At 43.4% G+C, this 72,089-nt stretch overlaps 2 protein-coding genes across 3 annotated transcripts in view; one reads left to right on the top strand and one right to left on the bottom strand.

Moving 5' to 3' along the window:
- The window catches only part of LOC119565242 (NKG2-D type II integral membrane protein-like), a 10,560-nt gene extending 2,267 nt beyond the window's left edge, over positions 1–8,293 (top strand). For both annotated transcript variants that reach the window (XM_037889732.2, XM_043549364.1), the window contains 5 exons: positions 1,018–1,121; positions 6,591–6,689; positions 6,965–7,116; positions 7,487–7,593; positions 7,692–8,293. In XM_037889732.2, coding sequence (XP_037745660.1) covers positions 1,028–1,121; positions 6,591–6,689; positions 6,965–7,116; positions 7,487–7,593; positions 7,692–7,809 — 570 coding nt within the window. In that variant the 5' untranslated portion in view covers positions 1,018–1,027 and the 3' untranslated portion in view covers positions 7,810–8,293. The remainder of the gene's footprint in view (positions 1–1,017; positions 1,122–6,590; positions 6,690–6,964; positions 7,117–7,486; positions 7,594–7,691) is intronic.
- Positions 8,294–38,992: 30,699 nt separating this feature from the next.
- On the bottom strand, positions 38,993–67,245 carry STYK1 (serine/threonine/tyrosine kinase 1). Its single transcript, XM_037912099.2, has 10 exons — positions 65,476–67,245; positions 55,534–55,642; positions 50,134–50,271; positions 48,788–49,054; positions 48,009–48,190; positions 47,331–47,414; positions 45,705–45,913; positions 45,369–45,409; positions 44,023–44,119; positions 38,993–41,653 (listed from the first exon to the last, which is right to left on the bottom strand). Exons 2-10 carry the CDS (start codon positions 55,598–55,600, stop codon positions 41,449–41,451), a joined length of 1,290 nt encoding a protein of 429 aa, XP_037768027.1. The 5' UTR covers positions 55,601–55,642; positions 65,476–67,245; the 3' UTR covers positions 38,993–41,448.
- Positions 67,246–72,089: the final 4,844 nt, after the last annotated feature.

The raw sequence follows: 72,089 nt of genomic DNA, 5'->3' as shown, positions 1-72,089 counted from the left end.
TCATTGAGAGTCTGGGGAGGGGGTTTCAGTGGAAGATCTTAAATTCTAGCTTCCCTTGCTGTTCTGCTATTCTATGAGGTTTTTGGTCTTCAAGGCATGATGCAAGGCTCATCATTTTATTACTTCAGTTTCTTAAGGAGAGTCTTAGCCAGGAATGGGGTTAGGTGAGATGTTTTCAGCTTTTCTCCCTTTAATAATACGATGATTCTTTAAATTAATTAGGGTCCCTGCGTAAAATGTTCAAAACATTGAAAATGATTTTTCAATGGGCCATAAGCTTCTAAGTCATTAAAGAGCTTCCGAAAAGGGATTCAGGAAAGCACTTAAGCATGTGACATTCAGGCATAAAACCCACTGAGGTTCAGGAGTAAAAAGTAGACACAATTATTTTAGTTACTAAAGTCAGCCTGTACATGTGAAATTCTCTCTTTAGGGAGAAAGTGTCATTTTTACACTGCAATTTGTCTGAATAGAGCTACATGTAAAGTTCTTCAGAATATGGTACCTTAACTTTGCATTTATATATTTTTCAGCATTTTTAAAACAAAGTTTTGCCTTCATTTACAATTTTTCATGTTCTCATGTTTTTGTAAAATTTCCATCTTTTGATTTGCAATTTTGTAAATTGTGTTTGTTTGTTTTGCTTAAGTTATTGAAATGCATGGACAGCTTTAATTTCAGTTCAGCTAATTAAACATTAAATAGAGGTCAGACATTTTAAAGATTATAAGAAATACATCTCTCTGAGCTCCCTGCTCCAATTCTCTGCCTGGCTTCTCTCAACCAACCTATTGTGATATGAAATAGGCCTTGATATTATTTGTCTGTTCTGATGATAAATCAGTAGAGTCTGATTCTTCATGTAACTGCACCAGTTTTATTCTGGTGTAAGTCCATAGGTATCACTGGAGTTACACCAACATGAAACAAGTGTAACAAAGGGGAGAATCAGTCCCACAGATCTGTTGTCAGCCACTTCCATCCACTCAATCAGAGTGTAAACATTATATCCTTTAGCCCACCAGAAATGAGCGAGCAGGAAATAACCTACACTGAACTGAAATTTCACACTCCTACTCAACAGCAAATGTGGCAAAGAGCTGAGAAGACCAAGACCAAAGGTACTGTACATAACAAGCTGCTAACTCTGTACATGCTTTTATTTTACTGTCAAGAGTCAAACCTCTTGGTCCAATAACTTTCCTTAACTTAACCCCAGCATTACAATAAAAAACTCAATAATAATGGGGGATTTCAACTGTCCCCATATTGCCTGGGTACATATCACTGCAGGACAGGTTGCAGAGATAAAGTTTCTTGAAACCTTAAATGACTGCTTCTTGGAGCAACTAGTCCTGGAGCCCACAAGAGGAGAGGCAATACTTGATTTAGTACTAAATGGAGCATAGGATCTGGTCCAAGAGGTGAATATAGCTGGACCGCTTGGTAATAGTGACCATAATGTAATTAAATTTAACATCCCTGTGGTGGGGAAAACACCACTGTGGCCCAGCACTGTAGCATTTAATTTCAGAAAGGGGAACTACACAAAAATGATGTTAGTTAAACAGAAATTAAAAGGTACAGTGCCAAAAGTGAAATCCCTGCAAGCCGCATGGAAACTTTTTAAAGACACCATAATAGAGGCTCAACTTAAATGTATACCCTAAATTAAAAAAATAATAGTAAAAGAACCAAAAAAGAGCCACCATGGCTAAACAACAAAGTAAGAGAAGCAGTGAGAGGCAAAAAGGCATCCTTTAAAAAGTAGAAGTTAAGTCCTAGTGAGGAAAATAGAAAGGAGCATAAACTCTGCAGATGAAGCATAAAAATATAATTAGGAAGGCCAAAAAAGAATGTGAAGAACAGTTAGCCAAAGACTCAAAAAGTTATTGCAAAAAAAATTTTAAGTACATCAGAAGCAGAAAGCCTGCGAAACAACCAGTGGGGCCACTGAACAATCGAAATGCTAAAGGAGCAGTCAAGGATGATAAGGTGATTGCGGAGAAATGAGATTTGTTGCATCGGTCTCCACGGTTGAGGATTTGAGGGAGATTCCCAAACCTGAGCCATTCTTTTTAGGTGACAAGTCTGAGGAACTGTCCCAGATTGAGGTGTCATTAGAGGAGTTTTTGGAACAAATTGATAAACTAAACAGTAATAAGTCACCAGGACCAGATGGCATTCACCCAAGAGTTCTGAAGGAACTCAAATGTGAAATTGCAGGACTACTAACTGTAGTCTGTAACCTGTCATTTAAATAAGCTTCTGTACAAAATGACTGGAGGATAGCTAATGTGACGCCAATCTTTAAAAAGGGCTCCAGAGGTGACCCCGGCAATTACAGGCCAGTAAGCCTGACTTCAGTACTGGGCAAACTGGTTGAAAATATAGTAAAGAATAGAATTGTCAGACACATAGATGATGAATATAATTTATTGGGGAAGAGTCAACATGGTTTTTGTAAAGGAAAATCATGCCTCACCAATCTACTGGAATTCTTTGAAGGGGTCAACAAGCATGTGGACAAGGGGGATCCAGTGGATATAGTGTATTTAGATTTTCAGAAAGTCTTTGACAAGGTCCCTCACCAAAGGCTCTTAAGCAAAGTAATCACTCATGGGATAAGACTGCAAAGAGCTACAAAAGGATCTCTCAATACTGGGTGAGTGGGCAACAAAATGGCAGATGAAATTCAATGTTGATAAATGCAAAGTAATGCACATTGGAAAACATAATCCCAACTATACATATAAAATGATGGAGTCTACATTAGCTGTTATCATTCAAGAAAGAGATCTTGGAGTCATTGTGGATAGTTCTCTGAAAACATCCACTCATTGTGCAGTGGCAGTCAAAAAAGCAAACAGAATGTTGGGAATCATTAAGAAAGGGATAGATAATAAGACAGAAAATATCATATTGCCTCTATATAAATCCATGGTACGCCTACATCTTGAATACAGCATGCAGATGTGGTCACCACATCTCAAAAAAGATATACTGGAATTGGAAAAGGTTCAGAAAAGGGCAACAAAAATGGTTAGGGTATGGAACGGCTGTCATATGAGGAGAGATTCATGAGACTGGGACTTTTCAGCTTGGAAAAAAAGACAACTAAGGGAGATATGACAGAGGTCTATAAAATTATGACTGGTGTGGAGAAAATTAATAAGGAAATGTTATTTACTCCTTCTCATAACCCAAGAACTAGGGGTCATCAAATGAAATTAATAGGCAGCAGGTTTAAAATAAACAAAAGGAAGTATTTTTTCACACAACACACAGCCTGTGGAACTCCTTGCCAGAGGATGTTGTGAAGGACAAGAGTATAACAGAGTTCAAAAAAGAACTAGATAAATTCATGGAGGATAGGTCCATCAATGCTATTAGCTAGGATGGACACGGATTGTGTCCCTAGCCTCTGTTTGCCAGAAGCTGGGAATGGGCAACAAGGAATGGATCACTTGATGATTCCCTGTTCTGTTCATTCCCTCTGGGGCACCTGGCATTGGCCACTGTCGGAAGACAGGATACTGGGCTAGATGGACCTTTGGCCTGACCCAGTATGGCCATTCTTATGTTCTTATGTTCTTGATATTACATGTCAGGATTCAGGAAGTTTAATGTATTTTCCTCTGATGTACCTGCCAATGGCATGTTACTGGAAGCTGATCATAGCCCAGCATGCAAAATGCAGGAACTAATCATGCATAGGAGGGAGAGGTCACAGAATTGGAAGCTAACAAAAGTGTCTGTCTGCTCTAGTCATGCTCATTTGCCCCCTGCTAAGTATCCAACCAGTCAGTTATTACTGGTCTGGATGAACTTGTTTTCTTTCTTTTCTCTGTAAAAGCCCTCATGTTACAGGTCCAGCCACCAACTGTCTGTGGTCAGGAAGAAGCTTCCACCATGGGCAGGCTATTCTATAACTGTCCATTATGTTAAATTCTCTTCTGAAGTAGTCTGTTCTACTCAGAGACAGTGTTCACTTTGCCTGTCTTGGTCCCTTCTCCTTTTGTTAGGTTCTCCCTCTCCATCACCACAGTGGAGGCTCATTGCGGCGCTGCCTCTTGGGATCTTGTGCCTGCCTTTGGTAACTCTGGGGATATTAAGCGCTCAGATGTGATACAGTAAACTGCAGGAGTGTACATAAGGAGTTCCACAGTTGTGCATACTCTTATCTGTGTAACTTTGGAAATATACAGTGAAATTGAGAGAGAAATTAGAATCTTCATCTTTTTTCCCCAACCACTGTTTTTTTCACTCTCTTTTCTACCCTCTTTTTTACTTCTGCCTCCCCATCACCCAATCAGGGAAATTAGATATAAAAATTATGTTAATGTTAAAAGTTTAATTACTGAAAAGTTACGGCAGGGAAAAGTTCACTCATTGCATATGCTGTATAAGACAGAACTCTATGGTGAGTTTGGGTTACTTTGCACCAAACAAGTGCAAAACAACCTCAAACCCAGTAGATACAGATCCTGGCAGATTCCCTTGCATAATTGGATTCTCAGATGGTGGTGCAGAAATTCTAGTGACTCCTATGCCACCCACATCCTGGCTCCAGTGGTGTGGGCATAGCTGGGACATCTCTATAACACAATGTCATAAATATAAAAGGAAGGGTAAACCCCTTTAAAATCCCTCCTGGCCAGAGGAAAAATCCTCTCACCTGTAAAGGGTTAAGAAGCTAAAGGTAACCTCGCTGGCACCTGACCAAAATGACCAATGAGGAGACAAGATACTTTCAAAAGCTGGGAGGAGGGAGAGAAACAAAGGGTCTGTGTCTGTTTGTATGCTGCTTTTGCTGGGGATAGAACAGGAATGGAGTCTTAGAACTTTTAGTAAGTAATCTAGCTAGGTATGTGTTAGATTATGATTTCTTTAAATGGCTGAGAAAAGAACTGTGCTGAATAGAATGACTATTCCTGTCTGTGTGTCTTTTTTGTAACTTAAGGTTTTGCCTAGAGGGATTCTCTATGTTTTGAATCTAATTACCCTGTAAGGTATCTACCATCCTGATTTTACAGAGGTGATTCCTTTACTTCTATTAAAAGTCTTCTTGTAAGAAAACTGAATGCTTTTTCATTGTTCTCAGATCCAAGGGTTTGGGTCTGTGGTCACCTATGCAAATTGGTGAGGATTTTTATCAAACCTTCCCCAGGAAGTGGGGTGCAAGGGTTGGGAGGATTTTGGGGGGAAAGACATGTCCAAACTATGTTTCCCAGTAAACCCAGTTAAAGTTTGGTGGTGGCAGTGGAAATCCAGGGTCAAAGGATAAAATTAATTTGTACCTTGGGGAAGTTTTAACCTAAGCTGGTGAAAGTAAGTTTAGGAGGTTTTCATGCAGGTCCCCACATCTGTACCCTAGAGTTCAGAGTGGGGGAGGAACCTTGACACACAACAATCCCTAAATGCTGTAACAGCTTCTTTTGGTAGTTGGCAAATGGCAAAAAATAGAGGCACCCTGCTCTTATTTATGTTGGGGACCAGCTTGTGCCCTGACAGCCCCATGACCAGAGAAGTAAAAGTAGTTTTTAAATCACCTTTACAGCATCTGTGCTGAGAGGTCTTCAGCTACAGTTCAGGAACTTGGTCATTGAATATTTGGATTACGAGTCATGCAGATAGATTTTTATCTTATTAAAAAATAGTTGCAACATCAGTGAATCAACATAAGTAGGTAAATCTTAACTTCCTTGTTTCCAAAATTTTGAGGGGCAGATCTTCAGGTGGTGTAAAACGTCAAAGCTCCATGGTATTTAAATTTCTAACTTTAACCATTAACATTAAATTAATATAAGCCTTTGCATTTCATAAAAGCTTTAATATTTTTTCAAAGCAAATTTAATATAAGTAGGTATAACTGAAATGTATAGGAAGGCAGTGATAGAGGAATAAATGTGCTTTTCCTGTTCTATATTAAATAAAATTATGCATATTTCTATCTTCCTAGCCATGCAGAAATCTCACATGGAACTGTAGCAGCTGGGGCCCCTCTTGCTCTGGATTTTTTTTGTTCACCTTTGATCCATTTCACTACAATCTCAGCATAACAGGAGAAATTGCATGGTTACTGCATATTCCAATAATTACAATGGGATTTCTATTTTACCAGAAGAACAAAAAATAATGGAAGAATTTCAGACCTTGTCTCAAGACACGTCCAAATTCCAGTGGTGTGTTCCAAACAGCTGTGAAACATGAACTGTCCTTTCTGAATAACCACCCTTCCCAGAAATATTGGTGTAAAATATCTGTTTTACCTATTCAGATGATCATTGAAATGTAAGAAATGTCAGCAAACTCACTCCTGCTGGGGAACTGAGGGGGGGATTTTATGGCCCTCATGGCTCTGGGAATAACTGACAAATTCATTCACCCAAATGAAGTGTAGTGAATGGAGAAGGTAAAAAGGATCAGCTCGATATCTCCAGTGAAAGAAAAATAATTGCATACTGTCAATGCCTGTTATTTTAGGGCTGTTAGTTAAGCCTGGTGGAGCCTAGATACAGTTAATTCCACTGTGACACTGGATTCCCTGAATGTCTTTTTGTTTATTGTTTGCCTTTCCTTCCTGTTAGATTTTCCTTCTCCATCTTCCCCATGGCGATATGTTGCAGTGATTCTGGGCATCCTCTGTGTAGTATTGTTGGGAGCTGTGGGGTTCCAGAGTGTCAAACGTAAGTATTTTCAGGAAAGACAAAAAAAAGATTCCAGAGTCTCCAGAAGTTTCAGCAAAGGGGTAAGTGTTGCTGACAAATTTCAGGTGACTTGAGTGATCTCAGATCAGTTCAATTTCTTTTTCTACCAATATCACTTTTATGAAAGTCTTCCCCAGGCAGATATCTTGCAGGTCTCAGGGTAGCTTGGATGTGGTCTAAAACCATTATCAAATGGCATGATCATGAGCAATGCACTAATAAAATCAATCTATAAAATGTATTTCCTGTTGAAGGAGACAACTGCAGCCTTTGCCCAGAAAACTGGATACAGCATGAGGAGAACTGTTACCACTTTTCTACTGAATGGAAAACTTGGCAAGAGAGTCAAGATTATTGTTCTTCTCGGGGCTCCAGACTTTTGAAGATACACAGCAAAAAAAAACAGGTAGAATTCAATTGTGGGGACTTTTCAGGCTACAAACAGCAGATTAGTCAGAGACTAGGAGAACGATATTTGATTTCATGTCTGTAGTGTTGCATGGAAGAACTTGATTTGACTCCATGTTCTGGCATCTCAATTTCCAGGTTGCGCAGGTCTGGGAACACTGCAATTACAGTTCAGCTGGTGCTTAGAAAAGCAGGTCCTCACAATGGTCTGCAATGACTCTCATTAAGTATAAACAGGCACTGTCAGTCCCGTCTCCTCCCCACCCCAAGAGGCCCACTTACTCAGAAAGAGCAGGCGCTAAAAGGATAGAGTTAAAAGTCCAAATACTGATGTGAGACTAAGACAATTTTTGATTGTTCCCATACAGGATTTCATAAAGCCTCTAGCATTTTCTTATCACTGGATCGGATTATTCCGTAATGGGATCAATGAATCCTGGGTTTGGGAGGATGGCACAGCTCTAACCCTTAACCTGTAAGTCTCTGGCATGTCTAGTTAGGGGCATTAATAACAACTTCTGACTTTGCCATGTGACTTACATAGTTAACAGTACATGTATATTTCATTTCCAGGTTTGCAGAACATCCAGATTTTAACAGCGGTGACTGTGCAGCTTTCAGAATTGGAGAAGCCCACTCCTATGGTTGTACACAATCAAAACCCTATATTTGTGAGCAGAGGGCCACTTAGATGAAGCCTGTTATACCAGCATAAGAAAGACTGGAGAAAGACACTGAGGCTTCTTCAGTGGCCCTCAGTGCCTCACAGAGGCACAACAATTCATGGAGCTCTTGGTAACTGGAACTTTTATGTTGCCCTTTAACAAGGGGCGGCATGTGCTCCCCTCCTTGGCTGATCATGGACCTGTTTCCTCCCCAACCCTTTTGAGGTGATTAGTGCAGCTAGCTGCTTGAGGAAGGAGCACATCTTGTTATGCGGGGAAGAGCAAGAACTACAATGGCCATTCCCTGCCTGCACGCTCATGCAGAAACTGATCAAAAATCTTGTCCATAATAAATCATCTCCATTTTCTGACAGATTTTCTTCCCAGCTGAAAATTACTAGTTGTATATAGATGGTTCTTGTTACCGAGAGATATGCATAGAAGTCCCCATTTTGTGGGTCGGTCTTATTAGTCCTGATTAAACTGACCATATTTTTGTTGTTTAAAAAAGTGTCCTAGTTTTCTATTACAATGCTGTCATAAAGTGGGCTATCTGGGACACGGTGTGGGGAGGAGCATATACAAGACAGTCTGGGGTGGGTGGGGGAAAGAGGATGAAATTAGTTATTTTCCTCCAGTAAACTAAATCCAGCTAGCTGCAAGATTCCATAACTTCCTCTGGAGATAGACAGAGATAAGCTTGACATGAACTTTGAACTACTTTTTATTTTTATATTTAAGGAAAAACTTCAGTGATTGGTTATAACAACTTAGGGCCACATAATCTCTTCTGTGCTAGAGAAGTGCAAAAAGATTCTAAAATGTACTACAAAATTGAGCTTTGTAAGTTAATAAATATGTTTCTACTAATAAAAAGTTTGTTGTAATCAACAGTGGGCATAGCTACAAATACTCATTGAAGAAATTGCATATTCTTATGTAGATGTGGAATGCTTCACTACTGTATACATAGCAGAATCGACAGTAAAGAGTCACGATGTACATAAATATATAGCAATTTCTTCAAGATCTTTGTGTCACTGTTCAGAGCAACTGGACCTTTATACCTCCTCGATGGTTCAGCAAGGGCACCCACTCTAAGCTCCTGGCTCCTCAGCCATCACCTCTTTTGGATGGAGATGTGCATCTTTCTCCCTCCTGACTGGAATATTTCTGGATTGCACAGTTCTATGCATATACTGTGACCTCCCCAGCAAAGTCAGACTGCCTAAGCCAGCCTGCTTTACTTTTATCCTCAGAGACAGTAAACAGTGTAATTGCCCACAGTTAAGTTACCACACAGCTCTTGCTAAGCAAACACATTCTTAAGGTGAAAGTATTACAGAGAAAACATTAAAAACAATAAAAGAACCTATATGCTTGCTAATAAGCTTACCAGCTATTACCCCCAACTACAACAAGGGCTCTGGCCAGTGAACAGTTCTTCAAACACTACACAGAGGTTTCTCCTGTGGTCACAAGATCATCACAATTTTTGCTCAGAACCAGCACATCCAGTCTTATGGGGCCTCAGTAGGCCAAAGTCCTTCTAGCCTTTCTCTCAGGATTGGGGCATCCCTTGAACCAAATTCCCTGTCTGCTTGCTGGAGCAAAAGAAGGCTTTAAGTCAGTTTGAACTGAGGCTATTTATTTAAAAGTCCTTTCTTTGTTGATTGGTCCCCGGAAATAGTTTGTATCAGTATTTGCTAGACTATCCAGGTGGTGGTATCTCTCTGGAGGTGTTGAGTAAATCTGTTTAATCATCTCCCACTGTTCTTAGTTCCCGGAAGCTGTGGTCCCATTCCTCCATGGAATTACATACAATCCCTCACCCACAATGACAAACTTAGTTCAAAAAGGTTTGTCCAGGATATTGTTATATCTCTCACACTTTGCATTCAAGATGCATTTGAAAATGTCTGCTGAATCCTTATCTACCCACAGAAACATTCTTATTTTCCTAGACTAAGGTGCAGTTTTCTTCCTATAGCAAATTACTGCTATCACATAAAACTCTTAATTGGAAGGTCTTGGTATGTTCCATCTTCTGCAATGACTCTTTCAGGGCCTGATCCAAACCCCATTGAAGTCAATGGGAGTCTTGGATCAGACCCTCAAACAACACAGTCATTAAAAATAGAGGTGGATGAAATTTTCAAGATACACAACTTTCTTTTTTTCCCCCTGTCCTTGCGAATTTCAATGAAAAAATAAGTTAGATTTTTTGACATTCTCAAGAAAAATGTATCCTATTTTTCAACCAGCTCCATAGCTGATTGAAACATTTTGAAATTGAAAAATGTTGATGTTTTTGTAAAAATTTCATATTTTAATTAAAAATTTGGATTATTTTTTAATCTCTAACTTAATTTTGTCATTCACTTCAGTCCATTAATGTAGCTTGACTGTCAGATCCCAAGGCTAAATTTCAGGACTTGTAGTTAGAAAAAAGGCATATTTTTACTTGTAGATAGAGCAAATTTGCTCTGAAATCACACAGACACAATAAATATGGGACTCCACAATGACATTTGTGCTATCATTTCTAAGAGCAAAACAGCATTTGAATTAAGTGCATTTATCATTTGAACCAGCAGCCTCTGTGTTTTTTGATCCTAGCCTGAAATGCCAAAATAATACAAGAGACAGATAGTTCCTGTGGTGTTTCCAGCCCAACCAGAAGCAGAAAGCACTGGAAATCTAATGTTGGAAGTCTGCTTTCTCACAAGATTTGCAGACATGAGAAGTTCAACTTTTGCCTGCTTATCCAAACTAAGCCTCCAATCATTTTCTCATAAGATTTGTATATCACTATCTATAAGCAGTAACATAAACATCAGCCAAAATAATCCATATATATTTTAATGGATTCAGTCCTCTCTCAAGCTGGTAATAAGGAGATACATTGTACTCAGAGCTGGTTGGAGAAACTTTCACAGAACCAGATTCTGTTAGAATAGAGACATAAACTAAATGTATATTCCCAATTTATTTTTAAGAAAAAAAAACAGAAGACTAAAAACATGTCACCATGGCTAAATAGAGTAAAATAAGCTGTTAGAGACAAAAAGGCATCCTTTAAAAATTAGAAATCAAATCCTACTGAGGAAAATGGAAAGGAACATAAACTCTGGCAAGCCAAGTGTAAATGTATAATTAGGCAGGCCAAAAAAGAATACTAAACTAGAAGCCTAACTTCAGTACCAGGCAAATTGGTTCAAACTATAGTAAAGAACAGAATTATCAGACACATAGATGAACAAGATTTGTTGGGGAAGAGTCAACACGGCCTTTGTAGTAAGGGGAAATCATGCCTCACCCGTCTATTAGAATTCTTTGAGGGGGTCAACAAACATGTAGACAAGGGTGATCCAGTGAATGCAGTGTACTTGGGCTTTCAGAAAACCTTTCATAAAGTCCCTCACCAAAGGCTCTTAAGCAAAGTAAGGAGTCATGGGATAAGAGGGAAGGTCCTTTCATAGATCAGTATCAGGTTAAAAGATAGGAAACAAAGGGTAGAAATAAATGGTCAATTCTCACAGTGGACAGAGATGAACAGCAGGATCTGTACTGTGACCAGTGCTGTTCATCATATTCATAAATGATCTGGTAAAGGGGGTAAACAGTGAAGTGGCAAAATTTGCAGACGATACAAAATTACGCAAGATAGTTAAGTCCAGCTGACTGCTTAGAGTTACAAAGGGATGGCATAATACTGGGTCACTGGGCAACAAAATGGCAGAGGAAATTCAAGGTTGATAAATGCAAAGTAATGCACATTGGAAAGCATAATCCCAACTATCCATACAAAACGATGGGGTCTAAATTAGCTGTTACCGCTCCAAAAAAAGATCTTGGAGTCACCATGGCTAGTTCTCTGAAAAAAGTCTGCTCAATGTTCAACAGCAGTCAAAAACAAAAACAAAAACAAAAAAACTAACAGGACATTGGGAAAGGAATAGATAATAAAACGAACCTATCATAATGTCACTGTATAAATCTATGGTATGCCACTGTGATGCGGTGTATCAACCCCACACTGGTGAGGTGAGTGTTAAGGAGCTGCTCTGGATGCAGGAAAGCTGCAAACCCAGCCAAATGTCACCTGGGATAAAGAGAGGTAATGTACTTTGGGTACACTGTGGGGCAGGGACAGTTACATTCCCTTGTTAAGAAGGTCCAAGCCTTGAGCAACTGCCCAGTCCCCCCAGCAAGAAACAAGTACTGCAGTTTCCCGGACTGGTGGTCTATTTTAGGCTTTTTGTGCCATTTTTTGCCACAATAACTGCCCCCCTCTCAGACCTTGTAAAAAAGTACCAGGCTGAGGAAAGTGCAATGGTCAGAGGACTGTGAAAGAGCTTTCCAGGGGCTAAATCAGGGGCCCATTCTCTTCCATCCTGTACCGTTTTATTCTATTTAATGTTAGTCATACTTCAGTGGGTTCAGCTCTAGCGGCTACAATCTCAAGTTCAACAGAGTTATCTCTGTTCGTTCTGGGTCTGGAGTTCATAGGAACACATGAAACCATAGGCAAATAACACATACAATTACAAGAGCATCAATCTTTTAGTAGTTTTATTAAAGTTACCAACAAAGCTGTAAATGTCACAGCACATAAAATTCCTAAAGATATGTATAATGTACCAGTTATACCTACAGACATACTCACATCCTCCTAGATGGTGTTAGAGTCTGTTGGCCCTCTTATGGATTGATCATCAATACGGTAGTGGTTCCTGCTGGAGTTTCCCATAAGAAGCTCAATTTTCCTGCTCTGGGCACCCTTTCTTATACTGTGAGTTTGTCTATACCTACATTCTGTGCATGTACATGAAAGTGTCAACCCTCTCTTTCTTGTTGGTCTGTGTCCCCTGGAACCACAAGGGACTCTGAATTCTATAGGCCGGGTAGATTCTTCTTAACATTGACATACTACCTTTATCCTGCAGTTAAGGCACATGTTAGAGACAATATTTGTTGTTACAGCATTTTATAATTGAAATTTAATCTTCCCAGCTATACCTCTGCAATATTACCAGTTGGTACCTCTTTCCCATAATCTTTCAGGTTATTTCTCAGTCACTGAGTTGCGCCATCATTTCTTGTCTCCAAGGCCTAAAATAGGTAAGCTAAAGTCTTGCAGCCCTCAGCCCACAGGTTCTTGTATTTCAGCTTGTCTTTACACATGTCTACTACATAGTTCCTCTAAATACTGATCAACCTTATACTTTGATAATCCTACAAATCAACTCTGATTAATATACAATGAATATATATATAATATAACATATTGATTAATCATAACATCACATGATAAGTGGATACTAAACTAAAATCATTGGCTACAATCCCAATTTTGCAAGGCAGTTCATCCTCCTGATGGATACCTCCAAGGTGGGCCTTGGGGCTGTAGTGTCCCAGGCTCTGGAGGGCGAGGAACATCCAGTGCTGTACTTGAGCAGCAAGCTGTACTACCAGGAAAACAAATACTCTACCATTGAGAATGAGGCATTGGCAGTGAAGTGGGCAGTCGAGGGCTTGCATTACTGTCTGAAACATCTTTCAGCTTATCCTGGATCATGCTCCCCCTTCTCTGGTTCAATTCAATGAAAGACACCAATGCCTGGATCATGCAATGGTACCTCTCCCTGCGACCATATGACTTTCAGGTACTTCACTGGCCAGGGTAGGCGCATGTCAATGCCAATTTCTTCTCACAAGCAGGAGGGGGAGACTAGAGGATGGACCACTACCAGATCCGAGCCTGAGAGGGAGGGTGTGTGATGGGATGTGTCAACCCCACACTGGTGAGGTGACAGTTAAGTAGCTGCTGTGGATGCAGGAAGCCACACCCCTTTGCTTCTGCTCCTAGTGATGGGAGCACTCAAAAGGCTCAGCTCAGTCAGGGATGGCCAAGCAAAAGAGCAGTTGGGTGCAGCAGCCTTCTGCCAAGGGATGTACAAGACAGAAAATGCAATGCCCACAAGACATGCCTGGACTTGTGTTCTCCAAGCACATGGACTAAGGGTATAAAACAGAACACAGCGGCCACATGCTTGGCCTTTTCTCCTCCCTGCACCTACATTGCAATCAACAAGGACACTCAGAAGACTGAAGACCCCAACAGAGGGGACTGGCCCAGGTTTCAAGGGTGAAACCTGTGTACTATGAACTGCAGTATCCAGTGGGGTGAAGAAAAACTGCGTAAACTAGATGTTGCCCAGTATAATAGGGTTGAGAGTTTAGACTGCATGCTTATATTTTATTTTTTTATTTTGGTAACTAACTCTGACTTTTTGCCTATCACTTATAATCACTTAAAATCTATCTTTTTGTAGTCAATGCATTTGTTTAACTGTTTATCTTTACCAGTGAGTTTGGTAAATCTGCTCAGGCTTACTAAGGTTGGTGTATATCCACTTTCCATGGATGAAATGGTGCACCAATTAATAAACTTCCACTGCTTTTCTTCAGCAGTGCAAGACAGTATATTCCTGAGGTACAAGGTTGGGAGGTGGGAGGATTTGGCTGGTGCCTTGCTCTATGTGATTCATGAGTGGCTCAGGGAGCATTCATGCAATCTACCTGGGTGTGGGGCTCCACGTGTGGTTTTGCTGAGTGATAACAGCGCCTGGATGGGTTTGCTGCTTGTCACTAGCAAAGCACTGTGAGAGACTGCCCAGGCTGGAGAGTTAAGGGGGCACTTTGTTCCCACAGTCCCAGGCTGCACCCCAGGGATCCCATCACACAAGGTTAGGTGTGAGGGGGGTTAGCAGAGGTACACAGTCAGGGAGAAGCTTGCATGGACTTTGTTTATCCTATGCCTGTCTCCCTTGTGTTTGGTTATCATCAGCACAATTTTTCCCTCACTTACATGGACAAGCAATTTTTTTCAGTTTTTAAAATAACTTTTACTTGCTCCACTGCAATGATCCTAGTATTAACAACACGGATTTTGCCATGTGACTGGCTTGAGTGTGCATCTTTCTATCCCAGAGTGACAGTAGATAGAGTTTGCTTCAGTCAGGGCTGTGCAATGCTGAGATTTGGAAAAACTCTCACCTACAATTGTGGTGACCCAAACTGCTGGAGGTATGAAAAGAACACTCTTTTGCCAAAACCTGGTGTATGTAGAAGCCATGACATTTTCATTCTAGGTCATCCTGTATATAAAGAAGATAAATATGTGTGGGTATTTTGAATTTCTCTGCTGCAATCACACAAAGTGTCAATGAGTTTGTGCAAAAGGACATGGATGGTACTCAACCAATCACAGTATTTCAGAACAATCACCAGCCAGTCAGAGTACGACCACCAGCCCAGTTATTGTGGTTTCCAGTCATAATTACGGAGGAAGCTGAACTCTGCCAAATTATTATCCACCTTTGGAAATCTCTGTAAGACTATTGGATGAAAAGCACGACGTAAATGCAAAGCATTATTATGCAAAAAATAAAAGGAAAGAACCTGTACTTGCAGAACTTTAGTCACATGAAAAATCCTTCCTCACACCAAGAGGCCCATTGACTTTTATGGGCCTATTCACATGACTAAGGACTGATCAAATTTCCAAGGGTTTGCAGGAGTGGGCCCTGGGTAATTTCTTCTGTGACTTCTGTTATTATTGCTAATGTTTATATGTTCAGTAAGATATCTCTCCCCACAGCCCTACTTAACATTACTGCTGAGTGCCTGTGGGAATGATACAGTCCTGTGTCTGTCACATCACTTTGTTGTCATGGAAGGTATTGTGGTGTCGTCACAAGCTCAGCTGAATGGGCCTGGTGGTTCTAACTGATTTACAGCAATGTGAGAGGAAAATCAGGCCCTCTGACTGCAGATGGACTACACAAAGAGGAGGAAGAGATGTGTACGGGAGCAGCAAACACTCTGAACCTTAACCACATTGCTGTGCTACAATTAGGAGTAGTTAAGAAAACTAAGAGCCTGGTTCTGAGCCATGGAAGTCAATGTCAAAAAAACAACAATGACTTCAATGTGTGTAGGTGTGACACAGAGGGGATTTTCCCTTGTTATGCTGTATGTGCGTTTGTGTGAGTCTTACTGTTTTGCATGAATGCTGTGTGTGCCTCAGTTTCCCTGTGTATTGCACCAATGTCTAGGTGGTAGGAATAAGGGTGTGTGACTTTTGCAGGGGCTGCTCCAGCTGCCTGCATGGATGCTATGGCTGCCCCTTTGTAACCTGAGACCCAGGAGGAGGATGCAACCAGGTGACTCTTGGCCCGGGAAGTGAAACAAAGGCCGGAGGAGGAGCAACGAGCAGGGCAGGGGCCAGGCAGCTGAAAGCGAGTCAGTCTCGGCTGGCTTGGGGTGCAGAGGGAGGGCCAGAGCCCTGGCTCTGGGCTCCCCTTCCCCCAAGATGGACTTGGCTGAAAATCAGTGATTTCTGTGCTAACAAGTTCTGTCCTATGCTGTGTTCCTGTCGAGAAATAAATCTTTTGTTTTACTGGCTGGCTGAGAGTCACATCTGACTGCGGAGTTGGGGTACAGGGCCCACTGGCTTCCCCAGGAGCCCCGCCCCGGGCGGACTCACTGCGGGAAGCACACGGTGTGGAAGGGGATGCTGAATGCTCCGAGGTCAGACCCAGGAAAGTCGAAGCAGTGTAAGCGTCTTGCCCTGGAGACAGTATGCTCAGAGAGAGGAGGCATGCTACCCCAGAGTCCTGACTGGCTTCATATGGAATAGTTCCAGAGCATCGCCCGGTGACTCTGTGACAATAGGCTTGGGCTCAAAGTGAATAGACTCATAGACTTTAAGCCCAGCTTGATCATCTAGTCTGACCTCCTACACATTGCAGGCCACAGAACCTCACCCACTCCTAACCTCTGGCTGAGTTACTGAAGTCCTTAGATCATAATTTAAAAACTTCAAGTTACAGAGAATCCACCATTTATACTACTTTAAACCTGCAACTGACCTGTGCCCCATGCTGCAGAGGGTCTCTGCCAATCTGACCCAGTGGAAAATTCCTTCCCAACTCCAGATATGGTGGTCACTTAGACCTGCAGCACATGAGCAAGACCCAGCAGCCAGACTCCTGGGAAAGAATTCTCTGTTGTAACTCAGAGCCCTCCCCATCTAGTGTCCCATCACTAGCTGTTGGGGATATTTACAGTCGCAGGTCGGCTACATGCCATTGCAGGCAGTCTCATCATACCATCCCCTCCATAAACTTATCAAGCTCAGTCTTAAAGCTAGTTAGGTTTTTTGCCCCCACTAGTCCCCTTGGAAGGCTGTTCCGGAACTTCACTCCTCTGATGGTTAGAAACCTTCGCCTAATTTCAATCCTAAACTTGTTGTTGGCCAGTTTATATCCATTTGTTCTTGTGCCCAACATTGGCACTTAACTTAAATAACTCCTCTCCCTCCCTGGATGTATTTATCCCTTTGATGTATTGATCCAGACCAATCATATCTCCCCTCAGCCTTTGTCTGGTTAGGCTAAACAAGCCAACCTCCTTGAGTCTCTTCTTATAAAGTAGGTTTTCCATTCCTCTGAACATCCCATTAGCCCTTCTCTGCACCTGATACAGTTTGAATTCATCCTTCTTAAACATGGGAGACCAGAACTGCACACAGATTCCAGATGAGGTCTCACCAGTGCTTTGTATAATGGTACTAACACTTCCCTGTCTCTACTAGAAATACCTCACCTGATGCAGTCTACGACTGCATTAGCCTTTTTCACGGCTGCATTGCACTGATGGCTCATAATCATTCTGTGACCACCAATACACCCAGGTCTTTCTCATTCTCTGTAACTTCCAACTGATAAGTCTCCAGTTTATAGCAAAAATTCTTGTTGCTAGTCCCTGTCGGGGGTTGGCTACATGCTCCAGACTGGCATTGTCACCTAATGATGGCATTTCAGGGTGTAACGCCTAATGGTGAGAGTCCAAAGGCTGCCTTGCTATAATTCAGGGAAGTGTTGCCCATTGTTGAGCCACTTTGCCTAGCAGCTGTAGCTCAGGGAAGTGCTGGGGTGAGAAGGGTGTAGGGAAACCCAGGCCCACTCTACTCCACCAGGTTCCAACCCAGGCCCCTTTGAAACAGTAGCCCTTGTACAGGGCCTAGGGTCCGATACCCCTAAGCGCCCTCCCTGGGTCACTTCCTATCCTTATTACAGTCCCATCGATGTCATCATGTGTTGCACTTAGGATCCCTTTTGTGTTCCACTTTTATCCATCTCCGGAGTCTCTTCTGCTGATACACCCCATCACAATCTCTAAGTGCATGACTTTGCACTTTACAATGTTGAATTTCATCCCTCTTCTATAACTCCATTTTTCAAGCTAGTTCAGATCTTCTTGTACGATATTCCCATCTTCCTCGGTACTGACAATACCTCCCTACTTTGTGTTAGCCACAAATTTTATTAGCACACTCCCACTTTTTGTGCCAAAGTCATTAATAAAAATGTTAAATAAGATTGGTCTCAAGATCAATCCCTGAGGAACTCCACTAGTAACCTCCCTCCAGCCTGACAGTTCACCTTTCAATATGACCCATTGTATTTTACCCTTTAACCAGTTTCTTATCCACCTTTCAATTCTCATATTAATCCCCATCTTCTCCAATTTAACTAATAATTTCCCATGTGGAACTGTATCAGATGCCTTCCTGAAATCCAGGTAGATTAGTTCTACTGCATTTCCTTTGTCTAAAAAAATCAGTTATCTTCTGAAAGAAAAAGATCAGGTTGGTTTGGCATGATCTACCTTTTGTAAAATATGTTGTATTTTATCCCAATTCCTCTTTACTTCTATGTCCCTAACTACTTTCTTTTTCAAAATTTGTTCTAAGACTTTGCATACAAGTGAGGTCAAACTAACAGGCCTGTAATTTCCTGGATCACTTTTTTCCCCTTTCTGAAAACTAGGTACTATATTAGCAATCCTCCAGGCATAGGGTAAGACCCCGAGTTTACACATTCATTAAAAATCCTTGTTATTAGGCTTGCAATTTCATGTGCCAGTTCCTTTAATATTCTTGGATGGAGATTATCCAGGCCTTCCGATTTAATCCCATTAAGATGTTTGAGTTTGACTTCCACCTCAAATGTGGTAATTTCTACTTCCATATCCTTGTTCCCATTAGCCCCTCTGCCACCAACCCTATGTTGCTCAATACACTTTTTAAAAACTGAGGCAAAATATTTAAGTGTTGGGCCATGCCTAGATTACCTTTGATCTCCACCCCATCCTCAGTGCTTCGCGGTCCCACTTCTTCTTTCCTTGTTTTCTTTTATTTGTATGGCTACAGAACCTTTTACTATTGGTTTTAATTTCCTTTTCAAGGTCCAACTCTGCTTGGCTTTTGGCAGTTCTCACTTTATCCCTATACTTTCTGATCTCCAAGAGATAGCTTTCCTTGCTGATCCATCCCATCTTCCATTCCTTGTAGGCTTTCTGCTTCACTTAGTCACCTGTTTGAGATGCTTGCTCATTCCAGCTTGGTCTGCAACCCTTCCCTATTAATTTTTTCCCCTTGCTTGGGATGCAGGCTTCAGATAGTTTCTGCAAGTTTGATTTAAAGCAATTTCAAGCCTTCTCCACATTCAGATCTTTGACTTCTTCAGTCCAGTCCACTTCCCTAACTAATTCCCTAACTAATTCCCTTAATTATTAAAAGTTTGCAGCTCTGTTTTTGTTTATCCTTCCATTTAGTTTAAATTGAATTAGCTCATGATCATTCAAACCAAAGTTGTCCTCTACAACTAGTTCTTCTATGAGGTCCTCACTACTCACCAAAACCAAATCTAAAATGGCATCACCTCTTGTAGGTTCAGCTATCACATCTAGGAAAATCTGGGCCCTACTATTATTAGTAGCATTTGTCATCCAACATATATCTAGGAAGTTAAAGTCTCCCATAATCACACAATTCCCAGTAGTATTTATTTCATTAAAAACAATAAAGAGGTCTCTATTCATATCCCAATTAGGCCCTTGGGGTCTGTAGCATACCCCAAGCATTATTCCAGGAGACACTCTTGTAGCTTTCTTTCCCAAAGTTATTCTGACCCAAACAGCCTCTGTTTTATCCATTCCATCACTTCTAGTTTCTTTACAGTCTACCTCATCATTAACATACAGTGCTACTCCACCACCTTTGGCTTTATTTCTGTCTTTCCTGAACAGCACATACCCTTCAATACCTGTACTCCAGTCATGATTACTATTCCACTATGGGTCTGTTATGCCTATCATATCTGGTTTCACTTCCTGCACCAGTAGTTCTAGTTCCTCCATTTAGTTACCCAGGCTCCCTGCATTGGTATACAAACTTATTAGTTGTTTCTGCTTGGCTTCACCCAGATTCCTCACCCGATTAGGTACAGTCATTCTACTGTGAGTATCACCTACCTGACTGTTAGCTTAATTGGTATTGGCACTATATTTCCTCTTGATGTCCATTCTTCTGCCCACTGCTGTTCCTTTCTCCATTGCTGTATTATCTCCTTCTTGATTTTCCTCCCAGTCAGTATTAGAATCAGGCGTAGACTACATGAGCATCTCCCAACCATCTCCCCCGAGTTCCTAATTTAAAGCTCTTTTAATCAGTTGGACCAACCTCCATCCCAGAAGTCCATTTTCCTCCCTACTCAGGTGGAGTCCATCCCATGAGAACAGTTCTCTGTCCATGAATGCCTCCCAGTGGTCAAATATCCCAAAAAAACCCTTATAGCACCACACCCTGAGCCATCTGTTGATCATCATAATCTTGTCTTGCCTTCACTCTGCTCCTCTAGGGACAGGTAGAATCCCACTGAAGATCACCTGAGTCTCCATTTCTTTAAGCTTCTTCCCCAGCCTGGCAAAGTCTCCCTTGATACGTTTCAGTGTGAATCTAGCTGTATCATTTGTTCCCACATGAAGGAGAATCAGTGGATTCTTTCCAGCTCCCATTAGGATCCTGTTCAGCCTCAGGTCCACATCCCATATCCTAGGTCCTGGCAGACATCACACCCTTCTGTTCTCCAGATCACGTGTGGTGACAGGCCTTTCTGTTCTTCTTAGTAGGGAGTCACCAATCATATAAACCTGCCTTTTCCTGGTGTTGGTGCAATTCTATGGCCTTTGCCCTCCTGTTCTTTCTGGTTGCAAGTCTTCTTGTGTTCCAGTCTCACTTGCAATCTTCTGCATGTCATCCTCTTTCCCCTGGGGCTCCAAACTCTGGCTATCTCCATGGACTCTTCCCCTCATTTTGTAGGACTAGAAGCTTTTTTTTTTTCCTTTCTTCCCCTCTCACGTTCCATTGCTGCCTGCTGTGACACGTCTTCATTTTCCAACTCAGCAAACCTGTTCCGGAGCTCTATTTCTCCTTCACTGGCTGGTCTTTTCCTCTGCCTGGTTCTCGTAGGCACATACTTCCACTGGCCACTTTCCTCACCCAGCAGTCTCCCCTCAGAATTCTTCAGTCCAGCTTGCATCAGCAAATCTTGAGTTTTCCCTTCAGCTTCCACTCACCTTCCCTCTGCCATCTGCTTGAATCCCCTTTGAAACTCAACCATAGTTTCCACCTGCATCTCCAAACCTCCAACACCACCCAGCCACCTGCATACTAAAGCCAGCAACCAAAATCAGACCAAGTATTATAACCCTCTGGAGACCAAGCTATTGTGTGTCACAGGCAATGAATAGGAAGCACCAAGGTGCCCCAGTGCTCAAGGGTGGGGTGGGTGTGAGGGGGAAAGAGAGAAGCTGTTTTGCAGCTGCTGCTAGTTTTCTACAAGGCTGGACAAATCAGTTCAGACCCTCCATTAAGTTATGAAAGTTCTTCGTGACAGAGGATTCTTAGATTCTTCACAGAATGACCTAAATATATCTGGCCCTGGCAGCCTTCCATCATCCCACCTATTGTCATCAGAATTGGGACCATCACTAATTTTTGTATATAAATACATTAAATGCACTTTGGAAACAGAATTGAGAAAAAAACAAGTCAAATCTTAGATCCCTTAACCTGTCAGAATCACTCTACTTCTTAAAGATATGAAAACCCCTTCGCTCTGAACATTTTGGGTAGCGCCAGCACATCAAGTTAGCAGAATATGTCTAAGACTTACTGTGTGGTTTCAGCCAGAACCTTCAACGGTCATTAATATTTCTTCTATAAATTACTTCTTCCCTCTTATAACCGAACAGCCAATGTGCCTAACTGTCAAGGGTATCTACCTGCCAGGGAGGAGCAGCAGAGAGGGTTAGCTATGGAGAATGAGGATGGATACACCACTTTAAAATTCTATTCACAAACTCCAGCTTCTGCCTTCAGATCTCCAGGTACCACTTACATATCTAATTATCATCTTATAAGAAGTCTAGCTATCTATTTGGGAAGCAGTGGCTCTGAAAAATATTTGGGTGTTGTGGTGGTTAATCAGTTGAATATCACTGTGATACTGTGGCCAAAAGGGCTAATTCAATCCTTGAATGCATAAACAGGGAAAACTCGAGTAGGAGTAGAAAACTTATTTTAACTCTGCATTTGGCACTGGTAGATCGCTGCTGGAATACTGTGTCCAGTTCTAGTGTCCACAATTCAAGAAGGATGTTGAAAAATTGAAGAGGGTTCAGAAAAGAGCCAGGAGAATGATTAAAGGATTAGAAAGCATGCCTTCTAGTGATAGACTCAAGGAGCTCAATCTATTTAATTTTACAAAGAGAAGGTTAAGGGGTGACTTGATTATTATAAGTCTATACTTATAAACTATGAGGAAACAAATATTTAATAATGTGCTCTTCAACCTATCAGAGAAAGGTATTACACGATCCAGTGGCAGGAATTTGAAACTAGACAAATTCAGACTGGCAATAAGGAGTACATTTTTAACAATGAGAATAATTAACTATTGGAATTTACCAAGGGTCATGGTGGGGTCTCCACCATGGGCAATTTTTATTTCAAGATTGGAAGTTTTACTAAAAGATCTGCTCTAGGAATTATTTTGGGGGAAGTTCTATGGCCTGTGTTGTACAGGAGGTCAGACTAGATGAATATAATGGCCTTGGACTATGAATCTTTTCTATCGTCTAAGCATTTATAATGTGCTTATCACTGTAGTGTTGTCAAATGCTCCTTTCATTTTTAAAACAGATAACCCAACATCACTCACTTGCCTCTGTGTTTCAGGAAATGAGTTTCAACATTTACACTTAATCCTCCTGCTGTTTTTCCTTCTGGGTATGTCACAGAATGAAAGTGATGGGGTATTCTACCCCTTTCAATAGGAATTTTAGTAAAATGAGGATAAACAGGTTGAAACCTTTCTTCTGTCCGCACTAATGTGTAATTCAGCTCACTCTCTATGCAGTTGCAAAATTTCACTGTCACAAATTATAAAAAAAAGTCCAGTGAACTAGTTTGGAAATCACTGCAATATATCACTGTGACGTTCCCCTTGTGTTATCCGGACCGGTGATCTGCTAGGTCACTCCAAACCTTGACTCTGAGAGCCAGCCTTACCCTGCTCTACTGTGAGAACCCCCACTCCTGGGCTACTCAAACACAGCCTCTGGCATGAAAGCTTCTCCTTGGATTGTGCAACCGAATGAAACTAGCCAATACCTCTGGTCCCAGACACAACCCTAGGAACCTCCGTCTTGCAATGTCCAGTTATGCCCATTGGACGCTGCAAGCTTATATGAGTTCATCAATTTAACAAAGAAATTGATATGTACCAGGCTTGTTATCCCAAGGGGAGTCTCTGACATGCTTCAAACTAAACTAAATGCTTCAGGTAGAATAAACAGATTTATTAACTACAAAGATAAATTTTAAGTGATTATAAATCAAAGCATAACAAGACAGATTTGGTCAAATGAAATAAAAGAAAAATGCATTCTAAGATGATCTTAACACTTTCAATGCCCTTACAAATTAGATGCTTCTCACCACAGGCTGACTGGTTGCTCTTTGCCAGGCTCTCCCCTTTGATCAGGGCTTCAGTTGCTTGGTGTGGTGTCTGTAGGTGTAGGTGGAAGAGAGAGAGAGAGAACATGGCAAATGTCTCTCCCTTTTATAATGTTATTTCTTCCCTCTTGGCTTTGCCCACCCCACTTCAGAGTCAGGTGAGCATTACCTCATCATAGTCCCAAACTGGCCGAAGGAAGGGGGGGTGACTCACTCGAGAGTCCAACAGATCCTTTTGTTGCAGCCTACGCCACTGTCCTTTGTTCCTGTGAGGCTGGGCTGGGTTTGTCTCATACCTGCCCTGATGAGGTGTGAACTGCCTCTCTGCTCTTCGACAGTTTTTGCCTGGGCTTATTTTAAGCCATGAGGATACATTTTCAGCCTCATAACTACATACATGAAATTATAACCTATAACATTACAACATTACTGTAACAACAATGCTCAGTGCATCATGAGCCTTCCGAAGACACCTGATATAACAAACTTTGCATTGGATACCACACAATCATTTTACAAGGATGAACATGGGGGTGCTGGGTGTTACCCCGAGGTACAGAGAGTCACAATCACACATCAGCAAATTATTCTGTTATGGGAGGAAAGGAGAGGCATGTTGGCCAGTACGCTCATGTACTGCAGGGGCCCATTGGCCAGTGCTCTCCAGCTGGGGTAAGAGTGCATTGCACAGCACGTTCTAATGGCATAGGGGTATGGTGGTTGGCTTGACCTTTCCAATTTCCAGCCAGGGGCTGCCTACCTGGACTCAAACAGCGCAATTACTTTTCAGCCTGCCCATGAGTTCTTTCACCTGTCTTTTTGTTATTTTTCTCCCTCTTACAGTCTCCATCACCATCTCCACAGTGATGGCTCATTGCAGTGATTCTTGAGATCCTCTGTTTGGCTTTGCTGATAACCACGAGAGTCTTTGATGCCAACTGTAAGTATCAGCAGATAGATACTAAAGGTGATCGTTCTACTAATAAACATACAGCCACAGCATGGGGAAATCAACTCACATATTTCCTAATGGACATGCATTTAGACATATAGGGCCAAATTTTGCCCATTGTCTCCAGTGGAGTTATACCAGCAGAGAATTTGGCCTATAAACCATGCCAAATGCAAGCATTAACAATGTACAAAACCCTAAATCCAAAGTAAGTTATCCTCTCCCCTATACATATCAGGGCATTAGTCTCCTGTGCTTATCTGTCACCCACAGCCAGCTCTCCAAAACCTGGGGCTGGGTCCTGCTGGCTCAGCATAGGTGAAGATTGATGGTTCTCTCTATTTCCCTCCCTCTCCATTCTGCTTCTTTGTCCCCTTCTATACCCCACTCTGGACTATTCCATTCTCCCTTCTGCCCTGTCCCCTTCCCCTTCTGTCACTTCCCCTACTGCCTTTTCTTTCTCCTCCTTTTGTTCTATCTGCATCCTTGTTCCCCTTCCATTCCCTCCTCTTCCATTGTCCCTCAGTTACTCCAGGTCTCTGATTCTTACCTCTCCTGAATTCTTATAATTATTGTAAATTGTTAACAACGGTACCAATGGATTTTGAATAGAAGGGCCACTTACAAGAAAACAGAAGAGATAAGCAACAGGTAGAGCAATAGGCAGAGGCAAATAAACTCTTTCTCCCTTCTTCCAAATCTCCCACCCATCTTGCATGCTGTTACTTCCCTAGTCCTTCTCGCATGAACAGAGAGCAACAATACCCGAAGTCCAAAGGTGCAAACAATTTGACGTTTATTGGGGTGAACTTCCAGGAAGCATGATTCCAGTTTCCTTCCTTAGTATCCTCCTTCCCAGCTCTGACACCACAGAGCCTTACACCTGTGTCCCTGTTCCCATTCCTGCCCTTAGCAAAACATGATTCCAATTTCCTTACCCCCATTCCCTGTTCCCATTTCCCCCTTTAGCAAAACATGATTCCAATTTCCTTACCCCCATTCCCTGTTCCCATCTCCCCCACCCACACACCCACCCCCTCCCACCCACACCCACACCCACTCACTTCCATTGACTACAGATTATATAGTAAAACTTGAGTTCTGCTTAGCTATACCTTAACCAATCATTTTCCTGAAATTTAACTAACCAATCCTAACATATTGTAACATGATTATGTAACCAATTATATCCCACCACCTTAATTAGTTTACACCCAGCAAAATTAATTATACAGCAGACAGGAACAATCACAGAACCAGACAGAGATTATACAGACAAACAATAGCAAAGTGGGAACTATAATGACAAAACAATACAGAAGTGAGGATTTCACATCCCAGCTATTGATAAGTGAGTTCTTGCCAGACAGGATGCTATCAAACTAAGTTTCCTTTTACATTTTCTAGGCACTTCCTTTTCTCTGGAGGTGATAGGCATTATCAGGACAGGATTGTATTCCTAACAGCCCAGTAGCACCTTCTTTCAATGTGACCAGTTTGGAATGTGAGGATGTGACCGGTCGCTTCCCAGTTTATGGCTGCCTCTGTTGCTTAGCCAAAGGCCTTAGCCTAAGAACAGGGCCTCAGACTGTCACAGTAAGAGAAGGCCCTTACACCGGCAGACAGTGATTTTGATTCTTTCTTTTATACCTCTGTGACGATGTGATGCAGCAGGGAGGGGGGAGTGTTGACCTGGGAATGTGCCCTGGGGACGGGAGACCTGAGAGCCTGTCACCTGAGCCAGGAGGGGGAGGGGGAGTTAACACCTCTGCCCAGGAATGTGGACGGAGGCTGCAGCAGGGAACCTGCTCGGTGGGTTTAGTTTCAGGTTGGGGCTGGGTGGAGGAACACAGGGAACCCCAGGGCTGGGGTCTAAGCTCCCTGCTCCCCCAGAAGGACTTCACTGAGGGGTCCTGGGTGTACCCACAAGCTCTGTTTTGGACTGTGTTCCTGTTGTCCAATAAACCTTCTGTTTTACTGGCTGGCTGAGAGTCTCAGTGAATACCAGGAAGAGGGGTGCAGGGCCTGGACTCCCCCACACTCCGTGACAACCTCTATAACTAGCTAAGTGATAAGAATACACCTAAATTCTTTGAGTACAGGCCTTTACCGACAGGCCTGAATATCTATATCCTAACATATGCCACAACTTTCAATCCAGCAGCTGCTCAGCATCTCCAATTCCCTCTCAGCCTCCAGCTCTGATGGCTGCATGGTTATTACTGTCCCTGCCATTTTCACCCTTGACCATGCTGGTCCCCTAAACCGTTCTTGTCAGTTGCACAGGTCCCAGCCTTGGCTTCTTATTCACCACCATTACATCTGCTCTGCTCAGCTGAGTACTTTTGGAGGAAATTCCAGGATTTTGCTGACTTCTTTTGCTATCAGTTTGTCCTCTCTTCCTTCAGCTCTGATCTTGACCCTACAATCCTATTTCTCCTCTCTTATCTGCTCTCAGGTCTCTAATCCTTGACAGCTCTTTGTTGCCTTGGCCTCTGGTTAAACTAATCAGAAGTGGTTCCTTGTTCTTCCCTTTTGCACCTAGTATCTTTCCCCTTTATTGATATTCATATGTGAACAGAAGAACAGCCATATAAGGTCAGACAAATGGTGCATCTAGCCCAATATCATATCTTCTGACAGTGGCCAATGCCAGCAGCTTCAGAGAAAATGAACAGAACAGGGCAATTATCAAGTGATCCATCCCCTGTTGTCCAGTCCATGATTCTGGCAGTCAGTAGTTTAGGGACACCCAGAGCACAGGGTTTTGTCTCTGATCACCTTGGCTAATAGCCGTTGATGGACCTATCCTCCACAAAAATATGGTTAAAGATGCATGAAATATGGTTAAATATGCATGAAAACATGACTGTGTCACAAGTTAAGGGTTTCATCTAACCAGCCCTTGGCTAGTGCCATTTATCAATCTCTTTTTCTATTTAATGGTACTTTCATTTTACTCTCATTTTAAGATAGTCAGCTCATTTGACTTCTATCTGCTTATCACTCTTTGAAATCTGTTTGCTCCTTTGTACATTTGCTAGCTCACCTGTTTACACAGTAGCCAGACTAGCTTCCCAGTGACACACTGCCCAGCCATTAACTTCTTCTTCATTATCTTGGCAAGCTGTGCAGGTTTCTGCTTCATTTGGCAAAGCCATTAGACAGGAAACTGGCTCTTCAGGGAACTTCCAGTTTTCCACTTGCTCTCTGTAGGCTTGATTCGTCTCTTCATCTCTATCTGCTGATGCAGAACATCGGGGAATGACTGACTCAGGCAGAAACATTCCTTCATGATGTCTGATTCTTTACCAAAGCCAGGTGGATATCTTCCCTTTCCAGACATACATTAAACACAGTGTTCTTCAGCCTATTCACTGTAATTCCATGTTGCTAACTGATTATGCTGAGTCATAGACCTTCAGTGTGTCCAGTGGGTTGCAGCAAAGAGGTGAATGTTGTCAGCAAGTCTCAGGTAATTTCAGTTCCCCTTTCTTCTCACATAATTTGTCCTAAGATGTTCTCCAGGCAGGAGATGGACATCTTGAAATGGAGTATTTTCTTCTCATAAGTGGCTGACTCTCACATTGGAGTAATGTTCATTATCAAACTTTCTTTTACAATACCACAGCACCGTAGGTGTACATGGCTCCTTTCCAGCAAATGTAAACAGGTGAGGCCTGATTCTGATCTGACTTACAATGGTTTTACCTCGGTGCAGTTTCTGCTAATTTCACCAGCCAGCATCCCCGCCTCATAGCAGGCTCTCCATTTCTAGTGCCATAGATGCTGGAACTAGGGATGCTGGGGGTGCTGCTGCACCTCCAGGCTTGAAGTGGTTTCCATTACATATAGGGTTTACAGTATGATTCAATGGCTCTCAGCTCCCCCACTCTATAAATTGTTCCCGCTCCCCTGTCTAGTGCCTCTTGCCAACAACCACTCCAACCCTGCAATGGTCTGATTCTTCTCATGACTTGGCTTTCCAGCCAGGTTGCATGCAGTCCCACCCCTTCCAGGGTAGGAAAGTCCCACAATTAATAGACCAATGATGCTATGCCAGTTCTTTGGCTCCTGATTGTGGGCCCAGTGTTCCTTATACCCCTTGTCTCCAGGCTTTCAATAGTCCTTACCCCTTGTATCAGGGTTTACTGCCTCCTAGGACTGTTCCTACCTTAGCCTGTCAATAGGTCCTTTTCCACAGCCACTTTCCAGGCTCAACGAGTTCTTTCCAGCTCCTGTAAGGAGCAATGTCTCCCAGGGCCTTCTCTTGGAGGTTGGTTCCTGCCCTTTTATCATAGCTCACTACAGGACTTCACTCCACCACCGTGGCTTCCCTGTGTCTCTCCTGGCCTTTTACCAGAGTTCCCTTCCTAGAAGAGGATCCCAAGGCCTTGTCTCCCTGGGCTTCCTGCCTCCCTACTATCCTGAAGCCCTTCCTTTATATTTCCACTTAGCTCCGACCCAGCTGGGAACTCATCCTTAACTGGGCCTGACACATACTGTAGTTGCCACCAGATGCCTTAATTGAGCTCTCCAGCTACCCTTAACCCTTTCAGTGGCAGCATGGGGTACACACCCCATCACCCATTAGTCTAAGTGAGATCAGAATATGGTCCATTGTTCCTGCCTAAAGACAACTATGATGCAAAATTAGACCAAAAACATTGCAGCAGCCTTGTTACCAGATGTGCCCGTTACTCTGGGGTATACTCATTTATTAGGGTTACTCTTCTGGGGGGAGGGGTTTCTGTAATTCTATTAATGTACTGCTTGTGTCACTTGTGTCACTCTACTCCTTCCTTCTGCAAGTCCCCTCCCAATGGAACTATCCTGCAGGAACTAGGTTTCCCAGGACTGGGTTCCTCCAGCCCTAGGACTAGATGAACACACACACACACACACACACACACACACACACACACACACACACTAACAGAGCAAGTCTGAGTGGACCAGATCAATCAGCACTCTCAAGCTGATCCCCTTATATGTCCCTGTACTCAATGGGCTGGGTTAAGCAGCACTTTCAAGCTGTCACCCTCATGTGCCCCTGATCTCAACAGGCTGGGCTGAGCAGCACTTTCAGCTGCCCCCCGCCCCCCTTATGTGCCACAGGTTTAACATGTCCCTATCCCCACCTTCACGTCACAATTGTACCAGTAGTAACCCACTGGATGAGCAAACCCCACAGGATTTTTGGGCACTACAGGGATCTTTAGCTTAGGTAAAAGAAGCGCTGCTGCAAAGTAAATGGGGGAAGCTAAAAACCCAAAAGAGTAAAGTTCAGCGAGAGAGAGAGAAGCAACCAGCTTAACCATAAAAGTTATTTATTGAATAATAGTGATAACTACACAAGGAGGGCTAAACAAACATAACAGTTACATTATTAAAGGTTAATACCTGAGGTAGAAAAGAAAACAGAGAGCGAGAAAGAGGGGGATCTTACCCATTCCATGGAGCTTGAACTGGTCAGGGTTCCCAGGTGATGGTGGTAGCTCAGGGTCCTGAGTGCTGGAGACAGGCAGAGCCCCCAGCACCATCAGTCAGGAGATGGAGTCCCAGTGGAACTGATGCATAGTTTGGATCTAAGCATCAGAACACTGACTGGAGGGTGAGCAGGGATTTTTGTAGAGAAAATACAATGGTTCAAGGGAGAACACTAGATTTGTTTATAGGTAAACTGATGACTCAAGGGTTTTCTTTAGGCTAGACGAAAGGAGCTGATCACTCTTGGCACTTTCAAGCTGGTGGTGTTTTCTTCCAGGGAGCTCACAATGCAACTAGGCTGCTTCAGTATTTTGGATATCAATCAAGGATTTATTACTAGAATTGGTCTGATAATTGCTGACCTGGGTGTGTGCAGGCATAGATTTATTAACACCTGGAGCAGAGATTCCCATGATACAGTGCTTCCCCGCTTTTCTGGTCCCAGAGTTCAGTGCTGTTCTCTGTTCTTCATTCTTTATGCTAATCCCTGTTCCATCTTTCATGCAGATGAGGCTAGGGGAGTTGTCTCTGTTCTTCATTCTGTATGCTAATGAAAATGTCTTAATCTTGTCACCCTTGTCAGGAGGGGTCTAGGTGTGTCTCCCAATGACCTTCACTGCTCTCTGCAAGCCTTTTCTCTGACCGGTTTTGGTTCAAGCAGAGACTGGTGCGGGGTGGGGGTGTCTTTCATTAGTCAGACAGGCTAGATACTGCACCCTGATTCCCCAAAAACACAGAGCTGACTGGTATCAGCCTGCAGTGGCTGAGGGCAGGACTATGATGTATAACATAAAACATTACAGCTGTTACAGTGATCATTGTTCTGTCGATTATTTCATTTCCTCCATGGCCCAGTAAAAACAATGTATTGTTCCCTTATTCTGATCTGAAGCCTCTCAGATGTCCTGCCTGGAAACCAGAGAGCATGACAACCTCACCCAGCAGAGGGAAAACCTGGAGAACCTCACCCAGCAGCTGGAGCTTCTCCAAGCACAGAACTTAAACCTTTCAGAGGCTGTCCAGCAGCTGGCAAGCTACCGAAGTACTAAACCATATTGGGGAATCTGCTGTCACCCCAAGGCAGTTTCATAATTGTATGCAAAACTATGTTTATACACTTGGAGCCTTCTTCTGCTCATGGTGAAATCAATTATAATTTTGCCATTGACACTTCAATAGGAGTAGGGTAAGGCCCTTAATCATGCAACAGCTAATGCCATTTTTGGCAATAAGTCCTATTACAAATAGACCGAAGAAATAATGATGGGTGAGTGGTATTGGAGAGTTTTAAAATGCAAATGTTTCCAGCCATAGAATGATATTTTGCTAGGTAAATTACTCTGAAATTAAACCGCATCACCCTCAAATGACTGATAAATATGGTGTAACCCTCAACTTGGTTTTGTTTTGAAGGCTCCAAATGCCACCTTTGTCCAGATAAATGGCTACAGCACAGAGAGGATTGCTACCACTTTTCTAATGAATTTAAAATTTGGCAAAAGAGTAAAGATTATTGTTCTTCACTCGCTTCCAAGCTGCTTCAGACAGACAGCAAAGAAGAACTGGTAAATATTTCTTTCTTTTTTAATACTGGTAGACATAAATCAACAAGATAAAAATGTCTTAATGGCCTAGGGCAGAATAAACTATACAATCCACTGTTATATGGCTAAAGGAAAGCTGCAGCTATTCATTATTTAGAACACAATGTAACTGCAGTATTTATTAGAAATATTTTCACTGTTCAATTATCTTCCTAACAGGCCGTAGTGCTGGTGGTGCTTGCTTCATTGGCCCAATACTGAGAATAACCCCACTGGTTTCCCCTCAACTGACATTAAAAAACAAGTAACTCCTAGAGTAGATGGGACAGAACTATTTTCAGCACTGTTACAGAACATTAGAGTCCTGTAGGGGGTCAAATTGACATGTCCTATGCACCACCTGAGTCCCACTTAAGACCTATTGTGAGGGCTTATGTGGGACTTAAAAGCATTAAGGCTGCGTGCTGGCTTTCTGCTTAGCACACTTTTGGGAGCAATAAAAATAATTGATAGTAGGGCTGTCGATTAATCACAATTAACTCACACCATTAACCCAAAAAATTAATCACAATTTTAATCACATTGTTAAACATTAAAATTTATTAAATATTTTGGATGTTTTTCTACATTTTCAAATATATTGATTTTAATTACAATACAGAATCCGAAGTGTACAGTGCTCAGTTTATATTTTTTTATTACAAATATTTGCACTGTAAAAATGATAGTCCACACTGCTTTGGATTGTTATTAAGTAGACCCCATCATCAGCATGGACGCACATCCTCTGGAATGGTGGTTGAAATATGAATGGACATATGAATCTTTAGTGCATCTGGCACGTAAATATCTTGCGACACCGCCTACAAAAGTGCCATGCGAATGCCTGTTCTCACTTTCGGGTGACATTGTAAACAACAAGCAGGCAGCATTATCTCCTGAAAATGTAAACAAATTTGTTTGTCTGAGTGATTGACTGAACAAGAAGTAGGACTGAGTGGACTTGTAAGATATAAAGTTTTACATTGTTTTATTTTTGAATGCAGTTTTTTGTGCATAATTCTACATTTGTAAGTTGCACTTTCATGATAAAGAGATCGCACTACAGTACTTGTATGAGGTGTACTGAAAAATACTATTTCTTTTGTTTTTTTACAGTGCAAATACTTGTAATCAAAAATAAATATAAAGTGAGCACTGTACACTTTGTATTCTGTGTTGTAAATGAAATCAATATATTTGAAAATGTAGAAAACACCCAAAAATATTTAAATAAATGGTATTCTATTATTGTTTAACAGTGTGATTAATTGCGCAATTAATCACGATTTATTTTTTTAATCACATGATTAATCACGATTATTTTTTTAATCGTTTGACAGCCCTAATTTGATAGTAATTAATAATGGTGAAAACATGATTGAGACTCAGGACAAATACAACAGCATGAACTTAGGTCTTGGGAGATAAGGGAAGGAAGAGATGAGTTTCACTATTTCATTTTAAAATTATATAATTTTCATATGGAATGATAGCCATTAAAAAATAAACTTTGTCATCCATTAATACAAAATTACCACATTGTTACTACAGTTATTTCTTGTTGAAAATAAAGAAAACAATGTATGGTGACTGTTGACAAAAAGCGATTTGCTAATGGCTACAATTATATTTTGTTACTGATCTGAAAACTTAAAAGTGCAGATCTACTCTCCAAAATGACTTCATAAAAATGGCAATTTATTATTTCACAGATTAGCTCCTTGAGTGCGCAGTCAGAGTCAGAGCTGCTTAGCTTAGTGATAAAAGTGATACTTTGAGATGAAATTTTCAAAAGCACTTATGTGATTTGGAAGTCAAAGTCCCATTTTCAAAAACAAGTTAAGTACTTAGGAGCCTGAGCCTCATTGAAACTCATTGGGTCTTAGCCTCATAAGTGCCTGGGACATGTTTCAAAATGGCACTTTGGCTCCCAAGTCATTTAGGTGCTTTTGAAAATTTTACCCCAGATCTTCAGCTAAAGTAAATCAATGTTGCCCCATTAGCTTCAATAGAGCTACACCAAATTACACCATCTGAAGATCTGACCCTCAGGCTCCAGGTTGAGTTTACAGGGATGGCAGTTAGATAAAGGTATATTTTTACCTGTAATTTGTCAAAATTTCATCTTGAGTTACTGGGAGACAATGGACAATGAACAATAAAGTTTGTGATGTCATTTTGGCAGACGTACTGAATAATAAATATGCATTTCAATAATAAAGCATGGTCCCAGTGCTGTTGTGCTAGTGATTGTATAAACATATAACAAAGAGACAGTTCCTGCTCTGGGCAATTTATAATCTAAGCCTCTCAAACGTTAAAAGTTCTGGGTCTGATCCTCAGTTGGTATAAACTGGTGCTAAGTCTATTGAGGGTAATATAGCTATGCTGATTTACACCAGTTGAGAATCTAGCCTATTGTCTCCTAATATCCTCTGAAAGCACTTCAATTTTATTTGAGAGAACCAACTATAAACCTAAGCTTCTGGTATGGGAGAGAAAAAAGGAATGGGGGGCTGATAGACAGCCAGCTATTTTATTCTAGGACACTAAAGAGAGAGACTCAGCTGAGACACTTAATTCTTTTTATTTTCCTTCTGGTTAGCATATCCTGAGGGCAAGAATTTTTCCAAACTGAGTAGATGATCTTTGGCCTGTGAAATCATTAACTGCATGAAACTCCAGTGATGATACATATCACTGTGCAAGAGCACTAACATTAATTATTCTAATGAGACTATCTTGTCATTTCCAATGAAATATTCAAATAGGAGAAACTTAGTACTTACATTAGTTCTCTTGTTCTTGTGCAGGATTTCAGAATGCAGGAGTTATTTAAACTTTCTGATGTTTGCCAAGGTCTTCGTTACCATGAAAATTACTGGTTTGGACTGTCATATAACACAGCCATTAAGAAGTGGGTGTGGGAGGATGGCACCACTTTATCCTCTCATCTGTAAGTATCTCTTGGCATTTTAACCCATGTTTGCAATAGGATTAAAGGTATCTGCCTTACGTGAAATGTGAAATCTGACTTTGCATTCCAGGTTTCAAATCCCGGAAAATAATTATAAATTTTATCGGAATGGGGTTTGTCCCTATTTTCAAGGTGAAAAAGTCCTTGCTGGAGATTGTTGGCAATTGGGATATACTATCTGTGAGAAGAAAGGCAGATTTAGTGCCTGACTGGATTAAGACACCAAGAAAAGAAGATGAAGCAGAATGGAACAAAGATAAGTGTAGCCCAGGACTTTTGAATTGATAAGAGACTGGTCCCTTGGGATGTTACAAAACAACATATATTGTTATGTACAATTTTATTAAACAAAACTGGTTTTAATGATCAGGGCAAATATTGAGGGATTAGGAATGTGGAGCAGCAACCTCATTTGATACACTACATCCTTGGGAATGTTCCTTATCTGGTCAAACTTCTCCCACAAGCCTGAATAAAGTAGAGATTCTACTCTTAGTTACACAGGGATAAAATGGTAGTAACTCCTTTGAAGCCAATGGAGTTACTCCTGATTTACACCTCTGCAAATGAGAGCAGAATCTCTCAGTTCAGAATCACAGGGAGCTAAACACGAGCACACTAAAGAGGAGTTTCATCACTAGGACTGATTTTAAAGCAAAAGAAGAGTATTGATGCACCCTAAAGTTTCTTTGGCTTGTCATTCCTACCTGCTTTCCTCTTATCATTTTTAGAGCCATGAGCTCAAACCAGTGACCTGAACCAGATCTGAACCCCTGCAAAGTTTGGGAAGTTCTGACCTGGGTGTTACTTCTACGGTTTGGCCCTATCTCTCATTATTTTAAATGACTATTTGATATAGTCTGTCTCTCTCCCTTCCAGCATGGTTCTTCCTGCTGCCGGAGCTTGGAGTGATGTCAGAATATTACTAGATAGTAGGAAATGAAAGGACATCAAAAGCTCAGCTTTATGACCTCACTGCAAGATGAGATTAGATGGGCTGGGAAGCAGCAAGCCCACTAGTCCTAACGGGTCACATTCCATTCGCACACCAGTGCCATCTCTAGGGCCTTTTGTGAATGCAGAAAGAGATTGACTTAAACACTTCTTGGAACCATATTTATAATTAGGGCCCTACCAAATTCACAGTCCATTTTTGCAAATGTCATGGTCACAGAAGTTTTAAAAACTTGAATGTCATGGTTTCAGATATTGAAATCTTAAATGTCATGGTGTTGGAACAGCGCATGAATATGTATTTTTAAATGGCAAAATATAAACATGTAAAGTCTTTAAGTCAGAGTTTCTCAAACTGGGATGTTGTAGGGTCGGGGGGGTGGAGGTTGCTAGGCTATTGTCGGGGGAGTCGCAGTATTGCCACCCTAACTTCTGTGCTGCCTCCCCAGCTAGGTCGCCAGAGAGCAGCAGCACCAACGCTAACGGCAGCGCCAATGCCCGCAGCCGCAGAGAAGTAAGGGCGGCAATACCGTACCATGCGGTGTTCTGCCTCCTAATCCTCCACCTCTCAGCAAATGGGATTGGAGACACTTTCCACATCCACGAACATCTGTCACCATTTATGACAGGGTAAGATGGCAGAGATTCTTTAGTGGGCATTTACACTGGCAGTGGATCTGGCCCTTTTTCTGGCAATCAGCCACCACAGTGAGAAAAGTTAGAAAACCACGTGAATAAATAGTTAATGGACTTCGTAATGTCTTTCATATAAAAATGTTCAAATATGTATTTTCCAGCCTACGTTACTTTTATTTCCAGTTAAGGGAAACAACAAACAGACAAAGAACTATAGCGTGTATAAGAGAGAGAAAGAGAGAAAACAGTGACTCTGTCTGTAATATTTTGCATCTGAAATGAGCTGCTCTACAAAAATGTCATAGCACTGCTGCCACTCCGTTAAATAAATGCCTTGTATTTAAATTGACTACAGAATCCTAACATCTCTTTATGCATGTGTGTGGGTACACACACACACACTTATCAAATTTCCCATTCTGTGCTAAGAAGCTTCATCTATATTTTTGTAAATTTTCCAAGATTATGTAAACTTTTAGCTGATCAAAGCCTCTCATGCATCTGGAGTTTTCAGGCACCATGAGCGCCTCAATTAATACAAAAGACAAACCAGTACTTTAGCAAAGGTTTCAGAGTAGCAGCAGTATTAGTCTGTATTCGCAAAAAGAAAAGGAGTACTCCTTTTCTTTTTGCTTTAGCAAAGTGAATTCCAAGGTGGTCAGGCAATTCAAATTGAAACTCTCTCTTGTAAAGATACATATGTCCACCCCCGCAGAGCTTTGGTGAGAAATACAGCACATGTACAAGCCAGTTACCACTTCCTGTGTAGTGTCAGCCAAAGAAGGCACATAAGAGTCCAGTCATGTACATGATATCTGCGACAGACCCAGCGTTGGACACTGCTATGGCGTGATATGCTGTTCTTTTTCTCCCCTTTAAATATTCTCTTGTTTGAGGAAAAAAGCCCTGCAAGATAGAATGCTAACAGTCATTTTGGGCCTCCTTTATTCACTTCAATGTAAAATGAGGGTACTCAGCACCTTAGGATCTCACTTTGGGAAAGCAAAATACTTCATTGCATCTTAAGAAATAAAAGTATTGACCCAAAGTGTATTGATGGACCCTAGCCAGCTACCAAAGGACTGTGACCTGGATTCACAAAAGGTCCTTAGATGTTGTGATGCTGAGCATTGCAACACCTCACTTTTGGGCACCTAGAAAGACACAGGAACACACTGTGATATACATGCACACTGAGTTAGGTGTCTAGGCTCCTTATACAAAGAATGGAGAGAGACAAGCAGAATGGGATTCAGAGAAGCCAGGACACTAGGCAGGGATGTGTCTTAAGCCCCACCCCACTCAGGGAGGTAGGAGCCTGATCCAGACTGCACAGAGGTGCTTAGCCCTGATAGTGATTCACGCATAGGAACCCCTGTTCTGGAGGCAGTCAGCATAGGCACCTAAGCCACTTCTTGTGAGAATGAGTTAGTCAGGTGCTAACTCCACACAAAACAAACGGAGTAGAAGATGGTGGTGCCTACCTCTAACCAGGGGGTTAGAGTATTTGTCTGGGATGTGGGAGAACCAGGTTCAATTTCTCTCCCTCACTTGGTAGGGAGAAAGAATTAACACCAGGCTCTCCCACTACTCAGGACAGCATGCTCTAATCATGGGGTTAAAGGCTATTCTGATAGTCACCTTCCTCACTCTCTCCTGTTGAAGTTGTTCCAGTCTGGATAAATAACTAAAAAGTGACTGGAGCAGGGGGACTGGACCCTAGATGTCCCCCTCCCAGCTGAGTGTCCTAACCCATGGACTAGAGTCACTGTCTTGTTATTTAAAGTTATTTTACTGTGTCTAAATACTTAAATAATCAATGGGACAGGAAGAGAATGGCTGCAGGGCCCAGTTCACCTGCTCCACTCACTCTTTAATTATTTATCCAAACTGGAACAACTTCATCAGGAAAGGCAGAAGAAGCCTCACATCAGATTACTATGCCACAGGAAACATAATCCCAGCAAAGGATGTTTTCATGGTACACCCAGCTCCACTGAAAACAGAAAACTGTGCAAACCTCATGTGAAAAGTCTGTTTGCTCAGGGTCTGAGTCTGCTTCTTTTGAAGTTAATGGTAAAAAATGCCACTGACTTCAAGACTGGCAGCCTCAAGCTTTGTAAAAGTTTGGATGCCTATTAAAAAAAAAATCTTACAAGCCCCCAGATATTTTCAGATAAGACTTATATGTCACTAATTATAAAATAGACTATAAAGCATGCAAAATAATCCATATGATTATTCTAATACATTTATCCCTGTTCCATGCAGACACTTCTGAGACAGACTTAAAATAGACTTAGCCCTTCTCTCCACTGGGATGTTAGTCACTAATGTAGTTGCCCTGTGGCAAATTACTAGTGTAGACACAACTGACATCAGTGCAGTGAGGTTTGCTCTGGGACAGCTTCCCCTCAACTGGAGTAAGCTTCCCCTATGTAAATCATACTGAACCAGGATAGATCACCAGTGCAACTATACTGGTGACTAAAACCTAGTATAGACAAGGCCTGAAATTCACAGTAAAATGACATGCACTTGTACATGCCCTGAGCAAAGGGTGCCATATAAAGTATAATATCCAAAGCCTCTGTCACCACTAAATCTTGACTTCAAATCCAGCAGCTCATTGTTATTCGCAGAGTACCTATGCTGTCACAACATTAAGACAAAATAGCGATGTGGTCATCAATTTATTCACGCAGCACATAAGGCATTGCCACATTTGTCACAGAGTAGCCATGTCTGCTATTCACACAGCAGATTAGATATCACCACCATGTAATTTTCACAATACTCTACCATCACCTTTTATTCTTACCCTATCCATGTAATCACCATATTGTTTTCATATTAGCTGTGTCATGACAGTAACCAGATGTATTTTACAATGCTAAAGTAACATCTCAAAAAACTAAAGCAATTACCCTGGGAGCTAGAGACTGAAAGGATAAATGTACAAGAAAATAAATTGCTCTGCATCACTTGTGCAGAACAAAGGCTCATCAGATGCCTTCCCTGACAGTTTGATCTCAGTGAGGATTTCTCTCTGAGATGGTGGGATGGGAGCTTTTACTCTTGAGCAACCCTTTGACACCTCAGCCATCACTCACCAGGGACGGCAGGTTTGTATAATTTTTGGTAGTGCCCAGAACGGGTCCAAGTCCCCCCCTCCCCCCCAAGGCTCTGGGAGGGAGTTTGGGTGCTGGGTGCAGGCTGTGGGCTGGGGCAGGGGGTTGGGTGCAGGAGGAGGTGGGGGGCGGGCTCTGGGAGGGAGTTTGGGTGCAGAAGGGGGTTTGCGGTGCAGGCTCTGGGAGAGAGTTTGGGTAGAGGAGGGGTGCAGGCTCCGGTAGGGAGTTTGGGTGCTGGGTGTGGGCTCTGGGCTGGGACAGGGGGTTAGGGTGAAGGAAGGGTTCGGGGGGGGGTGGGGTTGGGTGTGGGACCAGGGTATGGGGCTGAGCCAGGGATGAGGAGTTTGGGGTGCAGCAGGAAGGCTGCCCTGGGGCCGGGGGCCAGAGAGGAGGACTCCCCCAGCCCTCTCGCTGCCGGCAGCAGCAAACTCTGGGGGAGAGAGGGGCCCCTCCCCCCAGCCTGACACTCACCCAAGCCCCCGCAGGCTGTTGCTCAGGAGGTCCAGCCAAGATAAGCCCCTACCCACTCGGAGTCACCTGCCGAGGGGGGGCTGCCATGCACCTCCTCCCTCCGCAGGCGCAGCAGCCGCCTTAGCCTGCCCCCGGTGCCGCTCCCTTGTAGCTGGCAGCGGCCGGTGAGGAAGTGCAGCGTGGAGCTGCAGGGGAAAGCCGCCCACTGCCCAGGGCAGGCAGGGACGCTCCGGGGGAGGCATGCAGGGGCGACAGGCGGGGCCGGGGTGGCAGGCAGGGCTGAGGGAGAGACCTGGCCCAGAACATTGGTGGAGCTGGGACCCCAGGCCCTGAATTTGCTGGAGCCTGGGCACCACGGGCCCATACAACTAGCCACCCCTGCCACTCATCACAAAATAAGACACATTCCTGCATCAAGTGGTACGTTAATATAGCTATTTCTGCTGCATCCCTTAACATTCAGGGTATTTCATTCTATCTGAATACACAGTGTCCACTATTCTGCAGTTGGTTATGGCATAAAGCACCTGAGAGGTCCATCCATGGGGTGGAATGTTTAAAAGCAATGTTACCCTTCATCTGATTGGGCCCTCAGTCAATAGAGGAGTTAGAGATGGAAAAGACTTATTTGGTAACACCTAATCCATCCACTTTCTTATCTCTAGGGCCAGTCCAAGATTGTGTCCTATAGCATATTCTTCTTTTAAAAGGTTCAAGCAATGGCACTTCCAGCACTTCCTTGGAGGGGAATGGGAGTGGGGGGGGGGCGGGTAGGATGACTTCCAAAAATCCTCACAGTTAGGAAACGGTTCTTGATATCCACCTGTAATTTCCCTTCATTCATTTTCATCCAGTTTCCTCCCACTTACATGCTTTGGAACCAAAGCAATCCCTTGCCACCCATGGTGTCCACCTCTTGTAAATCCTTGTAGACAGCTTTCATAGAATCATAGAATATCAGGTTTGGAAGGGACCTCAGGAGGTCATCTAGTCCAATCCCCTGCTCAACGCAGGACAAAACAACTTTCAGTCCCATCCACATAGTTGCTATTGCTGCAGGTCGGAGCCTTCTCTTCACATGTATGACTGGAAAAAGCAGCAAAAGTGGGGGTGTCATGGGTGACAAGACTTTTAACCACCCCCACCCTTCTCCCTATGGTGGTACTGGAATGCTTCCTTGTCACAGATTTCATTCACTCAAAGCTGTACAACTTCATAACTGAGCACCACCTTGAGGCCACTCAGAATGATTGTTTCTGTTTGGTTGGTCCCCTTCAGTGCAACCAGTCATGATGTAGAGAGGCGTTTGAGTGGTGCAGGATATATTTCTCAATTCCGAGTTGGGAGTCCCTTCTGAATCCTAGTGTTTATTTCAGAATTTCCCACCCTCCTAACTACATTCTGCATTAAAAAAAATTAGAGGAACCCTTCCCAACACACATTCCATTCTGATTTCCAGAGGGGTCAGCCCCTTGTTTCCCCAAAGAGGGGCAAAGTCAGAGATCCACTCCTTCCCAGTACACAGAGGCATGCTTCAGAGCACAGTGTAGTCCCTGGCGAGACTCCTCAAATCAACACCAGCCACATCAGCATATAGTTCAGGCACCACCAGCTCAGGCACCTGGAGCACCACTTGGTCATTGCTGCTCTTGGCTGCTGTTTGCAGGCGCTTGATCAGCTCTCTGGGTGGCGGCCGGTCTGTAGCACTCCACCGCCAGCAGGACTTCATGATACCATACCTGTAAGACAGAGGAGTGGTGAGAAGCCAGGAATGAGGCACAAGGACAAATTTATGCTACAAAGGAATCCCCACCCCTCAGTGAAAACTCTGGAGACCACACCTTGATCTCACCTACATACACAGCTAGCATAAGGGACCTTTGAAATCGCACACTTGCTAGTATTAGAATTCACCTATGAGAATGGAATGGGGGAGGAGGGGTAATGTTCATTAAGTCATACCACTTCCTTGATTATTGAGAGAGCTACCAGGACTCCTTGTTGAATATCCAGGGGCTCTTTTGTCCAGGACTGATGTCAGCACAGGAGGTACTGTCTCACTAAGATTATTCATTCATTTAAGGGAGAATTCAAGTTATTATCAAGGAGACTCCTGTATCATTTGGAAGACCTGATCACTGCTTTGACATTTCCTCTAATTTCTGAGAATCAAGAAAACCAGGTTCAAATTGGGGTAGACCCAGATGGAACAACAGCACAGCAGGACAGATGGGGGATCAAAGTGGCAAGAAGAAACTTCAAGAGAAGGAAAGAGACCTTTGGGCAGTCAAAGTTTCATACAGTAGCATCCCAAAGAGATTAAAGAGATCTGTTAGAGCACATCTTGTCCATCCTCCCATATCTCCTTAGCTAATAAATGATTGCTGCCTAGTCTATTCTCCAGGCTTTTTTTGAGTCCTAGTTTTAAGTGTCCCAAGTGACTGGCCTCCTCTGTTTCCTTCCTTCCTATAGTCTCATAGCGTGTGATTTTTAAAGGTATTTAGGCACCTAACTCCCACTGAAATCTATGGGAGTTAGGCACCTACAAATCTTTTTTTAAAAATCTGTTCCATAGTCCCTTGCTGTTATTTAATGTTCCTCAATATCCAGCCTCAACTTTCCCTTTACTCACTTTCATTCAGTTTAGCCCTTGCAATACTCTCTTTTACCAGTACCAGAGTAAATAACTTAGCTCCCTTATTATTTACATCCTACAAATATTCTAGTCCATTCTATCCCCCTCAGATATAAGAACATAAGAATGGCAAAACTGGATCAGACCAATGGTCCATCTAGCTCAGTATCCTGTCTTCTGACAGTGGCCAGTGCCAGGTGCTTCAAAAGGAGTGAACAGAACAAGGCAATTGTCAAGTGATCCACCTCCTGTCGCTCAGTCCCAGCTTCTAGCAGTCAGAGTTTTAGGAGTTGCATCTCTGACCATCTTGGCTAATAGCCATTGATGGACCTATCCTCCATGAACTTACCTAATTATTTTTTTAACCCATTCATAATTTTGGCCTTCACAACATCCCCTGGCAATGAGTTCCATAGTTTGACTGTGCATTGTGTAAAGAAGTAGTTCACTATGTTTGTTTTAAACATGCTGCCTATTTTCATTGGGTGACCCCTGGTTTTTGTGTTATGTGAAGGGTAAATAACACTTCCTTATTCACTTTCTCCCCACCAGTCATGATTTTATAGACCTCCATCATATCCCCCCCTTAGTCGACTCTTTTCCAACATGAACAGTACCAGTCTTTTTAATCTCTTCTAATATGGAAGCTGTTCTATATCCTGAAGCATTTCTGTTGCCTTTCTTTGTACTTTTTCCAGTTCTAATATATCTTTTCTGAGAAGGGGCGACCAGAACTGCGCACAAAATTCAAGGTGTGGTCATACCAAGGATTTATATAGTGGAATTATGATATTTTCTGTCTTATATATCCCTTTCCTAATAGTTCCTAACCTCTCTATTCAAATCTTTCCTCCACTCCCTTAATCATTCTCAGAATTCCTCACTAGTCTGTCAACATCTTTCTGGTAGTGAAGTGCTCAGATATAGACTGAGACTGAAAAAAAGAAGAAAACCCTCAGCAAGTAGTAGCAAGGACAGTGTGTGATCTTTGAGGGTACGTGTAAATACTGTAAGACAGTGGTGTGCAAACTGGGGGGTTACCCCTCTGGGGAGGGGGGTGCAGGAGATTCCCTGAGAGGAGCATAAAGAAACTGGGATCCCATGGGTCCCGCTGGACCTGCCGCCATAATAGCAGGAGCAGGGTACAGAGTGGGTATTGCAAGATGGGTGTGGAATTAATAAAATAGTCCTCCCATGCCACAAACAAAATGAATGCCCTGGCCAGCAGATGCCGCTCTCCAGAGCCCAGCTCTAAAGACAGCACCATCACCAGCAACAGCAAAAAAGTAAGGGATTACTTCAGATTACAAGTAATGGTGGGGAGGGGAGACAAATTCAATGAATGGTAAGAGGGATGCGACTGGAAAAATTTGCAAACCGTAGCTGTAAGAGCTTCTCCATGCAGCTCTGAGCTGGGAGCAGAGTATAAGCCCCACCACCCAGATCAGGTTAGAAGAAGAGGAAGCCCCTTACATAGCTGGCTGGCAGGTGGAGGGCCTCTTCATGACCTTCTTTCTCTGAAGGTGTTGTAGGATATGAGAAGGTGGCACCTCAGGAAACGGTGGAGCCCCTGGAAGAGAAAAATGAACAACAAAAGTTAAAATTATCAGAGAAAATGATTTCCAAGTTCCAGTTCCTACATGAGGCCTATCCTCTTTCCTACCACAAATAAACCAGTGAGGGTGTGATGCCAACTTTCCTTTCCCCTCAAAGAAATCCTGAGTGATGAATCATGAAAGGTTAACACCTGGTGACTGGACAGGGTAATTGCACAGAGCAAAAGTAGCATCTGTAACTAGATTAGGTTGGCCAATTGTCCAGGTTTTTCCAGGATGATTCCTTTAACGTAGCTGTCCTAGATTAAATGGTTCGGATGTCCCAATTTTTTGCAGCTCAGAAGTGACAGCCCTAAACCACAGTGTGGAAATGTGCAGCATAAAGGAAGGTGAGGAATAAGGGTGACACACTGTGGCAACATGCAGGAACTGCAGTCTTTTAATCACTTAAATTCTTTATTCTTTTTTGGTCTTTCCTATCTCTCTCTTCTTCCCATGTTTGTAAGGCCAGAAGAAGAGAGGCACATTTTTAGATACAGCATAAGTTGCATCCTTATTTGGGGAATACGAAGATAACTGCTGGAGAAGCCCCTCTAAAAATGTGCTTAATATCAGAAATGGAATCTGGAGTGATGAGATAGCACAGAGTTTAAAGAATGGGATATGGAACCTTTCATTTCTAGGGCAATGTTTCCAAAATAACTAGGGGGACTAGATGGCTCAGGAAGATTGTGGAATAGGGGGCAGAGCCTTTCTTTTTTAAGTTATCTGACACTAGATGAGTAAACGTAGAAAGATATTCTCATCTGAAGGCTGTTCTGTTGTCTCTGTGAAATGAGTTGTAGAGGTCTCTGTCCAGTTCCTAGCAAACAGAGGTGACCACATGACATAAAAGACACCATGGCCATTTCCCACACACTCTTGATTCTGATGTTGCATGCAGCAGCAGTAGAATGTAGCCCATCTTTTTTCTGTAGCCATACTGCCAATGTAATTCAGGCCCATAAGTCAAAATTTTCAACCTTGGGTGCCTAAGGTTAGGCACCAAAATCCATATTTATGCTCCTAAAAGGGCATCCTGATTTACTGAGGTAAATCCCATTGACAGGAAATCCAAAAGGAGTAGTGGATGATCTACACCTTTGAAAAAAATCAAACTGTTTATTTAAACACCTAACTGTACACATTCAGGTTTGAGACTGTTAGCCTGAGCTGTCCCTTGACACTCCCGCCTCTCCATAGGATTTTATTTTTTCTTCTTACCTAATGTGATCATCTCATACAGTAAGATTCCAAAGGACCATCTGTAAGAAAACACAGTGTCAGTTTCACTGGCAGGTCTTATTCCAATCTCTAGCCTGAAAGCAACTGAAAAAAGCAAGTTGTAATTTAAACATATGATAACAATGAGGGTGAGCTGGGGAGGTGAGCAGAAGGAGGAAGGGGCAAGCCACCAGGTGGAGCTCCATGCTGGAAGCAAGGGTGAGCCCTACAGTGGAGTTTTGATCTGTGGATCAGAACACAGTGTTGTGTGAGGAATTGAAAGTGATAGATAAGGTTTGAAAGCTAGATATAGTTTCACCCCAGAACAAACCATACATGTCTGCCTTGATGCTGGGAGGTTTCATTAACAGCCGCTCTGGTGCCTGCCACTTGAGTGGCACAATCTGTCTGACACAGCTGGTGCCATAGGTGTCGGTTTCACACGCCAGACCCAGCCCACAGAGTTTGGCAGTGAAGTCAGACTGAATCAGGACATTTCTGGCTGCCACATCCCCATGGAAAAGCTTCTTCTGCTGGAGAAATTCCTGGCAAGTTGGAAAAAGGGGAAGCGTTAGTTGTTTTTCTTTTTAACTGACTGAAAAAATCAATTAATTTATGCCCTTTGCCCCCACCAATGATGCATGCACCACAGTGACCTGGGTCCCTGGCAGCCAGCCATGTGGTGAGTGTACCTGGCACACCTACATAATATCACGAGGAGCTTTTATCAGAGGCATATTCTCATTGGTTAGGCCAAGAAGTTCCAATACCACACAAAGACCTATCATGCTTCCTCAGCCCTTTGGCCTTTCATGCAAAATTCCTAAGGAAACTCACTTCAGCTACCACCACTGAAAGCAGCCACCTATAGTGAATATCCATAAGCAGGGTCCACACCTAATCCACCAAGGCGGGGTGGGGGTGGGAAAATCCACCAATAGAGGTCCTTGCTCCTACTGAAGGGAAAATCCACCAGTTAGGTGATACCCACTCCTACTGGATGGGAAAATCTGCCAAGGAGGACATTCTATTCCTAAAAGAGTGAAAATCACTAATTGAGAGACCTTCCTCTTCCACTGAGAGGGAACATCTGCTCTAACTAGTGAGAAGTGGGAGGGTGAATCCATCCAGTGGGGGAATCCAGTCCTGCTGAAATGGAAAATCCAACAGTGGGGAAACCCATTGCCTCCTATCTTTTCCCTGTTACTCTTGTGTGTGCTTCCCCCTTTCTTTGCTATAACACTTTCATTCATGAAACAGAAGGGCATTTGGGGTTTCTCTAATAATATTCTGTTCAGCATTATTATTGTATTTGTGAGATTCGCAAATCTTTTTCTAGCTGGGTTAAATATTTGTATTCCAGTAGTGCCTAAAGGCCGCAACTAAGATCAGGCCCCATTGTGCAAGGCACTGTACAAACACATAATAAGAGAAACCCCTGCCCCAAAGAGCTTACAGTCGAAATAGAAATGTATTATTATCCCCATTTTACAGACAGGTGACTGAGACACACAGAGCTTAAGTGACTTGCCTAAATTTGTGACAAAGCTGGCCATTGAACATTGATGTTTTGAGTTTTTGTCCAGTGCCTTAATCATACTACCATCCTTCCTCCATTTTTATCTCTTCTGTTTCTTCGAACTTCCATTTTTAAACTACAGTTTTTCTACTTAAATGTCAGTTTGTGCTACTACAGCAGGTAAACAATACAGATTCTTGAATGAAAGTAATTCCTGACCAGTTTCAAGGATTAATAGAAACAGGCAGTAACAGTGTCTTATCAAATCTAGGAGGAACTAAAACCATTTTTGCTTCCTATTTAAATCTAGCACACATAATTTTTAGTGGATTCTAAATTTGAAAGAATAGAGTTCCCCCAGGTTGGACTCTGACGTTAGAGTGGGTTTCTGTCTCTTTTCTTGTCTCTCCTATCATGATAAATGAATCAAGATGTAGACTTACCAAGGCAGCTGCAACCTGCTGCCCGACTTTATATACCTGCCTCTCCGTGAAGTCATACGGGATACCATCCATGGTCATTACATCCTAGAGAAAGAGAAGCAGAAAGCACATCAAACAAATGCCACAGTAGAGAAAAAGAGGGGGAATTCTGCTTCTTTCTGATGAGATTCTGGTTTCGGCAAATGGCACCATATCCATCTAACCCTTGCATCCTCCTACAGGCATCACTCTCCTTACGCGCCCCATAGCAAATTGGCATTATTGGCCCTGCTTGAGATAGTTATTCTTTATAAACATTTATAATGCTCAGGTACTGCATCAAACACAAACATGGAAGAGGTAAAAAGGTGAACGGTTAGACAATTGAAGGGTAGGTGCTACGTTGGAGGAATGGATGGTTGGTGGGGCAGGTGAGTGATATAGTGGGGATAGCTTGTGGGTAAGCAGCAAGGAAGGGGAAGTGTGACAGGAGGGGAATGACTAGGTAGAAATATACATACATAAAAAAGCAAGAGTTGTATTGTGAATGGATGGATGGTTAGAGAAGCCTAAGGATGGATGGATTAAAAGAACCACACATGATAAAGATATCTTCTTAAATAGATGTATGTAAGAGACATGGACAGAGGTGGAGGATAGACATGATAACTGGTCTGGCATTCACTTCCTCAGACTCACCCTGCGGCAGGTCCACAAGAAATTCAGGAGGTCCCCATGGGACACATCCTCCAGGATCATATAAAGGGGCAGCTGGACTACACAACATCCTATCAGTTCAACCATGTTATCATGATGACCAAGGAACTGATGGAACTTAATCCTTCCCAGGAAATCCTTCACCTCACTGGGTCCAGCAGTGTCTGAAAGTACCAGAGAAAAAGACAGCATCACCACAGGGAGGCAAAGAAGAGAAAAGATCATATTCAATATTCTCAACACAGAATCAAAGAATGATAGGACTGGATGGGACCTCAAGAGGTCATCTAGTCCAGTCCCCTGCACTCATGGCAGGACTAAGCATTATTAGACCATGCAATACAACCTCCTTTAACATGCATATATACTGCTTGTGACTAAACCCTGCTAAGACCAAAGTTTAACCATGACTAGCTGACATAATGATTAACACTACTTGTGCTTGCCTACAGTGAACGCAAATTCATGGTCAGCATCTTGTCATCTCACACCTTTACAGGCATATTCAAATATGATCAAATTCCGTAGTGAAGTCAAGGCCATAGAGAGAGATTGAGAGGGTACACAGACAGAGAGGAATCACTGGGGGGATGCACACAGGAAAGCAGGGTAGCTCACAGCAGAGAAAGGGGCAGCCCCTTGTGCAACTGCTAAGAAAGAAAACGGACTCAGAGCTAGAGAATGGGGAATTTCTAGTGGATTCACACAAGTGGGAAACAGAGAAGTGTATAAAAATGGAGCACTCCTGCCACCTCTGTTACCCTGTAAGGCTTTCAGGATGACTGTCTTAGTTTTCCCAGGGTTCCCAGTCTCCAATTCTGCTCTGTAGATTCCCCCAAAACTGCCATTGTGTATCAGCTTCGAGGACCCTGGTATGAGTCTGTCTCGTGGTATTTCCAGCTCCTTCAGAGTCAAGGCTGCAGATCTCAGTAGACTCTCCACAGTTGTCTCACTCAGCTGGATGTAGGTGTTCTCTGACTCACTGTGTTCCTTCTGGTTCTTGTCCTCTGCTGGCAATGGGGCAACAGCTGTTGCAAAAATAAAAGCCAAATGATATATAAGTGTTTGGGGGATGAATTTTCCTCTTTTACATTTTGCCACTGGCCATGAACTGTTCCCTTTGGCTCATGCTCTATTTTGATTTTCAGAATCATGGCTGGGGAAGTGTTATTTGGTCTCAGCTAGGCCAGCCCACAAGGAGACAGAGGACTCTGCTTCCCCAGGACTCCCACCCAACTTGGCTGAGAGGCAGGAGAAACTGAGACCTGAAATCTATGGTGTATGTAACTTCTAAACCCTTGTTTTCTGGATACTGCATCTTTACACGTCTAAGAACTCTGATAGTGTGTAGATACAGCAGCCATTTTGTTCTCAGAATTGCTGTAGATTGTTACAGAGAAGAGACATACAGTGTCCTTAGAGACTTTACTTTCATTCTTTCTTAATTCCCTTAATATATACCAATTAAAAAATACCAATTCACTTTAGACTGGAAGTACTTGTTCTGCTCTTTGTGCATGGATATAAAATAAGCTCAGACCTGGGTTTCTTGCTTTAGCCACTTTGCAAACCTCAATTCTGTAGCATTGCCAGCCACAACTGAGTGGACTCCTGGGAATTGGCCACTGTAACTGGGAATCAAATTTGTGATACCCACACAGAATATGCCAACCAATTTAGCCTCATAGTGTTCCTAGCCATAGGACACCATGACTGGAAACTGAATCTGGATCCACTGCAGTGCAGAGTATTAACGTACACTGTGGTCAGCTTACACTGGCCCTGAAGGAATTGAGGCTAAAACTTGAAACCGTGTCCCCTGCATGACAGGTTTCAAGTGATTTTACCACTACGTCATCTAACTGTACCCCCAGCAAGGTGAGATGACACAATGCTCTATGTACCTGAGTCTCCTCTATGCTACAACCTCCACCATGGCTACCATTGGTGGAGCTGTACTAGTGGTGAACTAGAGGTCCCAATTTTCCTAATGTAGATAAGGCCATTGAGTTCCAAGCTCAGGCTCTTCAGTTCTCCTTGTCTCTGACAGCCCTGGGGGTGGGAATGAGAGACTTTCCATTGAACCCAGCTCTCCCCTCTTTGTTACCTTGGCGTCTGGGCAGTTGCTGTTGCTTCGACTTCCAGCTTCGATAGCGGAGCCAAAGGATCACACCTAACAGGATGACAAAGACACCCACTAGGAAGACAGGGATGATGATCACTTCAGTCTGGTACTCACGCACAACTGTCAATGGGAAGAGAAAACGGGAAACAAAGAGTAACCGTTATGCTCAGTGAAATCGCTGTGTGTACAACACTCCCACACTGAACAGAGTCTGTACAACACCATAATAATAGTCCATTCTAGTAATTTTAAACATGAAGGAGCTATCTATCCATGCTGTCCTCATTGCAGTAGTAACTAAGCACCTCATCAACTGCTAGCCTGATTTCCAGAGGGGCTGACTATAAAGACTCCCACTGAAGTCAATGGGAGTTCTTCACCTCTGAATATCAGGCCACTTCTTTAGATGCCTTGTGGTGGATGGGATCTCCTGGAGTCCCCCACGGACCACGGTTTGGGTTGCTTCCTTCCTCTGACACTCACAGATTCCTACCCCTGCTTGGGGTAGACAAGAGTCTCTCTCAAAAAATAACAACACACACACACACACCCCTTTCCCCCTCTCCGGGGGCAGGGAAGACCAAAACAAAGAAAAGGGAAATACGAGGCATTCAGTCTCATGGGCAAATCTTGGTCCCAGCTTATCTATAGGCATTTTATTGTCATGATCAGGGGTAGAGTCCTTCCCTAGACCCCGGCCCCCTCCAGCTTTTTGGGAAACATCCACTCTGTACCTGGTCCAGGCAATCCCAGGATCAATGACTGCCTCCCCCTTCACTAATCTATTCCTGTAATTAGCTGTCTCTGAGGCACAATAATCTTCCCCAGTTACCAACCCTTGGACTGGTGTTCCCTTCTTAAGCTTCCTCCTCCAGGCACAGGAAGTCTAGCAGATGTGTGGACGAACCCAGAAGAGTTTATTATCTTCTTCCTCAATAGGGTAAATGCATGACACCCACTGCTCCGCCACATACTTGTATATGAAAGTGTTAGCCAGTGCATTTAGGGATCACTCACCAATGAAATGCAGCTAGCTCTGGGGTGGAGCCTGGGCAGCCATTCTATGTCAACAATGCTGTAGAACAGTGTAATTGAGGTGAATAATTTCTCCCATTAAAACATGGGGGGGGGGGGGAATATTAGGGCGGAAGAGTAAATTAACTGGTTTGGAATTTGGGCAGAATGCTGGGGTTAACATCCTTACTCTCTTGGGTTACAATACTCTGGGATGCCCAGAGACCGTCGAATTGTGGAAGTCAACGAATGGCTACACATGTGGTGTCAGAGAGAAGGCTTTGGATTCTTTGACCATAGGATGGTGTTCCAAGAAGGAGGAGTGCTAGGCAGAGACGGGCTCCACCTAACGAAGAGAGGGAAGAGCATCTTCACAAGCAGGCTGGCTAACCTAGTGAGGAGTGCTTTAAACTAGGTTCATCGGGGGAAGGAGACCAAAGCCCTGAGGTAAGTGGGGAAGTGGGATACCGGGAGGAAGCACGAGCAGGAGCACGCGAGAGGGCAGGGCTCCTGCCTCATACTGAGAAAGAGGGATGATCAGCGAGTTATCTCAAGTGCCTATACACAAATGCAAGAAGCCTGGGAAACAAGCAGGGAGAACTGGAAGTCCTGGCACAGTCAAGGAATTATGATGTGATTGGAATAACAGAGACTTGGTGGGATAACTCACATGACTGGAGTACTGTCATGGATGGATATAAACAGTTCAGGAAGGACAGGCAGGGCAGAAAAGGTGGGGGAGTTGCATTATATATAAGGGAGCAGTATGACTGCTCAGAGCTCAAGTATGAAACTGCAGAAAAACCTGAGAGTTTCTGGATTAAGTTTAGAAGTGTGAGCAACAAGGGTGATGTTGTGGTGGGAGTCTGCTGTAGACCACTGGACCAGGGGGATGAGGTGGACGAGGCTTTCTTCTGGCAACTCATGGAAGTTACTAGATCGCAGGCCCTGTGTTCTCATGGGAGACTTCAATCACCCTGATATCTGCTGGGAGAGCAATACAGCAGTGCACAGACAATCCAGGAAGTTTTTGGAAAGTGTAGGGGACAATTTCCTGGTGCAAGTGCTGGAGGAGCCAACTAGGGGCAGAGCTCTTCTTGACCTGCTGCTCACAAACCGGGAAGAATTAGTAGGGGAAGCAAAAGTGGATGGGAACCTGGGAGGCAGTGACCATGAGATGGTCGAGTTCAGGATCCTGACACAGGAAAGAAAGGAGAGCAGCAGAATACGGACCCTGGACTTCAGAAAAGCAGACTTTGACTCCCTCAGGGAACTGATGGGCAGGATCCCCTGGGAGAATAAGATGAGGGGGAAAGGAGTCCAGGAGAGTTGGCTGTATTTTAAAGAATCTTTATTGAGGTTACAGGGACAAACCATCCTGCTGTGTAGAAAGAATAGTAAATATGGCAGGCGACCAGCTTGGCTTAACAGTGAAATCCTTGCTGATCTTAAACACAAAAAAGCAGCTTACAAGAAGTGGAAGATTGGACAAATGACCAGGGAAGAGTATAAAAATATTGCTCGGGCATGCAGGAGTGAAATCAGTAAGGCCAAATCACACCTGGAGGTGTAGCTAGCAAGAGATGTTAAGAGGAATAAGAAGGGTTTCTTCAGGTATGTTAGCAACAAGAAGAAAGTCAAGGAAAGTGTGGGCCCCTTACTGAATGAGGGAGGCAACCTAGTGACAGAGAGTGTGGAAAAAGCTAATGTACTCAATGCTTTTTTTGCCTCTGTCTTCATGAACAAGGTCAGCTCCCAGACTACTGCACTGGGCAGCACCGCATGGGGAGGAAGTGGCCAGCCCTCTGTGGAGAAAGAAGTGGTTCAGGACTATTTAGAAAAGCTGGACGAGCACAAGTCCATGGGGCCGGATGCGCTGCATCTGAGAGTGCTAAAGGAGTTGGCGGATTTGATTGCAGAGCCATTGGCCATTCTCTTTGAAAACTCATGGCGATCGGGGGAAGTCCCGGACGACTGGAAAAAGGCTAATGTAGTGCCCATCTTTAAAAAAGGGAAGAAGGAGGGTCCTGGGAACTACAGGCCAGTCAGCCTCACCTCAGTCCCTGGAAAAATCATGGAGCAGGTCCTCAAGGAATCAATTCTGAAGCTCTTAGAGGAGAGGAAAGTGATCAGGAACAGTCAGCATGGATTCACCAAGGGCAAGTCATGCCTGACTAATCTAATTGCCTTCTATGACGAGATAACTGGCTCTGTGGATGAGGGGAAAGCGGTGGACATGTTGTTCCTTGACTTTAGCAAAGCTTTTGACATGGTCTCCCACAGTATTCTTGCCAGCAAGTTAAAGAACTATGGGCTGGATGAATGGATTATAAGGTGGATAGAAAGTTGGCTAGATTGTCAGGCTCAACGGGTAGTGATCAATGGCTCCATGTCTAGTTGGCAGCCAATATCAAGTGGAGTGCCCCAAGGGCCGGTCCTCGGACTGGTTTTGTTCAATATCTTCATAAATGATCTGGAGGATGGTGTGGATTGCACCCTCAGCAAGTTTACAGATGACACTAAACTGGGAGGAGAGGTAGATACGCTGGAGGGTAGGGATAGGATACAGAGGGCCCTAGACAATTAGAGGATTGGGCCAAAAGAAATCTGATGAGGTTCAACAAGGACAAGTGCAGAGTCCTGCACTTAGGACGGAAGAATCCCATGCACTGCTACAGGCAACAAAAATGATTAGGGGACTAGAACACATGACTTATGAGGAGAGGCTGAGGGAACTGGGATTGTTTAGTCTGCAGAAGAGAAGAATGAGGGGGGATTTGATAGCTGCTTTCAACTACCTGAAAGGGGGTTCCAAAGAGGATGGATCTAGACTGTTCTCAGTGGTAGCAGATGACAGAACGAGGAGTAATGGTCTCAAGTTGCAGTGGGAGAGGTTTAGGTTGGATATTAGGAAAAACTTTTTCACTAGGAGGGTGGTGAAACACTGGAATGTGTTACCTAGGGAGGTGGTGGAATCTCCTTCCTTAGAAGTTTTTAAGGTCAGGCTTGACAAAGCCATGGCTGGGATGATTTAGTTGGGGATTGGTCCTGCTTTGAGCAGGGGGTTGGACTAGATGACCTCCTGAGGTCCCTTCCAACCCTGATATTCTATGATTCTATGATTCTCATATAAAGTGATAAGGACCTTCAACTGCCCATGAAATTAATAGGGGCTGGTGGGGCTTGGCACCTACCACTATCGGTCCCTTGAAAAATACCATGCGATCTTTAAAGACCATATGTGGTCAAGACCTCATCTATATGCCTCAACCAAAATATGATTTCCCCTAACCTCCTGCAGGGGCATTGATTTCAGTAGTGATTCAGAAAGAAGAGATTCTCCTAATGAGTCACAAACAGCATTTCTTGCAGCATCTGGGTTTCCCTTGGTGATCTGCCAGAACAGTTAAGGCTGCCAAGCCTGCAGCTTCAGGGCATCCCAGTGAGAATGCTTTTGTGTTGTTTATTTCTTATACTCTAGTGCAGGGGTGGCCAACCTGAGTCTGAAAAGGAGCCGGAATTTAACAATATACATTGCCAAAGAGCCAAAGTAATATGTCAGCAGCCCCCCATCAGCTCCCCCCTCCCCCACTCCCAGCACCTCCCAGCCATCGGCAGCCCCACCAACCAGCGCCTCCCCCTCTTTCCCCGCACCTCCCGATCAGCTGTTTCGTGGTGTGCAGGAGGCTCTTGGGGATGGGGGGAGGAGCAAGGTCAAGGCAGGCTCAGGGGAGGGAGCGGGAAGGGGTGGAGTGGGGGCAGGGCCTGTGGCAGAGCCAGGGGTTGAGCAGTGAGCACCCCCGGCCCACTGGAAAGTTGGCGCCTGTAGCTCCAGCCCCAGAGGTGGTGCCTATACAAGGAGCCGCATATTAACTTCTGAAGAGCCACATGTGGCTCCGGAGCCACAGGTTGGCCACCCCTTTGCTAGTGCTACTGGTGTGAGTGCAATACTGATTTGGGCTGACTCAGAGTTCTGTGATGATAATAATTTGACCCCCCAGTTGGAATTAGCATACCTCCATCTGAACTTTGATCAGTGTGTTACATCGCTTCTCTTGTTTAACAGGAAATCTTCATCCATCATTCCCCTATCCTTTCCACCCAGCCATATACACCAGTGCTGGAAACATATTCTTTGTTCTCCACCCTGAGTGAAAAAGCCAATACACTCAGCTGGAAAGGCAAAACAGATGGGGGCAGGTGTGAAGAAGAGGTCATGCATTGGGATTTACTGCAGGAAAGGCCCAATCAAATCACTCTCTGGAGGTGCGGGTGGCTCACAGTTGACTGAGCAGGTCCTGCTGCTCAGCTTATGAGACCTGGACACACAAAAGTAAAAGGCAAGGAGACAGTTGCCTGGAATCTTACCACATAACTTGTCACTGTTGTTGCATTCCAGTAGCATGCGTCTGAGTCTCCTTACGTTCCCTGCCATGATCAGCTCGGTGTGAGCATGTCCTTCATCTCTGGAATTTCCCTGCACAGATATGAAGCATTACCATAAATACAGTGGCAGGACAAGATGGTTGCTGGGAAAGTGGGTGAGAAGCTATGCTATTCACCCTCTTTGTCATCGGTTCTAATACAGCCTCAGATTAGTGGGAGGAAGTGAATCAGAGACTTGGGGAGCTATAGGCACTTAGGTGTTAATGGTCTAATATGGCATAGTCAGAATCAATTTCTGGTGATGGCATCTCAGTACGGGAGCAGAGGCTAGGTTCGTTCTGCAGTATCATGCGTGAGAGTCTGGTACCTCTCATTCCTCAGGAAGGCATAAGTTAAAAGACATTAGTTTACTTATATTTTAAATTATCTGTGTAAATCACATTTCAGATACAAGAATAACTCAGTCTTTTATCTCCAGGCCTATAAAACATCAGGCACATATGCATAAGACACCACATCACACCATTCTACCTGGCATTCCTGACCGAGTGCTTTCACTATGTTATTACATCATGAACTTATACTAAGAAACAGCAGCTTTCTCATTAAGGTCTCCAGTACTGATTCCATATTACAGACATAATCAGATCTGTAAGGAAACTTCATACATATGATTCATTACACCTGTAATTCTCTCTAACGTTCATTACACCTGACATTCTGCGCAACATACAAATATGCACCTTTACACCTGTAATTACACCTGAAATCTCTATAACTACCATTTGTGCATCCTTGCATACATAGGACTAGCTTCACCAATACACACCAGTTGCTTTGTGCTACTCTGGCATTGCAAAGCAGCTGTAAACCTTCTTTAACCATCCAATTAATATGGATTTACATCAGTTTTGCATTACTTGAGATGCGTAAAGCAGCCAGAAGGTACTGGTGAGTCTGGTCCATAATTCTGTGTAGTATCTAGGTGTGGCCATAACAGTTGCAATTACAGTTTCATACCAATAATTACAGATACAGTTTCATACCAATAATTCTGTTCATCACTTTTCAAAGATCCATTTACAAATATTTGAACCATCAGATAACATATGACAGCATACCTATAACTTCACAATATTACCTGTCCAACAGCTGCATTTTCTACTGTGCAACTCTGTTTTTTTCTACTATACTTATTTCACATTCTATCTGTCTTTAAATTGTCTCACCTGAACTCCAGTAACAGGGTGATAGTATATACATTTGTGAAATACAGGCAGGTGACTATTTACCATGTCAGTAATGCTTACTCAGTGACAAACTTGCATCAGCTCCAATGCCAATATTAGTAAACATTTCCAGGTATGTGTCAACTTATTGGTAAAACTATAAAACATACAGGTATATGTGTCATTTGACATAGGATGTTATGAGCCTTGCAAGATAACATAGCTGTAATGCCTACATATAGAGTGGGGTGAAAAATGAAAAATGTTTCTATTGTAAATAATGGGTCCTTTTCATTATTTATTGATTGAGACATCAACTGATCAAGATCAAATTTGGTTTACTAATCAAAGACTACAAAAACAATGAGGAGTCTGGTGGCACCTTAAAGACTAACAGATTTATTTGGGCATAAGCTTTTGTGGGTAAAAACCACTTCTTCAGATGCATGGAGTGAAAGTTACAGATACAGACATAAATATACTGGCACATGAAGAGAAGGGAGTTACCTTACAAATGGAGAAAGAGTGATGACAAGGCCAATTCAGTCTTTAAGGTTCCACTGGACTCCTCGTTGTTTTTGTGACTAGAGACTAACACGGCTCCCCCTCTGATACTAATCAAAGACTAGACAGCTAAGATCAAACAGCACAAGGTTAATTTACCAATTCTGAAATATCAGGCCTGCCCACGCACACTGGTATGCATTACAGCAGTTTCAATGGACTTTTATAGACAGGATATTTATCCCACATTACAATTTGTGGCAAGTGACATGATTGGTACCATTCAATCATTGACAAAGGTCAATTTTGTTGCCAATGGCTTATATATTACATTTGCTCTAAATTTCCAGCATAACAAAGTATCACAACAGTGTAACCTTTTAACTGCAGAGTTTAGTGTGGGTTTAAAACAAAGGTTTTAACCAACTAAACATTAATGTCACCTTTATACCTAATATTCCCTATGCACCTGTGAGACATGCTATGTTTTCCATATATGCCTTTCTTGTGTTTCAGTTATAATCAGAGTTAAACACAAAGGTGTTTTTTTGCAAAGCACAGCTAATCATAAAGTATAAAAAATGTAAACAGCAGGAAAAAAAATAGGCTATACCTTAAGATATATTTTCTGTTCTATAAGCAATATAAAATCTGCTTGCTAATAACTCTTTATTGTCTCTCTTAACCTGACTGTGCAAAGCTTCCTGGGGAATTTTTCTTGACACTTCTTTAGCACAGTCATGAGAAATGCTTAGGTTTTAGGCCAACATGACAACCCTATTCTGTTCAATTCTAATTTAAGTTCAATTTGATCATATTCATGTCACATCCATTCTTATTTGCTTACTGCAAATATTTGAGCAAGCATTTGTTTGCACCAATATTCAGGGAAAACTCATGACCATGCAAATGTTTTTATAGGAATATATGTGTTTTCCTGCATACTCCAGGGAGAATGCATATGTGCATTGGAAGGGTTCCCGTTGCCATCCTACATTTCTTTCTTTCTTTCTTTCTTTCTTTCTTTCTTTCTTTCTTTCTTTCTTTCAGATTAAAGATACAAGGAGGGAGGGAGAGAGAGAAAATGTCTGTAGTGAATTAGAAAATGGAGACCAGTAATTTGATCAGTGCTCTTGGAGTAGGCCACAACACAGCTGTGGGATAATATTCATGAAAACCTTGATCACAGCCACTGATGCAATTTTAGTCAAAAGAGAGACAAAAATGTGTGCCCACCCCCTCTCTTTGCAGCTAGATCTAGTCACTCACACATGAGGCCAGAGTCTCAACTGGTGCAAACTGGCATAGTTCCAATGGAGTTGCACTGAATTACACCAGCTAAGGATCTGGCCCATTATATCTAAATTGTTTGAGAGAGTTACTGTGGTGAACGGTAGCAGCTGACAGAAAGGTGAGTAAATTCATTCACTGTACTTGTATTGGACCAGTGGGACATTGTTCACAAAACTCGTGCCCAGAAACCTGGCCCTGGGAACCCACTAAGACATTTCATGCAGATCATTACACAGCTGCTAGGGCCTTGATCCTGCAAGTTCTTGCATGATTTAGAGCTGACTGTGCAAGGCTGCTGCATTTCAACACAATTGTTAGTGTTGCACTGTGTCCTTACAGACACAAATAAGGTTTATAGCCTTTGGTGGTTCAGAAAACACTCAACAGAGCTGACTTTGGGATACCATTACAGGTGGGTGTTTGACATGTGCATAGGAAAAAAGATGGGAAGAAACAAAGTGGGATAAAGCTAGGGCCTGCAATGTGCTGGATGATCATGATGGTCCCTTCTGGCCTCAAGTCTATGAGTCTACAAGCAGCAGTTTGGGAATTCCCAGCTGGAGCTGTATTTCATTTTTTAATTCTCTTCCTGCTCAGTGCAACAGCAGATTCACCTGTTTTCAGGGAGTGGCTCCGAAGTGAGCAAATCATTGAAACCAGAGTCAACCAGAAGGACGATTGTTACTGAAAAGTCAATAAGATCAACCCAAACTTTTCAGCCCTACCTTGTAAGCAAGCAAACTAAGTAAACCCACCTCAGGTATAATACACGCACACTGTCATGGACAAATACATGGACACAGTCACTAATAGGTACAATCTTAGGCACTTGGATTCCCAGTTACACACAAGCACTCACACAAATAAATACATCCATTTGGTCCCCGATTCAGACACACATGCAGATCCACACAAAAAAATGCGCATTCACACTTATACACATATGCACACCCAGAGACGTGTGCGCACACAGACTTGTATCTACACTCAGATGTGCTTGTATGGTCACAAAGGTGCTCAGAACCAAACAAATTCACACAAGCATCTAGACACAAAGGCTGTATCTACATCATCCCTTTCTCTGAAAAAAATCCCAATGTTGTTTATACTGGTGCACTCTATCAGCAACAGCTGTGGCGGGAGCATTAATACAGGAAGATCCATGATCAGGGCAGGTCTATGCAAGCTGGTGATAAAATAGATGGCAGCGACCAGCACCTTATTTGCACTGGCACTCTCACTGTTACTCCTTTTGGTGGAACTGCACTGCTGTTAGCGATGGAAAGAATTTTTTTCAGTCAAAGGCTAGTTTAGACAAGCCCATTCACATAACAGCCCCTCCAGCAAAACGGAACCAAATGGGGACAAAATCCAGAACGCCATTCCATTTAAAACAAAATTATAATAATCTTCTGAAATATTTTTCAGCGTTATTTTCAATATAAAGCACAAATTGATTCTAATGACTTGGCACTTTACATGGGCCACTCTTCTGGTCTGCAATATAGCAATTCTTGTGTGCTAGGATCCCAGCTTTGAAGTGTAGCACGAATATTAACTGATTGATCACAAAGCCCCCTGTGTGGTAGATAAGTATTATTATCCCCCTTTTAGAGCCTTGGGAACAGAGAAGGGTTATATGGAATTTAACATTTCCCAATTCCCAGTTCCTTTCTAAATATACTCTTTGCTAATTAATTGTGTAACAATCATGAAACTGTATCCAGAGGCATGAAGTGTTCAACTTACATGGTGTTTAAAAAGAGTTTAAGCAAATGAATCCCTGAGGGGACTGGCTGGCTTAGCACAGTTTCTACCAGGCTATAGACACTTGCACTTTTTGGTAGGCAAAGTGAACCCAGCTCAGGTCAGTTCAGTATTGACTGAAAGTTGTTACCATCGGATAGTTTTTGGGTGGTTTGTATGAAATGCATTGGTAGATCTCAGTCCAGTTCCTCTTATTTCAGGTGTTCACATCTCAAATACATGGTTACAACACAAACTAATTGGCCTCCTGCTGACTGTCTCAGCAGAGACCAAACATGAAACACGCTCTTAAGACTAACCTACCTTCTGTCTTAAAAATGGTCCCTCCAAGGTCAGGGTTAAGGCACATTAGTGGAGGCACAGTGAGGAACCTTGCATTGCCACTGCCTATTCCATACCTCTTCTGTGAACAAATACAGCACTTCAGTCTCCAGGGTTGCCACCTTGCACCAGCACCATGTTCTCACAAATGTTTCAAAAGACAAATTAAATAAAAGACACCTTCTCTCTAATAACAATACAGGGGTATTTCTTGAACTACAATATTTCTAGACAGTATGTGTAGACATACAAATATGAATCTATATAGAGTTTTACAAATATGTAACAGAGAGTGATTGCCCTTAAAAACACTCTTAATTCCATGGAAACTCCCTGATTCTCTGGGTACCAGTGCTACTTACTAGCCCTTTCCTCAAAAGCAGAGACTAGAATGAATTCATATCTCCTGTTCCTTGCTCAGTAAGAAAGATAGATAGATACATAGATACATAAATATTAAGGTCAGAAGGGACCCTTATGATCATCTAGTCTGACCTCCTGCACAATGCAGGCCACAGAATCTCACCCACTGACTCCTTCGATAAACCTCTCACCTACGTCTGAGCTTATTGGAGTCCTCAAATCATGGTTTAAAGACTTCAAGGAGCAGAGAATCCTCCAGCAAGTGACCCATGCCCCATGCTACAGAGGAAGGTGAAAAACCTCCAGGGCCTCTTCCAATCTGTCCTGGAGGAAAATTCCTTCCCAACCCCAAATATGGCGATCAGCTGAACCCTGAGCATATGGGCAAGATTCACCAGCCAGATACCCAGGAAAGAATTCTCTGTAGTAACTCAGATCCCACCCCATCTAACATCCCATCACAGGCCATTGGGCCTATTTATCATGAATATTTAAGATGACTGCTGACACTTATGAAAAGTAGCTCTGAGGCCCTTGAGTCGGATGCAGCAAGGCAGCAAAGGATATTTCGGCAATATCTGAGAACAGTGATAGATAAAAACCAACAAGTGAAGGGGTTTTTTCAATAATCTATTTTATTAAATGCAAACAAGCATTCAACATCAAACCCGTATAGCAAAGTTACACAAGCATAGGTAACAGAGATAATATTTTACAGTTCATACAATGTGTCTCACTGAGCTTTTCCCATCAGCGTAGATACTCCACCTCCTGGAGGGGAGGTAGCAATTTTGATGGGAGACGCCAGGATTTTAATTGGGATAACTGCATTGCTTAAGGGTGGGTATTTACCATACTCCTGAATGACATAGCTATGCTGACATAAGTTGGTGATGTAGACCAAGTCTGGGATTCCAGACTACCTTGTCTCTGTTATATGAAGAGATGTAATACCCTAGGTACAGATGTGAGGGAGCTGGAGAATAAGGGGCAGTCCCCATTTATAATATTGCTCTGTGATTAAGTGTTGCACTGGCAACTAGTGCAGTTGCTGGTAAATTGTTGGGTCAGCTGTTCTGACATCTCTTCTTGAACCTTTTTGTACACAATGAAAACTTCACTTTGGAGCTGTCTGTCCTCCATTCTCATTTCCACCTCCTTTCAGAAGTAGTCTTGCTTCAGTTCCTTGCCCTCCTGCCTGGGCCTGTCCTGTTTGTCAGAGGTGGCTCTTGTTTTCTTCTCTTCAACCCGAAACATTTGGTCTGAGTCTCTATTCATGTGTCTGTGCATATCCACAAATAGGTCTTCCCCGTTTTTCATATTCCTAGACCTGAGGTTTCTTATCCATTCCACTACCATGAATCCCATCCACTTGCCCTCTGGGACAACCATAGCCCGGTAGTAGACAGTGTATTAAAAAGTAAGAAATGATAGTTAATTACCAGAGCAACAGCCCATTCTTCCCTCAGAATGCAAGTAAGAAAAGTGACACTTCAGTTCAGTTTCAAATTTCAGTGCCTTCTCGGGAGCAATGAGGAAAGGAGCAATGGTCTCAAGTTGCAGTGGGGGGACATTTAGATTGGATATTAGGAAAACTATTTCACTAGGAGGGTGGTGAAGCACTGGAATGGGTTACCTAGGGAAGTGGTGGAATCTCCATCCTTAGAGGTTTTTAACACCCGACTTGACAAAGGCCTGGCTGGGATGATCTAGTTGGGGTTGGTTCTGCTTTGAGCTCATGAGGTCTCTTCCAACCCTAATCTTCTATGATTCTATGATTCTTACAAAGCACTTTCTCATTGAACTAGCAATGGTAAGAATATAAAATTAGAATTCATACCTAATACTCCTCATAATAAATGAATTGGTGGTGGTAGCTTATTGTGAAAATAGGAGCAAAACAATTGTTTGGAAGGGAAGAGGAGTTGTGGAGGTCAGTGTAAATAGATGTTTTAAAGGTTATATTTTGTAGGTGAACAGAGACCTCAGAAAAACTCTGTGTTGAGGGTCCAAGAAAAAGAAAAAATAGATGTTTTCGAGAGAAAGAGGGGAAATGCTGCTAGGCTTGCACCAGAGACATTTGTACAGATGATGCTGGAGAAAAAAGTCTGTGAATGAAGAAGCTGTTGGAGGTTCTATGATGATACAAGGAATTATGCATGACCCCTACATTTCACAGCCAGGTTTGATCATTTACTTTATGAACAATTTTCAAATACTAAGGACTTGTTATGCCATCCAGATGGTCTTTAATTATTAGACAGTCACACAGACCTGGTTAAAGCTGATGGGTGTGCTAAGAACTTTTTTCTCAGGCTAAATGGAAGGAACCATTCAGCACCTTTTATGCAGTGACAACAATAGAAGCCACCATCCAAGGGACTGCGCCACATGGAAAGGCCGGAGCAACAGTCAACTCAAGGAGAGTTAGCCATATCTACACCACCGCTTATGTTGGTATAACTTATGTTGCTCAGCAGTGTGAGAAAAATACCCTCCTGAGGACAAAAGTTACACAGACATAAGCACCAGTATATACAGAGCTATGTTGGTGGGAGAGCTTCTCCCGCAAACATAGCTACCGCCACTTGTTGGGGGTGGTGTAATTATGTCGACAAGAGAGCTCTCTCCCCTCAGCATAGAGCAGCTACACAAGAGATCTTACAGCAGCGCAGTTGCATCAGTACAGCTGGGCTGCTGTAAGCTCTCTAGTGTGGACAGAGCCTAAGAGGGTTCTGTTGGGGCTGGCTGCAAACACAGGTACTAAAGGATTTTTTGGCAAGAATCTGAGTGTCTGAGAGTTAGGAAGCCCACAAAGCCAGAGAAGCAGTCATGAGCATAGCCTTGAAAGGGAGCAGAGAGACAGAGCTCCTTGGGCACAGAACACGCTGGACACGCAGGCTTGGAAACTCTGAGGAAGGAAACTGCCGGCTGTTTGTTTCTGTAGTGTTCAGAAAAACATGACTTTGTGTACACACTTTGTAAATAAACAGGATTGCACCAAAAAATACATCTGACGTGTAGCATCCAAAATGGTTGCTGACAGAAACAACCCAGCAAGGCCCCACATACTGGCTAACTATTCAGATAAAAAGGGGCAACAGACTGAAATTAATGACTAGGAAAACTTATTTTCCACTAAAGGAAACATTCATAATAACTCTTCCCCCAGCCCTTAAGCCTGTCAAACTGGCCTCCATCAGAACATATTTAATCAAAAGCTACATACCTGGTGTACAGGGCCCCTTGTCTGCTAATTCCTCCTGTTCCTTCAGAACACCCCAGCTATCATTTCCACTGCCCTGTCTGGATCCTGGGACTTCCCAGAGAGATCCTGAAAACCTGGTTAATGTCCCTCTGGTACACTCAGGCTTGATCTACACTAGCAACTTATGACGGTATAAAATCCACACCACTGAGAGACGCGGCTATACCAACCTAACTCCAGGTGTAGACAGCACTAAGCTGATGGGAGGGCTTTTCCCATCAACATAGCTACTGCCTCGCAGGGAGGTGGATTACCTACTCTGACAGGAGAAGCCCTCCTGTAGGCATAAGTAGAGTCTTCGCTGAAGCGCTACAACGGCGCAACTACATCGGTGCAGCCGCACTGCTGCAGCATTTTAAATGTAGACAAGCCCATAGTCCATGGAACAAGAAGTATTGTCCTCTTCATCCCTCACCTATCATTGCAAGTTGCTTCCGTTCTATTACGCAGCTCCTCAAGCTGCACTGAAGGGCGAGTTCTGAGGATTCAGTCCAGCTCGTCATTAAATGGACATGCTTTCCACCCTGAACCAGACATATATGATGTAAAGCTCATGTAAATTAGATCAGAATCAGGTCCTTAGGTATAAAGAAAAGGAGTACTTGTGGCACCTTAGAGACTAACCAATTTATCTGAGCATAAGCTTTCGTGAGCTACAGCTCACTTCATGAAGTGAGCTGTAGCTCACGAAAGCTTATGCTCAGATAAATTGGTTAGTCTCTAAGGTGCCACAAGTACTCCTTTTCTTTTTGCGAATACAGACTAACACGGCTGTTACTCTGAAACCTGTCCTTAGGTATGTGTCACACATACATAACACAGAACTTATATACAATGTGTACAGCATTTCTCTACATTAGAGTTCTCAACTCCCTTGTTTCTGATGGACAGACCTTAATTTTGTGCAAAAATCTTCCTCTTCACCCAAAAAGTCCCCTAGAAGTCATTTCACTTAGACAGAACTGAGATGAATGTCCCCTGCACAGCTCCTTTCTTCCCTCCCTCTCCCCCAGCCCCACTGCCCCAACCATTGGCATTTACAAAGACAGGTGTTCTCAGCACAAACAGCTGAATAGCTAAAGAGCCACATCATAGAGTAGGTGACACACAAGTAAAATTTCTTTCAAAGATTTAAATATACATCATCTATTATCTTCCAGCAGTGTTTCTCTTGCCTACCTGAGTTAACCCCCTTCTACTGACACTGTAGCCTTTTCCTGAAGCTCCAATCTGCTGCTTCTTTCCTAGGTATCTCACAACAGTGCTGACGGCTATGTTGCGTGTTTCCCACCAGGACTAGTTCCTTCCTGGTGATTTTTGTACCCTGGACCTGGCCAACTTCCCTTCTTTGCTCCTCAAAGTCTTCTCAGCTGTCTCCCCAGGGAGATCATGTGATTGTATTTCTAACACTCTGGCTGACTGGTACACCCACACTGGTAAAACGGGTCTGCCTGGCTCTTCCACATGCAAATACCCCCTGCAGCTTTGACAGCAAAGGCCAGAGAGAGTCCTGGGGCGGGGACCTCAGAACATAGCGATCAAAAAAGAGAAAGAAAGGCAGACACAAACACAGATCAACAGAGGCACAGAGAAAGAATGAAAAAGAGAAACTGGGGAACAAGAAAACACCCAAAGTAACACACTTCTGTCATATTTTTCAGAAAGAATTGGTGCACAGAATAAAGAACCTGTAAAAAAAAAAAAATCCCAAAAGCTAAAGGCTCCAGACACCAGGGAACCTTTCTCATGCAGAACAGATCCCGAGGGACAATATGCAGAGATTTTTCCAAATATTTATTCTACTTTTTTTTCTCCCTTTGTGGGTGAATTAGTGACTCAGAGAGGGAGACAAAGACTGATAGCATTGGGTAGGCTGGCCACATAGACAGAGGCAGTGCAAGCTTTCTTCACATATAAATCTGTCACTTTACCTCAGTCCTACCCTGTAGCCCCTCTGCTATTGCAGTCCTGGGCTCACACACAGCTCTGTCAATGCCCCTCAGCCCTGACCTACCACAACTCTTCATCTCAATACAGCTATTTCGGTTCTTCCCAAAGCTCTGTCAATGCATCTCATATCTGATTCCTGACTAGCAGCTCTGCCTGCTATTCAAGTCCTGTGTCACACACCCAGCTCAGTCAGTGCACCTCAATCCTGATCTGCAGCACACACTGCTATTCCAGTTCCAGAAGTCACCTCAGCTGCCACTGTAAAACCTTCCATTCGAGTTTCATGTTACTGCTATCAAGTTATGCGAATGGGTTCAGGATTATTTGCTCAGCTATTTAATAAAAGTGGGTGGTGGTTATATTACAACAGGAAATTACATATCACCTGCTGTTGAGACACAGAGTCCGTTTCCCAGGCAATGACATGCTGCAGGTGGCTTTGGAGAGAGATGCATCCTGATATGATCACAATCAACCACCTGGAGCAGAATAAACCTTTTCCCTATTAACACTTTGGTGTTGTGCTTATGATTTTCTTTTGGGTAGATTTTAGTGGTGGTAAAAGATGATGGTTTGACAATGCTGGAGAATGAGGTAGTTCATTTGGCCACAGAAGAGAAACAGCACAGATGGTGGTGGTGCTCCCTGCACCTCCCTCGGCCATTGTGCCTTAGCTCTTCACTGTACAGCCTGCCTGTCGGAAGTAGGAAAGAGAGTTGTTGGTTCTCTGGTCCATCATTGCTTGGGTCTTTCTAATGAGACTGGCAGTAAGGGCAAATTAGTGTCAGTGAAAGTGTTTTTTTGTGATGACTCTTGCCCATTGGGAACCAGTGAGGCCTTACCTGTATTGAAGATTTGCCCCAGTTACCAACATTGATATAACATCATCAGTGCAAATTCCAGGCACTATTTCTTATTAACATTGGTGCAAGGGAAGATGAGTTGAATCTGAGGGGTGTCTCTTCTGTGAAAACAGCAGGAACTCCATTGTACACCCTGTTCCCTATTGAAAGATGGTAGAAAGAGCAGATGAATCATAAGGGTCTGTTCTCTATTTAATCAGGGTGCAAGGTCTGTGAGGTGACACCTATGGTTACATTCCTCATGGAGACCCTAGGGAACATGTTCAAGTTTCCTGTTTCTATTAATGGACAACCTGCTTCCCTTCTTCCAGTCTCATTTCTCCCACCTCCTGACTCTAGGCAGAATGGTGGGAGAGATAAGGGGTTCATATTCTAAGCCTGCGTTTGAGCAGCTGCTTCTGTTGTTATTGATTTCCCCTTTTAAATCTATTTCCTGTGCTATTCCAGTCAGACTGGTTGAAGGAGATATTTGCAGAGTTCAGAGTTCAGGTCTCAGGACATGGCCCCCTCCCTGTTCCACTCTCCTGCCCCTCTTCCTGTTTGGTTCAAGGGACAGGAATCAGTCACTTTCAGATTTTCTCTTGTGAAAAACAAACATTTCTACTAGGAGAAAACCTCTCTCTCTCTATCTCTCTCTTTCCACATCATAAAGAAAACACAACATTGTTTAAATACTTTTGTTTAAGTAGATATTTTTAGCTCTGGTGAAAGGTAGTGGATTGACAGCCCTGCTAACTCAAGTTGTATTTTGATCTCAGAACAGCAACAGCACAAGCAGTGACAGTGCAAACTACACAGGCATACACCATCCCTACCAATATGCTTATAGAGATAGGATGATAATTCAGTCACTGTGGTCATTTCAGTTCTGGGCCTCTCTGATCAGACTGCCAACAAGAGTGCCAGTTTTGATAGCCCAGTTCCTAATGGCTTATACAATACAATTCCTAATACAATAGACAATAAATCATGCAATCTAAGACTGGAGTGGTCTCACCCTTAATTATTTTATCATTAAGCCACTATTGCAGATATAGTTTTGCTAATATCAAAACCCGCCTGGGCTTATTCAATCCTTTCCGAAGTGCCAACAAGACATTGCCTTCATAAAAATAAGTTGTTTGGGGTTTTATATTTTAGGACCTGATACTGCCCAGTATTCAGTAGGACTACTCAGAAAGGAAGGTAATCTGCAAGGAAAGTGTGTCCAAATCAGGCCCTCAATATATTTGTAGAAGCATGGAAGTTTTCTGTGTTATTTTTTATAAATAATGTTTGCACCTCCTAGGTAAGGTTAAGATTCTGTCACGGGTATTTTTATTAAAAGTCAGGGACAGGTCACAGGCAACAAACAAAAATTCATGGAAGCCCGTGACCTGTCCCTGACTTTTACTAAAAATACCCTGGGGGGATGGGGTGGGGATTAAGTCAGAGTGCTGTCGGCAGCTGCTCCAGCCCCATTGCTGCTTTGGGGCCCTGGGCCAACTGCTCTGGGGGTCAGCCCACCGGCCAGTTGTTCCAGCGGCCTCAGGGACCACTGATTTTGTGGCCCCAGGGCTAGCAACCAGCTGCTGTTTCAGCGGCCTCAGGGCTGACCACGGGCCGCTGTTCGGGTGACCCCAGGGCTGACCACTGGCCACTCTTCCAGTTACCTGACAACCACTGCTCCGGTGGCCCCAGCTGTTCTGGTGGCTTGAGGGTCATTGCTCCTGCGTCCCTGGGGCTGACTGGTGGCTGCTGCTCCAGACCCACCACTGCTCCTGCAGCAGGGGCTGACAGCCACTGCTCCAGCCACAGTGGGGCTGACCCAATCCCAGTCGCTGCTTCAGCCCTGGAGCCACTGCTCCAGAAGCCTTGGGACTAACAGCTGCTCCACGCTGCCCCGGGAGAAGTCCCGGGGTCCCGGACAGTCACAGAATCCATGACTTCCACGACAGAATCATATTCTTAATGTAATATATAGATAGGCATTCTAAAGCCTAAGCTGAAAAGAAGTCTTAAGGATGCTCGTATACTACAACTTTTAAACAAGTTTTAGCCAGTCAGGAATACAGTTGGTGCCAAACTTAGTTTGTACCCAGACACACCATTAATACATAGGGTTGCTAACAGTCCCTTAGTATAATGGACATCCATTTTTCATCTCTGTATGAGATTGGGAGTTGCTGAGTGCTGCAAAAAGTAGCAAGAAATGCCTCTGTCAAAAACAGGGGAGTACTGCTTATTATTATTATTATTAGGAGAAAGGGTGGGGCGAGGGTGCTAAAAAAGCAATCTCTCATTTTTGAAATACAATGTTGACAAAAGTTAGTAACCACGGCAGCTAACAGTGTTTTTCCCTTGCAGATAAACTGAGACATGGTTGTCATTGGGTAAGTAGTCTGGTGTACTGTTGTTTTCATATTGGGTTCCAGGAGGTGGGCAGGCACAAGCCCACCCATGGCTAAAGGACCCTCCCCTAGCCTATGGGGAGGATCCACTGAACCTGGGACTCAAATAATTATAGGGGACAACAGAAAAAATAACAAGGATGGGTATGAAGGTCAAAGGGTCAAAAGTAGGGAACCTGAAGGGGATACTGATCAGAAAACCCTGGACAGCACTTGCTGCTCCTCAAAGGTGTCAAGGGAGCCAACGGATGCCACCCAGAGGAACTCTGCCCTGTTATGTGAGCCGAGAGAGAACAGAAATAGGCCCCACAGTCGCAGAGAACCCCCTCAGCCAACATCCTCTCCCTGGTGTTATAGATGGCTACTTTGGCGATCGCTAAGAGGAAGTTGACAAGGAGGTCCTGTGACTTTGTGGGGCCACAGAGAGGGTGTGCATGTATAAGAAGGTGAGGGGGAGAGTGCAGCCAAAAATGTAGGAGGTCCAGGAGGAGCTGGAAGAGGGGCTGCAACCTGGCACACTCAAGATAGGCATGCACCAGGATCTCCCTCACGCCACGAAAGGGACAGGTAATGGAAACGGGATGAAGTGTCCAAGGTATACGCCCATACTCAGGGCTCCATGAAGGAGCCACCAACAGATATCCCCAACAGGCCATGAGGCCAAGGTGGAATAGAGACTGGCCCACTGGGGTTCCTGACCCTCAACAGGTGGCATTAGGTCCTGCCACTCAGTGTTGGGGTGGGACACAAAGGTGAGGAAATGGAGAGTATGGACCATGAGCATCTACAGATGTGCCCTTGGTGCGGTTTGAAAGTGAACCGGCTGCAGTCTTGCAGCCTGCTTAAGGTATATGGGTGGGGTGGCCAGGGGAGCTCAGGGGTGTGGGGTGGGCGGGGACCATAGGACCCGCTTGAGGTAAGCCCGAGAGGTGGCAGGCAAGGCTGCCCTCACCTCCTGAAGTGTGCACTGTTGTTTTGAAAGGAAGAAGAAATCTCTAACCATGGCTGATATTTAGCCAGTGCTCCTTTCTGTGAATCAAACAGTCCATTGCCCCAGGTGCTGCTGATGCTGGCCTGTGGACACATCCTTCAGGCACGCTGCACCCTGTTGAAGAAGTGTGAGTGAGCTGCCTAGAATTTCTGAGAATGCAATGATACAAGCAAGGTCAGGCATCCTGATATGGGCAATTATGCACACATGTTGTGAACACAACTACACTGTGTTTGTTCTGAGTTAGAGGAGAGGATCATGACCTGGTTACAAAAAAACATGGTTAGTACTTGTAGAATAGACAGGGCCTAAGTGGGGAAGCTCTTGTGAACACAGCAGAGAAAGTTGTAAGGACCCAGTCATGGGGTATTGCTGCCACATAGTGCCCCCCTACTGGACAAGTGTGCCACTACACCTGCTTCCTGTCTCACTTTCCTCTCTGAAGGTGAGTCTCCTCAGCTCTCCACACTCCAGTCTCTGCTGGAGATATGGTTTAGGCTGGGAGCTCCAGGTTCCTCTGCCACCCATGGTGGCTCGGACCTCCAGTCCACTTGCTGCCTGCAATGGCTGAGAGCTGTGGGTCCCCCGCCATCCACAGTGGCTGAGAGTTCCAAGGCCAGTGGCTTGGCTCTCCAGATCCCCACCACCACCCGCAGCAACTGAGAGCTGCGGGCCACTCGCCACAGGCTGGAACTCCAGAGCTCCCGCAGCCTGACAGCTCTGGCCCGCCACACCAGGGCTGGAGTGGAAAATGTCACAGAATCTGTGACTTCCGTGACCTCTGTGACAAAATCTTATCCTTACTCACAGCATAAGGTTACTATTTTACAGTCTGCTACATTGCAACAAAGAGTTTACTCAATCCTGGAGGGTATACACTTCACTAGGAAGGCAGACAATGACTCTAACTCAGTTGCAGGTGTTTAACAGAAAACACAGTGAATCCGCTACTGGGAGTCTCTCTGACTCCCTTGGTAAGATGCATAATATGGATAAAAAGGCTGCCTGTGAGGAGGAGACACTGACTGAGCCCTGGTCTACACTACGGGGTTAGGTCGAATTTAGGCGTGGTAGGTCGATTTTAAAATGACTGCGTCTACACAACCCACCCCGTTCCACCAACCTAAAGGGCTCTGAAAATCGACTTCTATACTCCTCCCCAGCGAGGGGAGTAGTGCTAAAATCGACTTTGCAGGGTCAAATTTGGGATAGTGCAGATGCAATTCGACGGTATTGGCCTCTGGGAGCTAACCCAGAGTGCTCCAATGTGACCGCTTTGGACAGCACTTTCAACTCCGATGCACTAGCCAGGTACACAGGAAAAGCCCCAGGAAATTTTGAATTTCATTTCCTGTTTGGTCAGCGTGGCGAGCTCAGCAGCACAGGTGACCATGCAGTCCCCCCAGAATCACAAACAAGCTCCAGCATGGACCGAAAGGGGGACACTGGATCTGGTTGCTGTATGGGGAGAAGAATCTGTGCAGGCCGAACGCCGATCAAAAAGAAGAAATGCTAATATATATGCCAAAATCGCACAGGGCATGGTGGAGAGAGGCTACAACAGGGACACACAGCAGTGTTGTGTGAAAGTCAAGGAGC

This window comes from Chelonia mydas, chromosome 1, assembly GCF_015237465.2.
Source record: "Chelonia mydas isolate rCheMyd1 chromosome 1, rCheMyd1.pri.v2, whole genome shotgun sequence".
Taxonomy (NCBI): Eukaryota; Metazoa; Chordata; order Testudines; family Cheloniidae; genus Chelonia; species Chelonia mydas.
The sequence above is the reverse complement of the archived record's forward strand: the minus strand, read 5'-3'. Positions and strand labels throughout refer to the sequence as shown.

Excerpts from the sequence above, each read along its gene's own strand:
- STYK1 (XM_037912099.2), bottom strand. The coding sequence starts at position 55,600 with ATGGCAGGGAACGTAAGGAGACTCAGACGCATGCTACTGGAATGCAAC. Across the intron at positions 48,191-48,787 it reads CATCCTGAAAGCCTTACAGG|ACACTGCTGGACCCAGTGAG; the intron begins GTAACAGAGGTG and ends TGGTACTTTCAG. Across the intron at positions 45,914-47,330 it reads AGCAGGTTGCAGCTGCCTTG|GAATTTCTCCAGCAGAAGAA; the intron begins GTAAGTCTACAT and ends CCAACTTGCCAG.